This window comes from Hippoglossus hippoglossus, chromosome 15 (genome assembly GCF_009819705.1).
Source record: "Hippoglossus hippoglossus isolate fHipHip1 chromosome 15, fHipHip1.pri, whole genome shotgun sequence".
Taxonomy (NCBI): domain Eukaryota; kingdom Metazoa; phylum Chordata; class Actinopteri; order Pleuronectiformes; family Pleuronectidae; genus Hippoglossus; species Hippoglossus hippoglossus.
In genome coordinates, this window is record NC_047165.1 from 25,348,158 (window position 1) to 25,420,246 (window position 72,089).

The following is a 72,089-nucleotide window of genomic DNA, read 5'->3' on the forward strand; positions in this document are numbered from 1 at the left end:
TGACTTTCTCCGCCTGCCCCACTAGTATAAAGTCCATATAAAGTATGGAGAATTCGGTGTGAGAACCCAGCAGAAGTTCCCTTGGATCCAATTCTACGGACTTTACCCGCAGGTCGTGTCTGAAAACGGCTATAGTGAACATGGAAGATGAACAAGCTGCTGCTTAACTCAATGTGATTTACATAGATGTCTTGTTGATTCAGACTTGTCTCTTAATGATAAGGAAAAACTTTGGAACATATACACCTACCTGAATTTAAAGATGCTAAATGGCAAGGCTCCACCACTGCTCAGCTCTTTAATCAGGCATAAAAATGCAAGCAGATGACCTACAAGATCTGCTCTAAGAAGACAAGAAGACAATGTGAAATCCCTCTCAGGTACAGCTCCTTCACCCTATAATGGATCTTTGAAAGAGCATCTTTCATGGAACAACTTATCAATTGAAAAACAAACTGTACTTCCTATCATACATTCACTCATCGACTCAAGGACTGGACATTGTTTTACTTTTCAACTGCTGTTATTTTCATCCTACCAGTTGCTAACTTCTCCCATGTCTTCTGCCTGTTGCCAGAAGTTTGTTTTGTGTGAGTCTGTTTTTGTTGGTATGTGTTGTGGTTGCATCCCTGTATTATTGTCTAGTGGTTTTGCACTGTTGTTTGGGGTAACAACTGTATAATTATTATGAATATAACCCATTTGGCTCAAAAATATCTGGCCAGAGGACTGCAGTGGAAAATTAGCTGATGGCTAACACTGGCATAATTACAAAAATGTTTTTTAATGTGTGTTGTCCTTATAAATAAAATGAAATGAAACGGCCATGAAATCCACTGCTTTTTTGAGTCCAATATCAGGAGCCAGCTAGCAGTTTTAAACACGTCACTAATGTCCTCTAGTGGCAGTTTCTATCAAGTGCAGAAACACAAATTCCCTTTAAAACTCTTATTATATATATATTTATCTATTTATCATCAAGATCTGTGTAAAAAATATTTGTTCTCTTTTAATTTATTTTTCTTATGGCCTATTTCACCATGGCCTTTTGTTAAATTTACTTTAGGTGGATAAATGACATCCATTATTTAAATCTGGGAATGTCAATAATATGCTAAACCACATTTGACGTTATAACAAATCCTCGAATAGACTTACACCCAACCCCCCCCCCCCCCCCCCCCCCCCCCACACACACACACACACACACACACACACACACACACACACACACACACACACACACACACACACTGCTCTTTCACATCAAAGGCAACAGGTGGAAAATCACTATAACACATACACATTGAGGAATGAAAGGCTGCAATCAACACGTGCCTGCCCTTAATGAGGTGAGCGCAAACGTGAGTAGAGAAACACTCTGCAGAAATCAGCACAGCTCAAACGCTTATTGGCCAGCTACATTAGCATATCCCTATCTGTGGTGATGTCTGTAGCCCGAGGGCAAGGCCTTTGTGATTAACATTTACAACAGGTCCAGGACTCCTACACTACCCCCACCTCAACTCCGTGAGAATGATATGGTGTACAAGGATTTCAGCCGGTCTGATCTGTGAGCTGAGCTCTGAGCTGAAGAAGCTGTGGACAGTTGAGCAACAATGGGGTATTGTCTGCAAGATTTTCTTTGGGGGCCCTTCTTACTTTTTAACGGATTTAAGAACAAAAAAATAATATATCATGTATATATATATATATATATATATATACAATGCCTTTTTGTAATTAATTTCTGTCTTTTTTAGGGGACAGAGGGACTAGTCTCTACGGAAAGTTATTGTTTCAGTAATTTGGTTGTAATCAACTCTCATGGTTGCCAGAGCACTCCCCTCCCCCCCCCCCCCCCCCTAATAACAACTACAGTGCAATGACTGAAACAACCAAAATCAAAATGCTGTACAAAAACTAAAACTAGATCCCAGTTTAAGTTACATCGCTTTACCTGCTTTTCTAGATTTCAGTGTTCTTTGATGACTGCACACACACACACACACACAAAATAAACTTCAAAAAGGAAATTTCTCTCTCGTGGAAATGTACACACAAACACACCCATGGCATCCTTTTCTGTAACTAAATTAACATACATTGCAGTGTGCAGTTAAAGGCTATTTAAGCACAAATATTAATATTATACCTTGCCTAATGTCCATTTCAATGTGAATGAATAAAGTACCATGAAATTAAAACCAGGTTAAACCACAGCTACTGTAATGTCCATTTCAATGTAAATGAATAAAGCACGATAAAATGAAAACCAGGTTAAATCACAGCTACTGTAAACTCATTCCACAAACTGGGTTATCTCTCCTGAAGCTGATTGTCATAGATTAAGCTCTGTCACTGCAGAGCTTAATCTTAGATGTCGCTGATGTCAGGTTCTGGATTTCCTCTGCCATTTCAGATCCACAGATGTCAGACTCTCCATTTCTGCTCAGCCCCTTCTCAGTTTTTGTCTCCTTTTACCATTGGTTAACATTCCTTTTAAGTCATTTAAGTTTGGCTTGTGACCCTTTACATACAAGCTATGCCTACTCAAATGTGTAAACTTGTGTACTTGTACTGGTATGTCTATAAATTGTGCAGAATTATCTGTTATCAGCTTGCTCTGATTAATTGTTTTTTATAGGTCGGAAGAGATAAAACTGTACAGTATTGTTCAAGATAAAATGTTAAAACACTAAATGTAAACATAATACACATATGTTTTGACACTTTTCAGGGGATTCCCAGTCTATATGTTGGTGTATTTATGTGAGGGGGAAATGTGCACAGTGCCACAGAGCTGTCTGTATGGCAGCATGGTGCTAAAGAATAAAGAGGGTCGTAACACGTTCTGTCACAAAACACTTCCAGTCTGTAGCAGAGAAGTGTCACATTCATCAGCTATCTGCCAGAGCATTTACACATCAACACACACAATATATCTACAGCTCTGAGAGACAGAGGTTAGGACAGAGGTCAGCGCTAAGTACAGGTCTGAAGCATGGTCTGGATGCAACCTTTTGCGAGAGACACAGGAAAAGAGACGTGTATGTTTGTATTTGCAGCGAATGCTTTCATTAGTCAAATCATATCAAGAGAAAACACAATTCTTAAATCTGTAATCAACATGCTAAGGGAAGATGAAAATATGTATTTAGACACATTTGGGTGTGTACACATGTACTTAGCGCTGCTCACCTTGGATCACCTGCTGGATTCAACCTGAATATTATTCTTCATATCCCAGTACAGTTATGATGGAAGCCCTGCAGCTGATCATGACTCTGCCTCAAGGAAATCTATTCTTCTTGACGTGATTAGAATTGTATCGCAAATTTGACATTATCAACAAAAATATTTCTTATAATGTCCTACGTTCTTTGATGAATGATGTTGGGTAACTGATTCTTTCTCTGGGATTTTTTGTAGCCCGAGCCGTGTTTGTGTGTGTTTGTTCGTGTGAAAGGATGGCTTCATTAAAACTTTCCTTTGGATTTTCAGACCTCTAATAGGACTATGTACTGTTGGTCTTCACACACATTCAAACAGATGCACATGCATGTGTACTAGCGATTGTACATAATTCAGGATTTACACACTTACATTCAGCTTTGGAAATGATTTATAAGGGGGTAAATGCAATTGACAGTAGGACAGTTCCCCTTTTTCACCACCAAGGGTCAGGAGTGAATCAGGGTAAATGTCTGAGGCACATGTGAAAGAGAATTTCAGAGGTGTGATTTAGCATATTACGTAACGCCTCAGGTAAACTGCTTTTAATCCATGTTATCAACCTGTAAACCGAGGCTTTAGCAGACATCAGCACAGCCCTCTAGGAAAAGCACAATTCTATAAAATAAAGCATCTTGTGTTAAGTGTCAGAGTCCTGGTATTACTGTAATGCTGGTTCACTGTCAATCAGACTGTTGAATAGAGCAGAGCCATTGTTAAATTTGTAATTGTTCTCTTATGACAGAGTTGAATTATTTTTACACACAAAAATCTGTGGAGTGTTCAAGTAAGTTGCTACGGAGCCCCCCTTGGGTCAGGTGGGAGGAAAAAAAGTAATCTTTTACAGTAAAGCGCTACAGATAGTTGGAGTGGCAAAAAATGATGAAAACACAACTATAAACACAACTATACTATAGAGTTATAGTCTCTCATTAGATATACATTATTTCTTCATGATGTCTCTGACAATGCTCATATCAAATTTCATGTCCCTTTACTGCACAATGACTGAGTAAATTAAAAGGAAAGTCTGCAAAACTGACACAACATATTCATAATGAAATGAATGAAATTTGATATGCGATTAAACAAATCACATATTTTTGTTTATAGCATATCAACCACGGCGTCGGCCCTTATCACCAAAAGTGTATTCTACGTTTATGGCACTGCTTTATATTTTATATTTTTTTGTTATTAAATAACGAATACACAGTTTTACAATATGAATTCAGTTATGTAGTTATCTGCCAAAATTGTAAAAAGGCTGATGCACAAAAGTAATCAAACAATCTGGATGTACATTTTTAGGATGCTTTACTGAATAGTGCACAGTACTCTGATACAGTGTGTAACATGACAATCATTACTTTTACTACAATATATAAATGGTTACAATTTAGTTTTTAAAAGGTTAGTTTATGCCTTACATTCATACTGCACGCTCCCAGTTTCCTACAACTACAACCTTTGATCATCTTGATTAGAGTCACATGTGTCAAATGTTCATTTGTGAGTTGACATGCCAATATGTGGAATGTGTATGTAAGCATTCCAACAATTAAAGCTGGGAGATGTTGACTAACACTAACCTTAAAACTCCATCATGCCACACCCCCAGTAATGCTAACACCTCTTTGTAAATATATGTTGATGAAAAACAGTTCAAATACCTGAAAATAATGCAGTTTATTAAAAGTGGATTTTATTTATACATCTCTGACTGTCTTACTGTCACTACTATCTACATCAATCACAGTTTACAGACACATGGAAGCAGTAACTAAAGCAAAAATATTGCCAGTTAAAGATTTTCTATAGAGCTGTGTTCATCTCATGCACGTTTAGCTGATGGCATCCCCACTCTTAGGCTACATCCACACTACTACATTTTAGTTAAAAAATGCATCACTGTTGCCATGTTTTCACCTGATTGTCCACAATACTCAAGTTTTCAAGCACCTAAAATGGACAGGTTTGGAAACTCCAGGATTTGTTGTTGTATGGATAGGCAAAAACCAAGAGGTTTGGAAACAATGACAAAGTCAGCCACATTGGATTATAGTCATTCACCTACCAATGTTGAAGGCAAAGGTAAACACTTGCAGTTGCACCTCATCATTTGTCCAATATAGGAAAATCTGCGTCTTACTTCTCATGATTGTTGTGAAACAGATTATTTTACGATCAGGCCTATCCTTAATGATGCCTTTACTTTATTTGGTGAGTGCAATGTTAATAATTAAATTGTTTTCTAGAACAACAAAAATAACAGCCAAGTTGTATCGGACATTGTTTGGTTTTCTTTTGAAATGCCTTTCCCCACATGGACAACTCATTTCAATAGTTTATTAAAACATAATTGTAGTTTATTAAAACTTGGGCCATTATTCCTATCAACTATAATAACATGGTAATCATCAAAGTAACAACCAAGATCTGGAAACATGGTGACGTTGATATAATGCAGTTGCAAAAAAACATAAAGCAGCAATTTATCGAGATGAAAAGTAAACCAAGCTCTTAGTTTGGAGGAAAAAACAGTGCACATCTACAGAAAGTACAGGAAGTGGGCATGTAAACTGTGATGGCTTTTGTCTGGCTTACCTGTTTTTTTGTTTCCAATCTGTCTGATGCTCTGATTTTGTCTTGTACTGTTGAACTTTAGCTATTACCTTGGTGAGTAGTGTTACTACTACTGAGAGGAAGAGAAGCCTATAAAACCTTTGAAAACAAGAACCAAAATAAGATCAAATAACTGTTTTTTTGTATCAATTTATGTAGAACATAAAGCTCAGTTAAGGTACAGAAGAGGAGCTGTCTAACTCCAGCGATGCATGTTCCACAATGCCATATCCATTAATTTTCTTCAGCTTCAGCTGGTCCCCATGGATTAGGCCCTGGGTTTCTAAGACTGCCTCCCTCTTTGAAAACATTCGGCTGATCTCCATGAAGGTCTTGTTTTTGGTCTCTGGGATCATGATGTAGACATAGACAGCCACAAACACACAAACGGTGGCAAACACCAAGTAGCAGTAAGATCCAGCAGACATCTGATTGTTGGGTGTAGCAGAAAGATATATCATTGGGAGGATTGAGAGAATAGGATAAAAAAATTAGTGAGACAGTCTGAGACTAAAATAACATCTTATGAAAATGTTTGGTATTCACCTAATATTCTTAAAGACATAACTGTGTCTGTGTGTGTAATAATAGGTTTAAGATAGGCAAATAATAAACAGAATACATCCACTCTGCTTTCATATACATGCACTCATACTCAACACTTTTTTATTCAAAAAAATAACTCAAAGAAATATATAAAATTCCCAATACTCAAGTCTTTAAATATTCATTAATATGAAAGAGATTTTCAATGGCTCTTTGTCAAAAGTAGCATATCATTTTCTTGAGGAGTTTTTAAAGATGGGAATTGGAATTAAAAAAAACCAGGGGTAAAGCAGTCAGATTGTTCACATTTGTTTACATCTGTTAAATCATAAATGCTCAGGCTCTAAATAGCTGTATTAATAGGGCCTTGTATAAGTATGATGTACTACATTTCACCTGTAAGAAGGGGAACATGAAGCCCACAGTGAAGTTGGACAGCCAGTTGAGTGATCCTCCAACAATGTAGGCGGCTGGGCGGTGGGACTGTTTAAACAGCTCTGCTGTGACCAGGAAGGGAACGCCCGCTGTAAAAGGAAGAAAGCCAAACATATAAAAACATCTTACAAATCACTAAATTTTGTTGAAGGATTTTGTGCCTACTTCACTGGTAATGGAATTGTCAAAATGGTTAAAATCTGTTCAGCAGAGACCAAAATATCCAGATTTTAGTCCCCTGTATGGGTGAATCTTCAAAAAGGAGCAAATGCAACGTGATAGTGTCTTTTGTTACGTCCACATCTTTTAATCTAAACTACTCCAGTTGATAATGGTGTATTCTTCAAATCCCAAAATGAATTAATTCTGATGACACTACTAACATCACTAGAATTGGGTCATCATGAGGGCTATTGTGTTACAATGATCAGGCTGAGCAGTTTCACTGGCTGAGTAATTTAAAAACATGACAAGTTTTATTTTTCCAGATTATAGATCCATTTTATCCTATATATTAAAATCAGCAGTGTAATTTGTGCTTGTGAGGCATAACCCTTCCATTAGCACCCTTCAATTGTAAAAATATATGAGACAACTTGAAGCAAATTATGTTCAAACATCATAACATAGCATTATAGAGTTGCAGTAGTTAATAATATCTTCTAATACTGTGCATAAATCACAAAGTACAAAATGTGTTGTGTGTAAACTCACTGCAGTGAACACGACTGCAAATGAGGACTATGCAAATGTAAGGATAAGGAGGGAACGAGTGTATCCTAATGTATGTGACATATGTAAATCTTCAAAAGACACTCTAGGCTACATCTTCTGGCTTTGTCCTAAGATTTCCCATTATGTTTGTTTATTTTAAATGGTATTCTAAAATTTATGATCTACAGATTAAACCTGATGCACTGGTTGCCCTGTTTGGCTGCTCTGTATCTTGCACTGCCACATACTGTACAGCAGACCCTTATGTTTGGTATGTTAGTTGCAATGGGAATAATACTCACTGAATGGAAATCTACCAGTTCTCCTTGTTTCTCCAGATGGTTACTGGAACTAGTTTCAGAGATACATCTTGAGAGCTTTCAGAGCAACACGCAAGGTTTTCATGAAAAAGTTAAGAGCACGTGGGGCACAATTAATAGGCTCCTTAACGTTCTCGAATGACACCCCGAATTTTGTGTGATTTTGTGGGCTATTCCTCGCCATATGCTTTATTTTCACTGAATGATTGATTAGTATAGGCTGTAATGCTGTTTAGTTTAAGCTTATTAATGCCCGCAGTTTTGGATGTAATTATCAAATATCACACTCACTACATTAACTACAGCACCAACACATTGTTGCTCATTGTTGAATTTTCTTTCATTGTCACTCCTGTGGATACCAAACATGTGTCTTATCCTCACCTCCAAACACCTCAATTTTGTTTCAGAAAAGTTCTTTTCTTAGTGTTTATTTCAATTCAATTTTATTTTATTTGTACAGCACCAAAGCATAATATACAATATCTCAAGGCACTTTAAAGAGAAGGTCAAGACCTTAAAAATTATAGAGAATCCCAACAGTTCCCACAATGAGCAAGCCATTGTGGCGACTGGAGAGAAAAAACTCCCTCATTGACTGAAAGAAAACTATAGCACAGTGTTCCTCAAACTTTTTCAGACCAAGGACCACTTAGCCAATAAAAAGGTATTCACAGACCACCAGACTCCCTGAATATCCACAAAAAAACAGGCCTATGTTAACAGTATATTACAAATGACAGCCTTATTAAATGACAGTTAGGCTACTCACTCATCATTGTCACTGTTGCCATCTTAATGGGAAGAATGGTGCTGCTTTTTCTGAGACATCAGTGCTGCAATATCTGGCTCCAAACTAGAGAGTTTTAGTCTCATATTAATCCGGCTGCGTTGCTTTGTTTTCAGAACAATAAGTGTAGAAAATCCAACTTCACAGTTGTAGGTGGTTGGAAATGCCATTAGTAGTTTCAGAGCAGAGTCAGCCAGCTCAGGGTGCTCAGGTTGGATGTGGGCTCAAAAGTCTGTCAGACTTTTCTCTCTGAAAGTCGTCTTAAGAGTCCCATCTGATGCGATGTCCACAAGGCTGTCAACCTGTCTTGGTGGAAGCTTGAAACTGACATGTTCAATGTGTGTTTTGTCCCCAATTGGATTTCTGATTCACTCAAAGTATGCATCTAATTCTGGGAAATACGTCCCAGTTGCGAGTGAAGGCCCTCGAAGTGCTCCTTGAATTGCCATCCAGCTCTTCTTCAGCAGCAAGGAGAAAATCTGCGAGCGTCCGGGAACATCACAATTCCATCTTGAGGCGTGTCGCGTTAATTTTGTCCTAGACATTGAAGACGGTAACAGCTTTTCCTTGCAGTGCTAAATTCAAAGTGTTAAGAATGCTGAAAACATCTGCTAGGTATGCCAATCTTTCCAGCCACTGGAATAATGCATTCTGTCATAAATGTCATTAATATGATGCAGAAATAACTTCACCTCATCGCGCAGTTCAAATAGACGTTAGGGAACTTTCCCACGGGACAGCCAGCGAACTTCAGTATGAAAAAGAAGTTGTGTGTTCACTGCACATTTCTTCACACAGAGCTTTAAAAAGACGTGTGTTCAGTGCTTGACTTTTTATTGTATACACTATTTTTACAGACTCGTCCAGTACTGTTTTGAGGGACTTTAGCATTTTTTTTCACAACCAGTTGAATGCAACAGTGTGTTGCAGTGGCAGATGGTGCGACTGCAACCGTTGGTCCCCTCAATTTTCCTGTCATCGCAGTTGCACCGTCTGTGCAAATGCCAACACATTTTGTCCAGTCGAAGTTGTTCTTCACATTGAAATCATTGAGTGAGTTAAAAATTGCTTCTCCCATGGTGTTGGTCGGCAGGGAACAACAAAAAAGAAATTTGTCATGCACTCCGCCATCATAAATGTACCTTACAAAACACAGCAGATTTGCCTCATTCCCGATGTCAATGGACTCATCAAACTGTAATGAAAAAATGCAGTTGGTTTCCCCATGTACTCCTTGTGTTAGGTTTGACAGTAAGTTTAGCAGGTTTCATAGCCTCGTTAGCCAACGATTCATAGCACAAAACACAATTGGCCTCATTTACTAACAGCACAAATCTGTGCTTAAACTGTGCGTACGGACGTTTGACGCACAAATCTGGGATTCATCAATATGTTCGTACCTAAATTAGTTCGTACTCTGCGAACAAATTTAAACTTTCTCAGACCATGCGTACACACAAATGATGAAGGCCCAGCTGTCCTAGAAAATGTAAATACACACCCTTTTGACTAAACTCCATTTATTTAAATAAAAAGAGTAGATAGACAGAAATAATTTAATTTACTAATGCATTGACCAAATGTATTAAATAACTATGAAATTGACGCTTTTTCATCCTCATCATCTCTATAAAAACCTATTGAATTCATATTAATGTTTCTGGATAAACAGGGCTTCGCTTCTTCTGCAACAATGAAGTTAAAACACAGCGTTAAGTCGTAATCTGTGTGTGTGTGTGTGTGTGTGTGTGTGTGTGTGTGTGTGTGTGTGTGTGTGTGTGTGTGTGTGTGTGTGTGTGTGTGTGTGTGTGTGTTCATCTCTGTCCCTCTTCAGACGAACTGATAATCACATGTATTCAGTTATTAATCGGTGAAGTCGGATCATGACTCCAGATCTCTCAGGTCACTTTAACCCTGAAGTCCTGACTGTGTGCGTCACGTTATGTCTCGTGTTGTGTAGCAGGTTTAAACATGTGTCTAAACTCTACAGCGAATCAAACAAACACAAAGTAAACATCAGCACTGTACGTGTCCTAATGACTTGTGATCAGTGTTTATTGTTAAAGTGTAAAGTGAGGGCAGGTCAGAGGAGTGAGGAGGAAGCAGACCCCGACAGAGACTCTGACACAGGACGACTGGACCTTTAATGTGCGTCTGATCCTAAAGCAGCGCTGGTTATAATTATTCAGATCCAGCTGAAATTTTGTCAGGAGGCCCTTTAGACGTGGTCGATGATTATGTTATGAATCTTGTGTGTCTCTGTTGAAAGCTGTTGCCATGCCAACTGCCTAATTTTGATGTTTAGTTTTTACAATTTATCATATTTTTGGGGGCTAAACATGCTCGAAAGGTCACAAAACTCATCACACAAGTTAAATGTGACAGTTACTTCTAATATCGGTCTTGCATATGGTCGAGTCAAAATGGTTCGATAGCACCCCTTACAATTTTTTTAATAATTCCTGCAGGATTTACTGTTAGCAAGTGGGTGAGTTGATGACAGATGCACAGCAACCAAAAAACAGCAACCATAAGGTCGGCCGCTCGATCCAAGACTTCCCCATCTGTATGCCGAAGTGTCCTTGGGCAAGGTACTGAACCCTGAATGGGCCATCATAGAAAAAAGTGCTGCCCATGATGCATCGTATGAATGGGTGAATGGTAAACTGTACTGTAAAGTGCAGATGTGTAGATGTGATACTGGATTAAATGCATACCACAGTCACAGAATACGGTGAGTATATCAAGGCCCAATCCCATTTCACCCCTTGGCCCTACCCCTCCCTACCCCTTGTTTTCGAGGGTTATCTTGCCCCTTGAAACGGAGTCACAAGGGGTGGTGGCTGAAATCTTCCCCTACGAATTGGGACAGCCCTTCAAGAAGCCGTTACATCATCAGTAGTCGATGCGAAAATACTGGTTTATCAGGCAAAAGAAAATCGCTAGCCGGCTAACGCTAGTATGCTAGTGCTAGTACGCTCACAAACGGTTTTTTGAAGGTTGTTGTGAAAAAAGTTAACATAATTACAATTAACATATTGTAATTTTTAAATCCTTATTAATGGACAAAATACTATATTTGTGGGTCTCTCTCCTAACTTGCCAGTGATTCGCAAGGAATCGTGGGTACCCCTCCGTTTGAAGTGAGGGTCTGAAAAATCTCCATTTGGAGGGGTATACAGCCCTACCCCTCCGTCCCAACAGGTATTGGGACAGCCTAACCCTACATGTGAACACGCAAAATGAAGGGGTAGGGCCAAGGGGTGAAATGGGATTGGGCCTATATCAAGCCTTAGACGATAACAACGCTAAGCTAATGGCAAAGACCCCAGAGTTATTTTTATTGTCATTGTTTTTTTAATGTATTTTTTGGGGCTTTTTTTATGACCTTCAATGGATAGGACAGAGTAAGCTTGTGAAAGGGGGATAGAGAGAGAGTGGGGGAGGACATGCATACATGGCTGCGGGTCGGAATCGAACCCGGGCCTCTTCGGGTTGAGGCCCTGCCTCGTTGTTATCAGGCACAAAGAGTGTATGCCTACCAATTTCACACTCTGTTAAGGCAGCTGGTATGATAATTGATTATTGATTAATTGATACTTTAAGTAATATTTTAAACATGTGTTTGATGTCTAAACATCAGTGGGTCTAGATTCTCAAATGTTTATTAGGGATGAGCGAGTACACCATTATCTGTATCTGAATCTGTACTTGTTCAACCAACTATATTATCCATATACGTACTTGGAAGGGGACGGGACTTAAACCCGAAGTGGGTGGGACTTAAACCGGAAGGTGGTGTATTTATTGTTTATTTGAAAATTATTTACAGAACAGCTTTAAATTGAGCTTCAGATCAATGTTTTTGATCACAAGAGTAAGAGAACTATTCAGGACAAGTTTTTTATAAACTTCAGTGAATAAAGTTCAGCGAATCAATGAACACAACACATGCAGTATTTAGAAGTATTAGGTAAAATGCCGGTTTTCATAAACATACTCAACTCTACGACTTTTCATACTCAACTTTTTAAAAATTACAATTAAATAGTGTGATGTTACTGATCACAGGGCTTTTTTACTTTTCGGGGGGTTGCTGTATTGTTTTACTTCTACACAAAGTAAAACACAATGTTAATGATGTGGTGTGGGTGTGTGTGTGTGTAAGTGAGAGAGACAAGTGCGTCTGACTGGGCATGGCGCACTCTGACTCGGCCTGTGGAGCTCGTGCACGCCGCCCGGCTCTCTGTCCTGCGTGGCTTTGCGCCCCGCGACTCGGCGTGTGGAGCCCGTGCAGAGTGGCTGTTTGAACGACAAGATTGTGTTGTGTGGCGCTGCTGGCTTTTGGTTACACTAAGACAAGAGAAGATGGTGCGCTATAGACACAGATAAATGGACTAAATAATTGCTTGAGAAAATTGTTGTAAAATAAACAACAGATAATCTCAAGTACAGGTTATTTGGAGTCATAGGTAGTTGTTTTAGTAAAAAGTATTTGGCAGGTTTCTGTTCTCATAATGTGTTGAACCTCTATTCTCGCTGAATAGACGATAACAACATGCACACCTCCACTTTCACTGTCTCTCTGTGGAACTTTAAAACATTGAATACAAAGGTTAGTTTAATGCTGTCTTTTCTACAGTGTGGAAGGATATATTGTGCATGACAATACCATCAAACCTGTCTGAATGCTGTAGAGAACTGGGTATTTGTACATTATCACAAGGGAGTGAGAGAGTCTGTTTTTTGTAGTGCAACTTGCCTGGACCGATACAGAAGCCAGCGATGATGCCGACCACACAGCAGACACTGACGTAGCGCATGATTGATAAATGAGCCTGCAGGGGAAAAATATAGCCCAAGCCGAAGAAGTCAGTTTGATAACAGTGAGCTACTCCAAACAATGCTTCACACATCAGCCCACTGCTCTATAGCACTGCATGTAAATCACTTTTCTACACAGCAAAGCAGGAATATGGCGTGTTTGCACTCTGCAAAGTGTGTGTTCAGCTCTAAACAACTATATGCCATTTTGATGTATTTAAAGCTCACACATAGCCCCAATAGCCGACTGAGCACTTCCTGTCCTTTTTTGCCGTACCCCACATCTCCCTGTTTGGTTACACACACACACCACACACACACACACACACACACACACCACACACACACAAACAAAAACCACACAAAAACACCACACCCTGTAAAATGAGTGCCAATGTGATTCCAGCACTGCAGATGCCCATCATGGCAAAGCCCCCAATCATGAGGAGGCCTCCTGCCCACTTCTCTATGCTGAAACACTGCAAGAAGAGGGACAGAGCTTGGGTCAGATGTTAAATGAATACACACTATAGATGCATCAACATCTGTGTTGGACACGGAGGTGGAGTCAGAATGCGGTTACATGGTTTAGTGTCCCTAAGATTCCTACTCTGTTTTACTTCTATGGATAATGCCCTCCCTGTTTGGATTCCACTATTGACTTAGTTAATTTTTTTTTTTTTTTTTTTAATTAAATTTGGTTTACATACCTAAATGAAAAGGGACATTTGGCAAGTGAATGACAAAATAGGTGAATGGATAACTGTGTACCCCCTTGTAAATGGATGAAAGAAAAAGAAAAATAAATGAAATACTGTATATAAACAAACCAATAAGTAAGCTAACAAGCAGGGAAAACAAATAAACAAATAAATAAATGATTTGCTTGCAAAATACATGTGTGCAACATTTAGCGTTATACAGGGTCAGTCAGACAGAAGAGGGTTTTGGGGAAATATTTTTACATTTTCATTGTTTATGCCAGCATGAGATCAAGAGTGTGATTGAAACAGTGAGTTGGTTTATTGTAAAAAAAAAAATATTGAATCTATTAATGAATTAAATGCTGAACTAAGACCATCTCTATGAATCTATGAATTTTGAAAAATAACTACCTCAGATAAAAATTCAGAGTAAGGGGCAGGTGGACGATTATAACCAGATAAACAGGTTTATGTGAGTTATAACTATAGGTCGATGGTTGATAGATAAGTCAGATACCAAAGGGGGGTAGCTTCATCCCACATATTCATCTTTTTGAAGCCAGGTTTCAGTTAGACAGTTAATTAATCTGATGATCAGATTATTAATGACTGGGGATTTTGGATTGAGTGACCTGATAACTACATTTTATCATTCTATTTTTGTTACCAATATAGTGGTTGTTTTAACTTTTATTAGGTTTGAATGGATTACTCCTCCCCGATTTATAAAAAAAAAATGTAGGTGGTCAGGGGGCAAATATAGTTTCTATAGGATATTGTGGGGGTCACTGCTCTAATAGAAGTGCAGAGAAGCGTGTAAAACTGCAACTCTGTCTCCTGGTCTCAACTCTGGACCGTCATGGTGTTGACTATGTAATGTCACCCTCTCTGTCCCCGGTGTCGCTAACTTCACGGTTCATCAGCGGGTGTGTTGCAGAGTGGGGAAAATTTATTGGTAACGTGAACAGGTTGGTGGTGAACTGAGAACTTCAGTTTAGGACTACGCTTCTTATTTCGGACAGTCACCCTGGCTCCCCGGCTGCTCTGAATTTGCTGGGGGGGCTGCAGAAGCTACAGCTGCTTGGCTTGCATCAGCTACCAGGGGCCGACTAACTATATAAGCTAATGATTTACTTTCCATGGTAAATAGTGAAACAGTGAATTAGCGAACAAGTCGCTGAGAGAGGGAGAGATATGATTGTGAAAAACCGTACGAGGGTAAATGTGACTCCAAAATATCCTCAGTGGATCAGATAATAGCAGAATTAGGAGAGATGAAGAAGAGCAGCGATTGATACAAACACCAGCGAAAACCAGAAGTGACACAATGCGCTCACCACAGCACGTCAGCACCCTGACCACAGGAAACAGTGAAAAACAGTTTCAAGAGCACAAGGTGAGAAAAAAGAAGAATTTAAAAGGAAATTAAAAGTTATGATAATAACAAACTGAAGCAAAATGATAGGGTTAGAGCCCGAAGGTATCGATTATTAATGAACCGATATACTGTATATGAATAATTGATGAATAATAAAAACTATCTGGCCATGTATGATCTTTCCTATTTTTTCCTTTTATTTTAAGCATATTCAGTTTACACTTGTATGAAATATGCTATTTAAATAAACATGACATGGTAAATGTTGAGAGACCGAGTCAAGACGGAGCTTCTCAAAAAATATCAAAAAATCCGTACAGTTTATTATTTGGTATTCTGCAGAACATATAGGTGGTAATGTCACTGCACCATCTCAGGTGTGAATTATTTGTTATAATTATTTGTTATAATTGACCTATTGTTTTTATAGAGATGATTATTAATAATAATATTGATAATATTATTATAATTAGTGGAGGAGATATCAGGAGACCGGCTGTTACACGAGGGAGCTGGACAGGGCTGTAGAAGAGCATCAACCGAGCAGCAGGGCCGGTATCTGCTCCTTTGTGTAAGGAGAAACAGGAGGAGCACTGCCAGAGCCCTACAAAGTCCTCCAGCAGGCTATTGGTGTGCATGTTTCTGACCAAACTTTCAGGAAGACTCCATGAGGGTGGCATGAGTGCCCGAAATCCTCTAGTAGGACCTGTGCTCACAGTCCAGCACTTTGCAGCTAGTTTGGCATTTACCAGAGAACACCAGAATTGGTAGGTTGACACTGGTGGCCCGTTCTCTTCACAGATGAGAGCCCGTTCACATGAGCACATGTGACAGACGTGAAAGAGTCTGGAGCTGCCTAGGTAAACGTTATGTTGCCTGTAACATCATCAAGCGTTTGGCGGTGGGTCAGTGATGGTCAGGGGAGGCATATCCTTGGATAGTGGGCCAAGTTGGATCAGCCTGTGATTTCAATCTTTTACTTAAATTTTTGGTGTGGTTTTGAATCCTAACCTCAATTTGTAACTTGAATAATTCTTTCATCAAGATCTGATGTGTGATTTAAGTCTTCCATAAAAATTTTAGCAGTGCATATGACCATGGTAACCTTGGTTCTCTGAGTGAAGACAATCTCTAACACTGAGATATGCCAAAATTACAGGCAATAATACCCCTGCTGTCAAGGTGTGTAGATGGTTCTTTAAGACACACTGACTTGCCTGGGCAGCATTTACCTATAAAATACCTGTATTGGCCTGGGATCAGTTGATGGTTCGATCGACACACGTCTCCAAGCTGCCTAACACTTGGAGAGGTCGCTTCACTCGTGCATTCACAAACTGTCGGGTCTCCGCTATGTTCATTTTGCAGTGGTGGCCCGCTGATCTGTGCTCACTTTACACGTTTACAATAAACACCAAGACTAATCTGAAGTGATTAGGAAATGTACAGGAAGTGAAATGTAAATACATAAAACATTTTGTGCGTGCTCAGTTCACCTGCTACACACAACATGAGATGTGGCACAGCCAGGATATCAAGGTTAAAGTGACCAGAATGATCCAGATTCATGATCCGACACCATCGATTTATAACAAATAAATGTGATTGTTTAGGTTTGGTTTGAGGAGTAACCGTGACGGGTCCACACACACACTCCTGCAGACAGGAGAGAAGTTCCTCCCGCAGATTATGACGGAACCCTGTGTTTTAACTTCATTGTTGCAGAAGAAGTGATGCCCCGTTTATCCATGAATGAATTCAGCAGGTTTTTATAAAGTTCTACATTTGAGTGATTATACAGTTGAGCAGAGTCACTTAGTTCTACGAATTGTAAGCCTCTAGGAAACCCTAAAGAACCTGGTGATTGCCACACCAAGTGGTAAATATATACCCCCCAGTGGAATGAGTTGCCCACCCTGGGGGATGGTGCTTGGGCTTCTTGCAAAGACCTCACAACAGGTTCTTGTAAGCCTAAAGCCAGCACCCATTCCCTTCAGAAACCAGGCCACCAGTGTGAACCCCGCCAGGATGGGGTGGTACAGGGTCCCATTGCTTGGGACAGGAGGTCTCTCCAGAGAGGGAGTTTCCATGGTGTTCTATCCAAGAGAGGAGCCACCAAGATCAGCTTCACCTCTTCCACCTAAACTCTTTAGAGAAGAGACTGCAGAGGAGTGGAAGGAGGAAATGCATAGAGCAGTCATTCCCAAAGTGTGGGCTGCTGCCCCCTATTGGGCTGTGAAGCCACTACAGGTAGGCAATGAGAGGTCATCAAAAACTACATAAATACATTTTTTTTTACTTTTTTTGTTTTTTGATTTGTAAGATTTGATAGATTTGTCAGCATTAATTTACCACAAAATATTTATGTAAGGTGATTTAAAAAAGTTAATCACAGATAATGAAACTAAGCCATGAGATATAAATTCCACGTTATTTTATCTGACATAGGTGAGGGAACATTTCATTATGTGCTGGGTCAGGCAAGATGGAGCTGTGGCTTTTAGGGGGAAATAGGCAAGCTGTTTATGATGAAGGGGAATAAGAAAATCAAACAAAATCAGTCAAAACAAAAAAGAGGACTCGCAGAAAGTACTTAAGTCAGTACCTGTCGCTCAGAGTACAGCCCCAAGCCTGTGTGTATGCTATACTCTGAGATGCTAGCTAACGAGGCTTAAAACCAAGCTGTGCCGCCATTTAGAAACTAAACAAGGACAATATTTATCCAAGCCTCAAGAATTTTTTTAAATAAGCCGAGAAAGTATCTGAGCTGAAGGAAATCAATCGAATCCACGTGTGTCACTGGGAGAGAAAATGCCAAGGTAATGGGGGCCTCATAGACAGTAGCGAAGTTAAATATGAATATTGGTTAGATATGAATATGATGGAGAAATACAAGAACATTTTCTGTTTTGCTAACCTTTGCCCTCACAGACTACAGTAGAGACTATTTTTGAGGCATTCATGGTTTCCCATGATATAGACTGGACACATTTTTTGTGTAAGTGCTCTGTTATACAAACAGCAAGGATATAGGTTTAACAATCCACTATTTGCACTTAATGTATTACATCTGTTGCTTTGCAAATTGTTTTGCTCAAATGTGGATGGATTATTACAGAAAAGTTGTGGACTTTGAGACTAAGCGCTTTGTTTTGTCCCGTTATTGGATTTGCACTGCATATGCCCATGTTCACATACAATTATTCTGGCTATGAAATAAATAATATGTATGGAAATACGAATGTACAGCATTCTTATGTTTGGGAATGGCTGGCTTAGACTATACAACCACTTGTGCTTCTGTTGATAGTGCTACTGACTGTGAAGACTTTCTTTAAGTTAAGGAGACTTAAAATTGAAATTAATCCTACATTTTTGGATGACGATTACAAGTCCTAGGATGGTTTGATTCCATTTGTCCCTGTTACCATGGAATGTGTAGGGACCCATTTGCTTTACATAATGAATAGCTTGTTTGTCATAGCAGTCATAACAAGAAACCTGGCCTCAATCATTACATCCATGATAATTATCATGTAATTTCTAGGATTGTTTATCATCAAAATGCTTAAAGAAGATGTTTAGAAGCGGTTTCTTGCAACTGTGTAAAACAACAGGATATATTTATTTTTGCCAAAAAGTACTGAAACAGCCCTCAGCAAAGTCACAAATGACCATTTAACACAAATGATTGTATGCACTACATTCTTGTGCAGCTTGATGAAAGTGCAGCCTTTGACACTATTTTACATACTTACACATTTTACTTACCTTTTCCATAAAGCTTTTTTTTTATTTACCCGAGCTGTTTGTATTTTAATCATGTTATTTGTTGTCTTACTTATAAAGCTCTTTGTAACTGTGTTTTTTAAAGTGCTATATAGATAAAGTTTTTTTCATTAAAATAAAAACAGCTAGCCTTTACAAGGTTTAAAAATACACACCACAACATCTCACTGATCAATATGTTGCATTTCATTCATTTAACAAACAGAGGCACAAATGTATAGTGACACATATATCGATATTATAACGCCGGACAGAGAAATACAAGCAGTTTGCCTCTGCATCCAGTCTTTATGCTAAGCTAGACTAACCGTGGCCTAACTCCACCTCTGTATCACACAGTAAAGAAAATCTTATTGTAACTCAAATCAATCAGTTATAAAAAAAGAGCTTCCAGAGACAACACCAACTGAAAGATAATACCAGCTACAGTATAACTGTATTTAAATTTGTAATTTACCCCAATGAGTCCAGCGATGATCTCTATAATTCCTGTTCCTGCTGTGGTGTACGGGATCTCTGGAGCTGGGATACCTGCATTTTCAAAGATGTCATTGGTGTAGAACCAGATCTATGGTGGAAAAAAAGAGCACTTAAAGATAAATGAGGTGAAATTATTTTTTTCAGAGAGTTAGCTGGTTGGTTGATTGTCCTGGATATGGGAAAATCAGTTTCACATCACAGCATATTTCGCATTCACCCCCACAAACCACGTCCCATGAAACAATAGTTTAGACTCTAGTTCTTCCACTGCCATATTACAATGTCATGTCTGAATACGAGTACCTCACTCTATTGTGCCCTACCTAGTATTAACACCCATCTCAGGTGATCTGATTACAAGTAGACAGGGCTGAGTACAGGTAAGACTAACCCCAAGATGCATTATTACAATTTTGAGATCTGATCACTCAGGCCACATCCGGAGATATTTTTTACCGTCTTCAATACTCATACATTGAATTATTTCTGGTCACCACTACAATATTAACACTGACTGACACGTTGATTAATTAATTTATTTCAAATTTGTAAAATCATGTTCCAACGGTGAAGCTACAGTATGTGCCTCGAGTTGCTCAGCTCCTCCTAGCTCAGCTATCTCACTCTCCCCCTCACACCAACACTAAGATACAAACTCTTTGTCAATGAGCACATCTCTGAAGTCACATTGGCTAAAAACAACATCTTTGAAAACAGAAATGACTGAGGGAAGTAGAAACGCATTCTAATTCCACCCCTGTGAACAGGACTGTGAACAGTTGTAACTACCAGGTCTGGACAGGGCCACAGTCAACTCAGTGGTATGGTGCAGTCCACAGTAAAATGCTTCCTGCCTAGATCATCACTGGCCTGCCAAATTAACTTTTAGCATTATCTTTTCACCAGTACTCCTCGTATAAAACAAAAAGAATACATAATCCTTTTAATTGGGCGTATAGAGGGTGTGACAATCATAACCGATCACAATCACTACCCTTATCACAAAGGACTCTCCTTGTCATGTTGCACCTACAGTGAAATTTCATAATGTAAAGATACTGTTCTACTTTTCACACAGATGGTCTCACGACATGAGCTAACATGGAATTGTAACATGAATCATTTGGAGGTTTATAGTTTTGTATCAAATAAACTATTTGTACTACTTGTATCTACATATTTTTTTCCCACATATCTGCATCAGTGTAGTTATAAAAATATCTGATGTGCGAAACTATACAAAAACACGGCCCCCTAACCAGGGGAGTCGGCTTGTGTGAATGGCTGCTCAAACCCTTCTGACATTTACAGCTGCACCAAGCATAAATAATTCCAAACAGTGCTTGGTAGCTTTACAAAGTTTCTGTTAAGTTGGATGTTTGTAGTGAGTCATTTCCTCTCCCATGAGTTTTTTTCTGGCACGTTTTTCAGACTGTTTCAGTTAGAGACCAAATTGTTTGGCTTTTTGACAGATAATCGACCAGTTTTTTGTGCAACAAAGATGTTTTTTTCTTGTCATAGCCTCCTGCAATATAAACACTTAAAGAGCTGAACAACCATAAAAGACTCAATAGACTGACTTGAAAATGCTTTCTTGCCTAGCAATATTAAAGCTACAAACATCCATGATACAACATGTAATCGTTTTGATATTTTCCAACTTAGCTTCCAGTATTTATCCTTTCAATATAAATATTCTCAGCATAGTTTTTTCTATTCATTCCACATAGATGATGCCCTAAGGCAAGAGACAAACATCCATGTATAACTGTCATACCATTCATACATCCTGCATCTCACTGTCATCACTGTTACAGTGCATCTAACGTTTCAGCATTAATTTTCACCATGTCACTGTGGAGGTGAGGTGGCTGGGGAGAGCACCTTCAACCTGTACCAGAGGATCAATCAGCGCAGGTGAGAGCTGTAAGCTGATTGGTCCTCAGGTTTAAAAGGCTGAGCTGCCTCAGGAGACAGACTCAGAGACATGGAGACAGTCACGGGATGAGAGAAAGAAACTAAGCTGTAAAGCTATATGCCAGCAGAAAGTGCTTGATTTATACTTTTGAAATACTTGAAATACTTTTCACTTTCTCGCTTCTTTCTGGGATGCATACAGTATAAATCATGTGAATACTTCTGGTTACAAGTCTTCACTCTTCGAATCACTTATCAAAGATAGAGGATTATTATTGCTGAACATTTTCAAAGGTCAAACAATTTTTTTTTTTAGATGCAGGTTATGTTACAGCATGGGCCATAGGGTAGAGTATGCTGCCTACACTGTACCTATGGGGTACCTATGGTGTTGATTAAATGCATAAGTATGAATTGATCTGAGTCTTACAATGATAGGGAAAGTTAAGTCCTTTACAGCATCAATGCCAGACAACTGCATGCCGATGTTGATGACCACCACACTGAGCACTTGCCAACGGACTGTGTCATCTAGCAACAGTTTCCATACTGACAGTGTCTCCACTGATGAGAGGGACTGCTGCTCCTCCTGCATCTCTTCAAACTCAGCCTGGATGTTACACTTGGCTCTGTACCAGTTCAGAGCTGAGAGACAAGGGATAGAGAGCAAAATGGTTATACCACAATAGAACATCTATCATAAGTCATTGGAGCTTTACCAGCTCAGGACACATCTGTAACTTAACAATAGGAAAGTCAGAGCAGATCTGGCTGATCGCCTGAGGATGGTGATGTTGGACAGTCAGACAGTCATCAGCACCTTTAATGTGTGCACCACAAGGGTTAATTCTTGGTCTAATCTTATTATCTGTACATGCTTCACCTCTGCCACATCACTGGTGGCTTTGATTACTCTGATCATGTCTATGATGACACGCTCTTTTATTAATGTGAAGCTACATACAACACAAAGCTGTCACAGACGAAAACTTGTAACAAAATGTATTACAACTGATAACAGAAATGTGTTTTATTGGGCCAGTTATTGCTCTAATGTTTAAATGAGTGTGCCACAACACTGACCTGTTATGGTGGCATGGACATTGTGTTTCTCAATCAGCAGGTATCTGGGGCTCTCTGGGAACCATGGCAACAGCATCAACTGGATGAAGGTGGGTACCACCACAACAGAAAGAAAAAGGGGCCAGTGCTCCTCCTGTGACAGTTGCAACACAGTTAGACTTTCACAAATGCTAAAGATGTTACTCTGTTAACCCTAACAGGGGGGGGGGGGGGGGGGGGGGGGGGGGGGGGGGGGGGACACAGGACTCTTGTTGTCATGTCACGTTGCCAGTTTGGGAATACTGTGGACAGAAACTGGGAAGAAAACGTAGTGTTGACCGGGGTTTTTGGGCAGGCATTTTATGATCATGTTCACTGTGTGCGATTATATGTTACAATGATCCACACGTTAATCACATGTTGCATACCATCACAGTGCTATAGCCACAATAAAAGTAGAGCTAAAAATAAATTCATCATTCTTATCCACATAATCAATATTCTTCTCTTTCACAATCCATTTCAAGTTCAATCAACTTACAAGTCCAATAGGTGATCTACCCAGCACCCTCAGCTGGACATCTTTGGCCTCTGAGCTTTAAGCATATGTAATTCTTACTTCCTCAGTCATTATACCTTGTCTAGCCTTTGACTAGTAAAGTAAAAATCACATGAAATGTTGTAAAATGACATTTTGACTCTGAGGTTTATGATGTAATTGTGGAACCAAAGAACTCTAAAAACAAGTTTTGACTAACCTTTCCTAGAAGCTCGTGTAGGCCAAGGATTTGGGCAGCAAAGACTCCCATGCCGATAAAGATACTCGGCACAAGACCCAGGAAGCCTCGCAGGTTCTTAGGTGCTATCTCACCCAGATACATTGGTACGACACTTAGAGAGATTCCTGCAGTAAAAGCAGAGACAAACATCTATATAACAAATGACAGAATTTCCTTAATACAATCAATGCAGAATTAATTTTAGGATTCTACTATACTGTCAAAAAGTATAGTTGGCTGGACTAACAGGAGCCAACAGTGAAACATGTACAACAAGGACAACAGTTTGTGGAGGGCCAAACAAGGCAGATTGATCCCTGGAGATTATAACGGTATGTGATTGTTGATTCAAAGCCAAGTGAGATGAAAAATGATTACAGTTATGCTGCTATTAAAGGAGATCCAAGGAAGAACATAAAGAATAAAATTAATTTTAGTGCACCCTAGAAAATTAAGGGAAAAAATATATTTTAAATAAGTTTTTAAATTAAGCAGTTCTGTGCAGGCCAATCAAGTTATTCCAAAATCAATCCTGTAAAATCATTTTTATGGGATGGCCATTGTCAGGTTGAAACTGCAAAATCCTAAACTCATGACTGCATATATTTGACCATATGGTGTACATGGACGTTTGTGTGTCTGCATATTTGTGTACCCGAGTGAATTCCAGTGATGAAGCGGCCAAAGATGACCATCTCTGGCGAACCACAAATCCTGCTGAAGCCCATGAGTAAGCCAGCAATAAACACCAGCACTGTTGTGTTTACCACTGTACCTTTTCTGAAATCAAACACACACACGCACGGACACACACACACACACACACACACACACACACACACACATACACACATACAGTAGGAAGACATTATGTACATGTTTATTCATAAAGGCATATGTACCAGAGTTTTATTAAAGAAAAGCAGCACCCCCTCCCTGATGTACACACAGTCGTAATGACAGAGCTGTATGTCTGTTTGAGTTCTGATTAGCCATAAAAACTGCTTGATGAAGAAAGTGATCAACCTGTAGATGGGAATATGAATCACCTGCTTGTCATTAACATTGTAATGCCTATTGAAGTAAAAAATAGTGGAGATAAATCAAAATGCCGACTTTGAGGATTAGTGCAATGTTAAGCAATCAGGAAACTCTCTTAACTACAGACTGTATATAAAGATGGACAGCGTGTATCCACTTCTTCCCACTATCCAGAATTAAAATCAAAATATACTGGATATGAGCGCTGCCATCTTGCACGATTGGAGGCAGAGTCTGCACAGAAGCAGTCGGGGATGGAGCCACACTAGCAAGGTTGCCCCATTACATGCACCTGACCAATTGCGAGTCAGTTTCAGCTGTCAATCATGACATGTCACTGTGTTTTCATATCATCAAATAACTAATTAAAACCAAACTTACCAGAAAAAACACTTAAACATTCATCAGTTTGGAAAGAACTACCTTAAATGACAGAAGCCATCTATTTTTTCAATTAATTTATTAATTATTCATATTGACACATATAAAAACACATATGCCACAGCAAAAAAGAAGAGGGGGAACTTGACTTTAATACATTATCAATGATAAAAACAGAGCAAAGAAAACAGCAAAAGTAATAAAGGAAGGGGGGTTAAAATGTTTGCCTTAAGTAATGTTATTGTAGTGCATGTGTATGTGTGTGCAGGTGAGAGCACGTAAGTGTGCATGGATGAGCACATGGGTTTCCTGTGTAGAAGACATGAAGGGTAGAGAGTGGGGAAAAAGGTAAACAATATGGTAATGTTTGCCAGAGGGAGTAAGGAAAGAGAAAAAGAAGGCTAAGAGAAATAGAAAGGGAATGCACTTAGAGGACTTGTCTGGTTGAGCACTAATGAGTGAGCCGGGAGCCGTGGTGGATCCGGGAGCGCAAGAGCAGTTGGTGGCACAACTTAAAGTTGTTTAGTATAAAGATTCATAGCTTTTGTACGTTTATTTAACTTGTAGAATTAATCGTTGCCCAAATATAATATTTAGGGCCCGGGCACTGACAGTGCGAGGAACCTATCGTTTTTGCTCTGATTTATTTTAGGGCCCGAGCAGTAACACCTGCAAGGACCCTATTGTATTTGCTTCGATCACACTGTTTCAATCACACTCTTGATCTTGTTCTGAAATATGGCATAGGCTTTAAAAATGTAATAAAATTTCCCCAAAACCCTATTCTGTCTGACCATTTTTTTTATTTCATTTGAATTTGCCCTATACAAAAGCCCTATACAAAAAAATATAGTAGAAAAAAATCCCCATTTTCTATGTATATTGTTGTGGGAACGGAAAGATCAATGACAGAAGGCGGATATATACATTTAACATTTGTTTTTTATTGATGACAAGTCCAAATGATAGTTATTAAGATTGAAAACTTAAATAAAATCAAACTAAAACATACCACACCATTATTATTTTTTTTATCAAAGTCAAAGATAACCTTTATCCTAAACAATTGGGGCATCTTAGCCTTTGCTCTTTTTTTTTTGTGAATATAGGATGGTTGAATACAACTTTTTTCTTTTCGTTTTTAAATCAAACAAACAACCAAACCTTGACACAATTAAATGTGAATGTGAAATCTGAATGTGAGCCCATCTGTAGAAGCAGTGTTGAGCCAGTTCACACTTAAAAAGAACGAGTTCCAAGTTCACTTCAGGCAGGTGAAAATGAACTAGTTCACGTTCATCGTTAATTTTTGATTGGGATGATTTAGATGACAAACGTACTATCATGTGTTTGGTTATGAATCAATGGTGTCTGATCAAGTGTGCGTTTTGCTCCGCTCATTCCTGACTGTGAGCGTCACGTCTCGTGTTGTACTGAGCACAAAATGTTGACGAGTCATTTTCATGATGTTTAAATGCAGCCTCATAAAGTCTGGAGTGAATCAAACAAGCACTAAGTTACTTCATGTGCTGATCAGGTCCTGATAACTAGTGATGAGTGTTTATTAGTTCAAGTGAGAGCAGAGTGGAGGAGGAAACAGAAACTCCAGCTCGGTACAAACCAACTGCAGCTTCTGCTCTGATCATGAAGCAGCTGATCACTGAGCAGCTGTGACCAGAGAAACTCTGTGTTTCACTGTTCTTCCACAAAGTCACTGACCGGCTGCTTCATGTAAACAAGCTCTGATCTCACTGCGTGTGTCGCTCTGAGCGAGTGAGTGGGGGCGGGTATCGGTACATGGAGCGGGTCATTCTGCAGATGCGTTAATGCGTTAAAAAAATGAACGTGTTAAGTCCACAAATTCATCATGCCGCATTAACGCATTAATTTTGACAGCCCTAATCAAAACACTACACTGCAAAAAAGATAGATGACCTTCGAGTTCAGATCGAAAGGAGAACAGGGAGAGACAGACAGTCTCTGTACTCTCCTCTTCTATTTAGGACATATGATGAAAATAGAGAATAATTATCACTACTGTCCAAAATCACCAAAATGTAATAAACACACATTATGACAGAAAGTTTATATAAATGAACCAGATTTATTTAAAGTAACGCAGATGAACGAGCACTCGCTGTAGGTTTCTGTGCCTCATGTTCTATTGTATGAATGATTTAAAGCCATTTTTTAAGAAGTTACTCTCACTGTGTTCTGTATGAAACTGATAAAACTGCAAGAAGCGGACCACTTCTAGTGGGCGGTACTAAAACTTAAAACTTGTCTCCATCTTTTGGGCGATTTTGTTAACTGAATTGGAGAGTTGGAATAATAAGACTTTAAGTCTGTGGATGGAACAATTTGAAATATAATGCAGATAACTTTGCAGAAGAAAATAAATAACAATTTTCTTTAAATACGACCTCCTCCTCACTGATGCCTGCTCAGCTACACTGCCACTCATGCTAAAAGCGTTGTTTGGCTCATCAGTCTACTCACCATCTCCATGCTCATCATGCCTCATCTCAGGACAGACGAAAGAACCCTCATCGAAAAAGACTGCATCTTCGAAACTCAAGATGACGAGAAATGGACAGAAGAAAGAGCTTGGCTCTATCTATTAAAAATTCTTTCCACCCGCTGCTGCAGTGTCTCCTCAGCTTCACAATCAAATCCTTGCAGTTATTGTGGAGACGGCCACCCCAGGTCTGCGTGTCCTCACCGCACACTCTTAAAAGATAAGTAAATAAACTTTCTTCACCTGTCAATGTATCGGAGCTTGGCAAAGCTCTAAAGAAGCACCCAAATCGTTGTTTTGTTAATTATTTAGTTACTGGCTTGGCCCAAGGTTTTCTGACCGGTTTAAGTGTTCTGCCAAAAGTATCCCATGTATGTAATAATCTCCTATCAACTTGGAAAAAACAGAAATAGTCGACAAGTTACTGTCTAAGGTTGTGGAGAAGGGCTACACGATGGGGCCATTTGATCCTCCATTTCCCATATTTCGCATAAATCCTATAGCAACTCGGACATATACTCATGTAGAATAAATAAAATAAATCGATAAATACATTTAAAAAGAGAATAAATTTGACTATAGATTTGTCAGCCCGCCCCTGACTATGGTGCTTCCAGCATTAATAGCCTCATACCTCTGTAAAAGTTCTCCTTATACTACGCGAGTCTTGATACCACAACACCTTTTAGATGTCTTTCATATAGCAGCCCCTGCATTTTCAATACTCTTTCAAAAGCCCTTTCTTGGATATTGCTCAATAATAATTGCAACTTGCCATTTATTCTTCACCTACTTTTCCTAGTAGTTGATTATCATTGGAAGTCCCAGCCAAAAAGATGCATTAATGCAACGAAAGTGTTTCCCACAAGAGAAAACTCAAGGCTCTTGTAAAAAGATAGAGTTCTTATTAGACAGTGATCATTCATCTCTAGCTCGTTGGACTCAAAAACTGTGGTCAAACTGCACATATTGTCAATCTAGATGTAGTATGTAGATCCGATATAAAATTTTGGTCACTGCTGTGTGAAAAGTGGAATGGCATATCTTTTTTCTACAACGACAAAGTAGAACCCTCAGATTCTTTACTGATGTTGTTCCCTCTATTGGCTTTGGGGGGGGTCTACAATAATGAGTGGTTCGACACAAATAACTGCTTGCTCTTCCCTCTTATGTTCAATCCAACGCTCTGTTAGAATTATATCGTTGTTGCACACATTCTTTGGGGCAATACTTGTTCAAGGAAACAAATCATAGTTTACTGCGATAATGAAGCAACTGTGTGTTGTGCTTTATTGTTCTTTGTTTTAAATCTCTAGAGGGAAAAGGTTCAACTGTTGTCATATCACAAACTGCTTCTGTCCCCTATCTTCTATTACCCGATATCTTCAATGGCATCCTCGAGTGAAGCAAGAAGAATCCTGACTGACAAAGGAAAGGCCATGTCAAGATCTTGGTTCACGTCACTCCTTTACCTACTCTGCAAACGATGAAAACTCCCATCCCAGCGGTACACCTCGCACTCCTTTCGCATTCCTGAATCTACCGTGAAAGCCGAGGGTCATTGGTCTTTGTGCGTTAAGTTCACCCTGGGGTAAGACCACATTATCTCAGCTCAAAAGGCCATGAGGGCTAATGCCTGAACAGCAAATCTTTCATTCATATAATGCTTCATTTGGATAGTAGTGGATGGGTGGAAAGTGGATTCTTTAGTTAATAATTTAGAAGTCTGCAGCATGCAGCAGCGTATTCCTGACTGAAATGAAGAATAGCGTTAGTTGATGCACGATACGGAGTCATGTGCTTAGCTTTCATAAGCTGTCAGCTATTATCTACTCATCACTATGCCGATGGAAGGGTGGGTGAAGTGTTTGAGTCCACAAAACACTTTAGGAGTCTAAGGGGTAAACAATGTTAGAGCAGAAAACAATACAATTGAAGTAACTAGTGACCAAATCTTCAGGCCTCCATACTGCTCGTGTGGTGTCATCCAAGTGTCCGCAAGGCCTGACATTTATATTCGACTTGAAATGATGTCATTTACACAGTGTTTTAAGCCTAATTGTACGCTGACATCTTCCAACAAGGTGCGTTAAGGGACTGTCAAACGTGCTAATGTCCGCTAGCTTAGCCACTTTTGGGGGACTTGTAGGCTTAAAACACGGTGTAAATGACTGGCTGTTTCAAGTCAAATATGATGTCCTTTTATTACATCTGAAGATTTGATCACTAGATTTGGTTACTTCAATTGTTTTGATCGGCATAGTGGTGAATAGATAATGAGCGAATTATATTATTTCTGGGTGAACTATCCCTTTAATTCCACCCAGACACACAGCCTTCAGGGAAGGTCCTGGTGGCATACGCAGCAGTGTAAAACATGACCTGATGACCAGTGCCAGCCTGGTGCATGCACACTCCTGCTGTATGCTGATGACCTGTTGATGGTCTCCCTGTCGAAGGACACTTGTCTATGTAATAAAAGTCCCATGAAATAAATAAATGTGGCATATGAAATAAAAGTACCGTGAAAATAAATAAATGTCTTTTGAAAAACATAATTTTGAAATAAGTAATTGCATTTATTTACTTAAGTAAATGGATTCAGTTATATATTTATATAATGCTATATTTATTGCCATACATTTTATTTCAGTGTTTATTTCATAGGCATATTTATTTATTTATTTATCTATTTATTTAATTTTGACTCAAATGGCATTCCATAGTGATGAGTGTTGGTGTTTATTAGTTAAAGTGAGTGCATGTCAGCAAGAGTGTAGAGGGAAGACACAGGAAACTCCAGCATGGTACAAAACCAACTGCTGCTTCTGCCCTCCTGATGAAGCAGCGGCGCTAATCATTCTGCAGCGGCAGACCGTTTCTGAACCCAATATTATTACTTATGTTGCCACTGTTCTTCAACAAATTGGACACACTGGCACTTTCAGGTTAACGGACTCTGCATCTCTCATCTCTGCCTTAACTATGTGTGACACTCATAGGGTGTGGGTGGGTCCGGGGGGATATGAGATGAGAGAAGAGACTAGCTAACTCACTGAAATGTTATGTAAAATGGGGTCCTTCATGGGAAAAAGGCATATCTTGAAAGATCGATTCCTCATTTTAATGAATCGATATCGGATCATTTAAATGAAGATCGAGTTTAATCAGAAAATCTTTTTTTTAAACCCAGCCCTACAGGAGACAACTGTTGGCAATCAGCTGTCCATTGATTGATTGGATGATTGCCGTGGTTCTAAACAAAGAGAAAAACAAATTATTACATCTTGCAAACAAGTCATCAAATCATAAATCAAGCCTTTAAATTGTGTTTGATATGTCCACATTAAAGTACAATAAATATCAAATAATAATTAGCCAGACATAGGCTTAAACATATTTAACAAATCAGATTAAATTTATCAAACATTATCCATTAACCTTCATTCAAAAACACAACATAATGCAAATAAAGTGAAATAAATGTTACTTACATTGAAGGTTACTCAAAAAACACATGGGAAACACCTACAAACACTCAGTCAGGATGAAAAGTTTGGAGGAAGAGGAGGAATTGTGGTCCAGCCCTCTATTGGATGTGGGAGGAGCTACAAAAACGTGGGTCAAACTGAAACACCACTCAGTATATCCTGGAGGAATTTGGGTGAATAAACTTGCAGTTCTGAACAGTCAGACACATGCAAAATACAAATGCACATCTTTGTTTATGTCTCACAGGCCACTGAAGGTTGTAATGAATATCTAAGAAGCAGTGACATTACCCAATTTATGCTCCTTAAAAGTCTTTGATGGAGCAATTGTTTCTTTATGTTGGCTGCAAATACTTTAGACTTTTAGTGGATCTAGTCTTCCAAGTGAGTTTAGTTTTAACAGTGCCCCACAAGAAAGCGGTGCATTTCACATAAAAGGCCTCAAAAAGACACTAACATTATAAAAAGTATTGATTGAGTGTGAGGAGATCATTCTGAGATTTGTCTCTCAATACTTTGATAAACTGCCATTGGTAACCTTTAATAACGTGGACGTATCAAGCCTGCTAGGGAGAATGGACCAACTAGAACACAGTACACACAGCAGCTCTAGGCTGATGTAAGCTATGATCTTCATCTTATCACCACGGAGATCAATCAGCATGTGTCTGTGCTGGAGCCCTCTTCTTTGGGCTTTGATCCGGTTGCTGCATCGAAGATGGTCAGATAAACGGGTGTGGAAGCAACGAATGCTACTGCCCACTTGCGCACCATGGATAGTGCAGCACTGGGAGCTTTTTGCCCAGGAGATCTGGCCATGGACGTCTCCTGCAATGGTGAGGAATCCCAGTGGAGTCAAGTTTTGAAAAGGGGCCACCGTTTTGTGCAAGTACCGGGGAATGCAGCCATGCAGAAAAAGTCACGCATCCCAGAACAGGAATTTATCAATTGTTGGGACTGGAGCTGAAATAGTCCAAACACCAAAATAGTCCAAAGCAGTGGTCTCCAACCTTTTCGAGCCCAAGATCACTTTTTAAATCCAAACGTAAACTGAGATCTACCACCCTGTTATCTTCCAAGAAACCCACTTAGGAGGGTCGTATTTTTTTTTGTTGCATTTTCTGTTAAAGGCTGAATGTACCAGCATAAATATACACAGAGAAAGGCAGTTATGTAACTTTATCTATTCAATGAACAATATTCACATTAATATCAATTCATATTTACAGCATCTGTTCAGTGCACAATATTTAGCTTCAGTTCAACACTGCAGCACAATGTTTTTTTACATGGCCTTTGACTTGAATATGGCCATAAATGTGACTATTTCCTTTGTGAAAGTAGTCCCTTGTACTCAAATAAATACAAATACTATACAGTTTGAAGCCGTGCGTCTTCCGCTCCTGCAAATATTTCACAATAAAATCTCCTAGTTAAACAAAAGAATGGATTCCGTCAACAGAAACGCTGGGGTGCTTTTATTTTTGAAACGCCTACAGAAGAGTTGCAACCACTAACGGGGCTTTGATTGTTATCGACAGACCGGAAGATGTGCATCTTCTTTCCTTAGTATACTAGTATTTACTTTAATACATAAACCGACTTGTTTTGAAGGCAATGCAGTCGATAAACTAGCAGCTCCGCTGCCAGCAGCGGACACGCAGCCAGTGAGTCCAGAGAGTTCGGGGATCGACAGTGAAGACTGCGAGATCGACCGGTAGATCGCGTTTGACGGGTTGGCGACCACTGGTCTAAAGTAAGCTGGTAAGTGTTTTTGACACCAACTTCTCCCCAGCATTAGACACTGAAAACTTTATCTGTGTACCTTAAAGGAAAACCTGGACGTGAAATTGTCAACAGACTGACACTGTAAGATACATTTTAGCAAAAAAAGACTTAAAAAAACTAAACTGTCTCAATGATAACTTTCATTGGACTAGGGAGTCCACAACTGACCTCAGACCAAAGTATGGGTATAGTCAGAAGAAAGATACCAGGTGCTGTAGCTGTTCTGTGCAATACAAAGTTTTATAAATTGATAAACACACCAGGCTCAGGGGTTAGTTTCATCGTCCTCTAACAGGAAGGTTCGCCGTTCGATCCCAGTCTTCCCTTTTCCGCATGCCAAAGCGTCCTTAGGCAAGATACTGAACCCTAAATTGCCCCTTATCATAGAGGAAGTGCTGCACATAGATGCACTATATGAATGTACTGTATGAAACTGTACGGTAAAGCGCTTTGAGTGGTCATAAGGACTAGAAAAGCTCTATATAAACACAGACCGTTTACCTCCTTCAGAGAAAATACAGAGGATCTGCGCAGTCCAGTGCATGTCTGAAAGCAGCCTATGCATCATAATCGATGCTCGCTGTTCTATTTGTGTCACTTGTAATGGACAGAGCTGGTAGCCTGGATAACTATATAACATATATTATAACATAATTTTAACATTATAACTATAAAAAAAGCAAGCTAAGGGAAACTTGAAGTTGCTTATAATGATTTTTGTTTTGTACTTTCATCTATGTTGTGTTGTATTATATCTGGGCCCTGAGTCTGAATGATACAATTCATCATCATCTTCAACATTAATCATATTGAGGATAGTATACTGTTTAAGTAAATATGAAGCTGGGAAAGAGCTTTAATTGATTCATTCTTAATTTTCTAATTCATTCTCAGTTTAAATAATTCACTGCATGTTTACGATCATGTACAAAACTCATTAAAGTATATGCAATAATGATGATCAATACATATTGATAAAGAAAGTCCTATTAGTCTGCCTTCTCTAAAATAACTCAGCAAAACAATATATTGTGTAAGGGCCAGAGACTTAGGGTTAAATAAAAATGATAATGATAATTTCAAAGGCTTTTCAACCACCTGTGGTCAACATTCTCCATAAACTGAGATAGTTCTGACCACCATCTTTGTTATAACTATCAGTGCTCTTGCCAGTATCATAATCAATCTGTACAAATTTTAGTAGAGCCCAGTATTTCTTCTCACCCGTGTGTTTGGCTGTGTAATGGTGGCAAGAAACCACAATTTACTGTTGCAGAAATAGTTTACAATACAGAATCCTCTCCTGAACAATCTGTGTAAACTTATCTTACCTGCCAAAGCGAGTGACCAACATGCCCACAATGAGGGAGCCCAGCAGACCTCCAATGGCGAAGACAGACACAGTGAGAGAGTACATGAGGGTCAGGGTCTCGCCACTGAGTCCTGTTCCATTACGACTCAGCACTGTTTTGTTGTAGAAATCCTTTATGTACTGAGGGTTTGAGGGAGAGTAGAAATAAGATGGTCAGAAGAGGAATATATTAAAGAAAGTGGCAGAAATACAGAAAAAATAAGACGTATGAATGAACTAGATGTGGATGGCATATCTCCACCAAAGGTCCCCTTAATTTCAATCAAATTGCAGACTTCCCAGCCCTAGGACCTGAGTGACACAGTTGAAAGAAAGAAAGAAAGAAAGAAAGAAAGAAAGAAAGAAAGAAAGAAAGAAAGAAAGAAAGCTGTGTTCTCTGAAGCTCATGGACGTAACAGTGTTTTCAAGGAAAATGGTCAATTGTCTTAATTTCACTGAAAGCTCTTCACAGTACAGTTTTGCCATTGATCAATTTGCAGACATACATGCAGTGCATATGCAGTACGCCATATGCCTAAGACACTTAGGCATGTGGAATGGGGCAGACTGGGATTGAACCACCAACCTTGTGGTTAGTGGACAAACAGCTGGTCAGGAAAAGATGTATGAATCTATAAATAATTAAAACTACTCAGGTTTTCCAATAAAACTACGAAGCATTTCCACAACTATCAAGAATCTTTTCAAGTTTCAGCTACAGTGAGGGAAGCCCATTATCTGGGAATGAACATCCACATATTAAAGTTAAAGTGAATGTATAAATCTGCTTACTGTCTGCATTTTTGTTCTTGGTGCTGTATGAGGGTGGAAAACCCATGCTGAATTTTCTGGTTTGTAGCTTTGAAAAACTATTGATGACTACATGGTCCACATCATCCAACATCTCCCTCATCATCATCATAAGTATCATAAAAACAAATATGTTTTGTTTAAAAACAGTGCTGTTCCTAAATCTGCCAAATGTGCTAAAATAGCTGATATCATTGCTGCAGGGTCTGCTAAAGCTTTAGCATCATCGACAAATTGAGTATGAAGATTTTTTTACTCCATGGCCATTTATAATCACCAGGGAGCCATTCAAGAGCAAGTAGGTACACTGGTCTTACAGCACTGGTGCTATTGTCCACAGCAGTTACTTCTCTGCTTTGTAGATGTTTTGTGTAAAAGTTTAGTTGGTGTGCATATTGAAATAGACAATAAAGGGGGTGTAGTGATGGGTACCAATTAGGGTGGTGCATCTACGCTACAAATGCCAGGGCCTATTTGTAGCCCAAGTCCAGCCCAATAGACCATTACACTTTACTGTACTTGACTTGACTAAGCTGCCATACTGATACCTGCTCTCTTTGGAACAATAAAAGACAGATCTTATTATCTACTCAATTGAAATGGGAGATAGAAGAAAGCTTTTGTACGGTGGCCCTGAGAGCTTAACGCACTGCAACTGAAGAAAACACATGCAAGTGGACAAAACACAAGCAAAGTAAGAAAACATCTTCATCAATTTCACAACACAACACATTACAGAAACGCGCTGCAAATACAGAAATGCATGTGTGTGTGTGTGTGTGTGTGTGTGTGTGTGTGTGTGTGTGTGTGTGTGTGTGTGTGTGTGTGTGTGTGTGTGTGTGTGTGTGTGTGTGTGTGTGTGCTTGCATGCATGTCTTACCACAGCAGGGGAGTTAACCACAGCCAGATTGTAGCCATAAAGCATGGAGCTCCCAAAGGAGGTGAGGAATGCTACCGCCAACAGAGAGCTGGTCAAGTGCTGCAGACATAGGTAGAGAGAAGTGTGTTCAAAAGTGCAGAATACTGAATGTAGCTTTTATCAAGAGAGAGTGGGAGACACATGTCTTGTTCTAACTTTACCTAATGAGACAATAATGAAGATTGGTTGCTCACACGAGGTATTTAGTGTGTAAATGTTTCTCGAAACAAGCTTAATCAAAAGGAAATTATAGTGACACAAATAACATTTAGGAAAAAAGAGTTGTTCAATTTTCCTAAATAAGGAAATATCTCCTTTGTGTGCTGATATTTACTTCCCTGTATGTCAGGAATGTCTCCTTCATTAAAATGGTATTAAAAAGTTGAAAACTTTATGAGGATATTGACCTCCTGTTTCAATCTCCAACAGGAATCTGGAATCGAACCAGATTAGTGGATGACACGTTCCTATGCCTGGTCCTAGATAGAGATTGGACACCGAGGGTGGACAAGGGTGGCCTACCAATAGCATAGGAACCCTAGATATACAAGTGCAGCGTCTTGCCAAGCCTCCTGATCCCCGCATTCCCATTGATAGCATTTGAAACCATGGAAACAAACAAGCAAGTACCTGAGAGGATTGTAAGGGAGACCTCAATAGGGTCAACATACACAACTCAAGAACTCAAAACTATTGCATGCCCCTCTGAAACTTTGCAGAAATATACTTCTGCCTATATATAGCGTCCAGCAGAGTGGTTGATGTAGTCACATCTCGTTTAGATGTGACTAAACAAGTGTGTTGGTTGTAACACCCATAACAGTGTAACACACTTTGCAAAAATGATTTCGAACTCACGTAGCCAATCAATCGGAACCCTTGTACAGACACTGACATCCATTTCTGATTATGAAGTAGTATATTTGGTTATTAAGCATAAAATATATCATATCACAATTAGAATTTCTTTAAATTATTAAATTTCATGTCTACTGTATTCAATTCCCATGATTCGACTCCAAACACCAGTAAGTTCAGCCAACATCAAGAAACAGTGAGGAAAATGTGCATTATCAGTCAAATTTAACAGTTTTACAGTGTAGATCTTTATCAAAGTAGATTTTATGAATTTTAAGCTTGGCGATCTACTTCAAATACCTCATAAGGTGTTGTTAGATGCAGCTAATGATACTTTCTCCCAAGTTCAGGGCTACAAGTTTGAAAGTATTAAATACAATAGTGAATGAAGATGATGACCCTGGCATTGTATCTGACTGGATTCATTCAGTCTCAACTTACCGCAGTGAATTTTCTCGCTGATGGAATTAAAACCTCCTCAGCCATTTAAGAAATCTGTCAGGTAGTCCCAAACAGCAGATTTCTCTCTCTCTACACTGCAGAGAATCTCATTGCTGCAGCAGCAGGCGATGTCAGACAGGTCAAAGTGCCCATGAGCAGTGTGTAGGCCAGCAGTCTACAGGCTCCTGATAACAAGCCCACACAGTGTCATCACATGACAGAGAGCAGCGTGATGGACCGAGAGAAAAGCCTGCTGGAAGCAATTAGTTTTAAGTGAATTTACAAAGAGGCAGAGGAGAGGACACAAACTGGACTGCATTTATACAGCAGCGTTCTAGTCTGAACAACCACTCCAAGCACTTTACACTACAGGTCACATTCATAGATTTATTAAATATTTAATCCAATTGTCCCAACTAAACCTTGAAACTGTATTACAGTAACAAGTAAATACAACTTTAAATTTCATGCAGTGGCAGTTTATTGAGGCAGGGTTTTCTCGTGTTTCCACTTAACGTACATGATCTCTTGAGAGTTTTTTAATGATATAAATTCTGACACAATGAACATTGGTCGAAATAGAGATAAAACATAGCCTTAAATAGTCAAGTTAGTTTTTTAGTCATATTTTGCCATTTTAATGCTATAAATTACTGCTGTGTATAGATGTGATTTTCTTTAAACGTTTCTTATGCATGCTTCATTACACTGCACGCAGTTCAGTACTGTTTCCACCCATGTTGGTGTGTCTATTGCTTGGAAGTGTATCTAATGATTATTAACTCTTTGAGCAGATTGGTTGAGGGTGGGGAAGATGACACCCCTGTAGTATTTATTTATTGATACTTATCAGTACAACCTCCTCCTCACTGATCCCTGCTCAGCTACACTGCACTCATGCTCTGCTGCCGGCAACTTGCCTCCACCACCACAGCCTCCACCTTTTAGCACTGAGTCTAAACTTGGTTGGGGGTTTTTTGCATGTGTCCCCTTTCTTAGCTTAGCATGCTGCGTGGCTAATCCAGGGAACATCCGGAATACATGTATTCCCATTTGTGCAATAAATGGTTAAATCATGACGAAGTGTTCCTGACTGAGTGAGAAATCAAAGGGCAAACAGGTAACTCACAAATTCCTGACTGTTTCACTGGAAGCAATGGCAATGTCATATAGAGCAGGGGTTTTCAACCTTTTTTACCTCAAGGCCCCCCTTTTTATACATGTAGTGGTCCAGGGCCATTAACATATATATATCCCTTATTGTTTTTGGCTAATTGATTCTAGTCTTTGTTATATCTTAATTGTATTAAATATCTACAACAAAGCCACTCCCTGTTTTACAGAAAAAAGCCATCGAATATAATGTAGCTCACCTGTCACTGGGTGTCTCAAACTGATGATGTATGCGGCCGTTGCGGCCCACTAGTATCAAATTGAAAACATTTCACAGCCCAGTAGAGGGCGCTCACGGCCCACAAATGGTTGAGAAAGTCTGATCTAGAGTAGTTATATCATTAGATAGAACCACTGTTTTATCTGAGTTTAATAGGAGAAAATTGCAGGTCATCCTGGTTTCCATGTCCTTCAAACATGCTTGAAGTTTAGTTAATTGATTACACTGTTCTGGTTTTATTGACAAGTATAACTGGGTGTCATCCGCATAGCAGTGGAAATTTACCGAATGTGTCCCGATAATGTTTCCTAGTGGAAGCATTTATAGTGTGAATAAAATTGGGCCAAGCACGGAACCCTCAGGAACAACATGGTTGAATTTTTTGCGCACAGATGACTGACCAATAATTTGATCTGATGAATAGGATTCAAACCAGGTTTGGGTGATTCCTTTGATTCCAATAACCTGTTCTAGTGTCTGTAATAAAATGTGATGATCAATTGTGTTGAATGCTGCTGCACTGAGATCTAACAGGCCAAGGACAGACACAAATCTTTGATCTGAAGCTATTAGAAGGTCATTATTGAATTTTGCCAAGGCTGTCTCTGTGCTGTGATGCGCACTAAACCCTGACTGAAAGTCTTCATATGGATTACTTTCCTGGAGAAACTCACACAGCCGATTGGCTACAGCTTTCTTGGGGATTTTAGACAGGAAGGGGAGGTTGGATATTGGTCTGTAGTTGGCTAAAACGTAAACTGAAGGAGTCTAATGTTAATCGTAATGAGTTTGCAGTGCTATCGACAAGATGGTCAATATCAGTGGAACGAGGGTTTTTTACAAATTCGTCAGTTATATTAATCAATCAATCAATCAAATCAATCAAATTTTATTTGTACAGCCCATATTCACAAATCACAATTTGTCTCATAGGGCTTTAACAAGGTGTGACATCCTCTGCCCTTAACCCTCAACAAGAGTCAGGAAAAACTACTAAAAAACCCTTTTAACAGGGTAAAAAGAACGTAGAAACCTCAGAGAGAGCCACATGTGAGGGATCCCTCTCCCAGGACGGACAGAAGGGCAATAGATGTCAAGTGTAAAGGAGAACATCAGCAAGATAAAGGTATTTGCAGCATTGATTAGAATAAACATTTTGAAGCATAACTGAAGGTCAATGAATTGATGGATTATTGTCAGTAATGGCCGAGCAGTCCTGCTGCAATCATAGTCCATGGTCAGCAGCCACCATGATCATGATCCACCATCAAGATCGGATGCCACTATAGTCCACAGTCATTGTCCACTGCCGCCATCAGGGTCCACCATCAGCTGCCACCTCGGTCGTGGTCCAACACCATTATCAGATGCCAACACGATACAGGATCCGCCATACTGGATCCACCATTATGATCACGATCTCTGATACGCGATCCACCATCATAATCCACGATGTGGCCGCAGCCGCGGCCCTGGATCTGCGGACAATAAGGCAAAGGGACTCCGGGGAAGAAGTCGTCAGTAACATGTATTGATGAGATAATAATTTCTTTGACGTGATAAGGATTGAGAAGAGGAAGTAGAAGCTGGAAAGAGAAGCTCCGTGTGTCATGTGTCCCCCGACATTCTAGACCTATAGCAGCATAACTAAGAGCAGGTCTAAGACAAGCCTGGACCAGCTCTAACTATAAGCTTTATCGTAAAGGAAGGTTTTAAGGCTACTCTTAAACGTACAGATGGTGTCTGCCTCCCGAACTGAAAGTGGGAGATGATTCCACAGGAGAGGAGCTTGATAGCTGAAAGCTCTGGCTCCTCCTCTACTTTTAGAGACTTTAGGGACGACAAGTAAGCCTGAATTCTGGGAGCACAGTGCTCTAGTGGGTTGATAAGGTACTATCAGCTCTTTAAGGTATAATGGTGCCATATTATTAAGGGCCTTGAAGGTGAGGAGGAGAATTTTAAATTATATTCTAGATTTAACCGGAAGCCAGTGTAGTGAAGCTAATACTGGAGAAATGTGGTCTCTTTTCCTGGTTCTTGTCAGGACACGTGCTGCAGCATTTTGGACAAGCTGCAGAGTCTTTAACGACTTACTGCTGGAGCCTGATAATAAGGAATTACAATAATCAAGTCTGGATGTAACAAAGGCGTGCACTAGTTTTTCTGCATCTTTTTGAGAAAGGACATGTCTGATTTTTTAGATATTACGCAAGTGGAAGAAGGCGGTCCTAGAAATTTGTTTTAAGTGAGAATTAAAGGACAAATCAGGATCGAAGATCACTCCCAAGTTCCTGACTGTTTCATTGGAAGCAAGGGCAATGTCGTCTAGCGCAGCTATATCATTAGATAATGTGTCTCTAATGTGTTTAGGGCCAAGTATTAGAACCTCAGATTTTTCTGAGTTTAAGGGATGATACTGGGTTAAATGTAATCGGAATTATTTCCTTAAATTTAGCTATAGCACTATTAGGTAGACAGAAAAGGAGTTTAATGGCATGTAGTCTGATAATAAGAAACCGAAGGTTATTAAATTATGGTCGTATAGAATTGGGTTATGTGGAAGTACTGTTAGATGTACACACTGAGTGAAAGCAATTGAGTCTTATATTGAAATGAATGCAAGACTAAGGCCATAGTTATAATTATCAACATGAATATTAAAGTTGTTAAGACTATGCTTGATAAAAACTTAGAGATTCAGAATAAGCCCCAGGAGCACCATAAAATACAGCAAATAGGATTGGCTGTTGTGATTTATTGGGTAGGTGTGGCAGACTATGAACAAGACTTTCAAATGAGTTGTAGTTTAGTTTTAGAGCAATTGATAAACTGGAGTTAAAATAGCAGCAACTCCACCTCCTCGGCCAGAGTGGAGGAATGTCAGTGTTTATATGACTGGGGGAGTAGATTAATTTAGGCTGACATATTCTTCAGGATAGCAGCCAGGTCTCAGTGAGAGACAGTAAATCAATTTTATGATCTGCAACTAATTCATTAACTAAAACAGCCTTTGATGAGAGTGATCTTTGGTTCACAGTTTGAGAAATAAATTTGTCCTGCAGCTAATTAAAGTTAGCAATGACGTTAGCTAGGCGCAACTTGAAGAAAGACCAGCAGGGCAGTAACAATGCAGTTTATAAATCACAAACCTACCTACACATGTTAACATTGCTCAATTGTTTGAGATCGATCGCCACATTATTTTCACAGTTTGAGGGTAAATTTCTCCTGCAGCTAAGTGAATATAGCAAACAGACTTAACAATGATGTTAGCAAGCAAGCAGCAACCAGGCTCTCTTTTCGAGCCACCTTCTTAGTTTCAAACATAACAAACCCATACCTAATAAAGCATACTCACAGGTTGTGATCCCGAATCTCCTGTATTTCCAATAAGTCCAGAGAGGCCAAACCAAGTTGGAACTGCATCATCTTTCAGGATCATACGCCTTGCAAAGCCAGCAGCGACCTGTGACCTGTTCCGTAAGCAGTCCTCTGTGAAGTGACATGAACACAGGACCAGATAGGGGCTGCACTGTTGCGTAACAGTGTTAAACATAAATCTTAACCACTAAGTCTTCATCTCTTGCACACTGTCTACATTCACAAAAAACATTTACAACCCACTAAAGGATAGGGAAAGACTGAAAAAGCATAATAGGTCTCCTTTAACACTTATTCACCTATGTTGATATGGCCTTTTAATACAGGGAGAGGGTATCCTGCAAACATTCAACAGCCTCCTGACTAGACACCATAATCATCTGCATAAGCAGAAACAGTAGGAAGATGATTAGAGTTATAGGAACCAGGCAAGACCAGTGAGTTGACCCCTAACCTGCATAGCAAGGACATAGCTAAAGTACATGTATATAGTTGACCCAAGAATGGACAACCATGTCCTATCACTCCCTGTACAAGGATTGGCCAACTCAGCCCTGCCCTATCTTCAACATACTTTGAGCACCATCATACAATAAGCCAACATAAGCCTGAAGACCTACATCAATTACAAAACCCCAAAGTGCAAGAAAAGATTGCTGTATAGTTATTTGCACAATAACCTTGAGTCTGTTTGATAAGGCTCTGAATGTATCTAACCCTGCTGCCATAGTTTTATTGTATGTGTTTTATTTTGAAAATCCACAGCGGAAGTCTATGTCATTCTAAATGCGGTGCATCATATGCCATTGCTTGTCATATGATGTGTAAAATCTATCAGCATTTACCGCTTTAATTGTTTATGAAGCGAAATGCTTGTAGAAATCGTACTTGTTTTGCTTTGTAAAGAGATTTGTTTTCGCTAGCTGTTAACGGCTCAAAGGAGTGTACGTTACCTGTATGTGTACTAATATGGAACTCTCTGCAGTTCGAGTGGGAACAGACTTTTGGTCAACTTGCCATTAATTCTACACAACTGTGGTTGTGTGTTTGTCCCATGTGTTGCAGTTATGTTTATATTGAGCTGTTGAATATTTTATTGAACTATTAAAGTTAAAGTTGCTTGCTTGTTAAACTGGCCGAAGTTAATGTGTCTTAGATGTGTTATATTTAGTTGTCACCACAAGATGGCAGCATTGCCTTTATTTCGGTGTTGTATATGCAAAAGGAGCTTTGGCATGTGTGAATATTCGTATTTAATGTCAGATGACTGTTAATGTAATATGAGGTATTTTTTAAAACTGTCAGTATAAATAATTACATTTATTTTGATTAACTCACTATTGCAAAACCTTTTAAGAAGTTTAATTTTGCTGCCTTTTTATATTTTATTTAGACCTGTATCTTTCAAAAGAATTGTACCACTATACAATCACTGTGTCTCTCAGTAGCAAACGATCTTACGCTGTGGTTCGAGCGGGAACAGACTTTTGACCAACTTGCCATTAATTCTACACAACTGTGGTTGTGTGTTTGTCCCATGTGTTGCAGAATAAATCAGTCCAACTGCTCCAAACGATCCAGACTCCTGTGAAGTGCATTCAAATAGCAGCAGAGCAATATAGAGAATCTCACAATGATTGGTTTCTTATCTCACCCAGACAAATGGTCAGAGGAAGCCAAAAAAAAATTTTGCTGAGAAAACAAGACTTGACAAGAGACCCCTTCTCTCTCCTGCAGGAAGCAGCTCAACCCCAACCTCTCCACCTGAAGTGGTTGAGCCATAGTGGGATCTGAGTCTCTATAACCCCCACTTTAGTGTTACCATTGTCGGCTTTAAGTTCTTGAACTGCTTCCTTTATCTTTGCAATGGAATGGGAGGTGTACTGCTGGCAAGTCAGTAGGACTTAACTCTTTCTCTAAATTGACAAAGAGGTAGTAAGAAAATATAACAAGACACATGTTAATGTCAATTAGTCTGGGGCTAAGCCATTGGATATGTTAATCCAGTCATGTCTGGCCGCCCTCGTTCCCTCCCACCTGTGTCATAGGGGATGATGATGTTGTAAGGCCCTGGGATGATATGGGTGGGGTTCCTCAATTGTCCCTAGTGATTGTTGTGTGGAGCTGTGGTATCGAGGTCCCGCGAAAAAATATACTTTTTAAACCAACAGTGAGTAGTGTATTTACTGTATTTTACTGTAACTGATTGTGGTAGTGGGGTGTGATCAGCTTCGGCGGCATGAGTGAGAGATCAGGGATGTGGTTCGGGGGACGGTGCCAGGGAGGCAGCCTGATTTTGCACAGGTGTGTCTCCCCATTCATCAGCAGTAGTGTGCTAAGGCCTGGGCGGACTCGGAGAGACTGTTCTGAAGACGGCCAGAGGACGGCTTAAAAGACGAACAGTGTATGTGTGTGTGTTTGCTTCTGTAAAGACAAAATAACAATCAAAGTTAAAATTGCAACTTCACTAACGAGGAGAACCACGGTTAACAGGAGAAAGCTGTTACACTGATCATGCACATGTTGGACAGAAGAAGGTACAGGGAAAACAAAAAATCAGGGACAGAAAACAATTCAAAACACTGCGCCACTTGCAGGTTCATCAGGCTAATTCATACTGACACAAGAGAAGAGAAATGAAAAGAAAAGAAGAAAAAGTTAAGGAAGGTAAGGTGAGAAGAGGAAAAGGGAAACCAAGGTGAGAGTTTAATGTAAGCTAATACACAAATGATTTGAAACCAATGTAAGAGTGAAAAAATACATTTTGGGGGTGGTGGTGGGGAGCGGGGGGGTGGGTTCGGAGGCTGGACTGGTACCGGCTGGGTGGGGCTGAGAGACGAGTGCGATCCCGTATGACTCATACAGGGGAGGAAGTACGAAACGAGACATTTCGAAAACATATTTCTGAGAATGGACTGAGTGAAAAAGTCCGCAGACTAACTGTTTTCATACTTTGAAGATACCTACTGACCCCCTTCAAGTAATTACGGATAGTAAAAGCCCAGAAAATGTTTATTACACAATATTGGCATCATTAGCGGGGGAATCATAGGTGAGGGAGAACTTTGTTGTGTGCTGGGTCGAGCAAGATGGAGCAGAGGAAAGCTATTAATGACGAAGGGGAATCAGCAAGTCAAACTGAATCATTCAAAACTAAAAAGAGGACTCGCAGAAAGTACTCAAGTGAGTACCTGTCGCTGGCCCAGAGGACAACCCCCAAGCCTGTGTGTGTGCTGTGCGCTGAGATGCTAGCTAACAAGACCCTGGGACCATGTAGTGTGCGCCGCCATTTAGAAACTAAATATGGACAATATTTATCCAAGCCTCGAGCATCTTTTTAAAAATACGCAGAGAGAGCATCGGAGCCAGCTACGCGGCAACATCACCCCTCTCATTGGGTGAGTTACAGGTCACACAATGTCACTTCACGCGACATGTGATTCAATATCAAGTATATCGAGATAAACTGCTTGAGGTGTCAGACCAGAGGAATTCCAGTGTTAATGTCAGTTTATGGACATGTGATAGCGAGCGTTTTTTTGGGGGGGGCCTTAAACACCTTAAGTATATTTGGTTACGCCTCAAATGTGTTTTTCTTCTCCCTGATTTTCTTGTTGTGCTCTGTTATACAAACAGCAAGAATATATGTTTAACAATCCACTATTTGCACTTCATGTTTTTTTTACATTGGTTGCTTTGCAAATTGTTATGCTTAAATGTGGATGTTATTGAATTTGCACTGCATATGTCTAGGTTCATATACAATTATTTTTGCTATAAAATGAATAATATTGTATCCGAGCGTTTTGTTCTCTTATACTGTAAGGCATCAGCCGAAAAAGGACACAAAAGATGGTTATTGAATTGGGACAACACACCCGTTTATTTTCCTTCACTCTTCCAAAACTTCTCTCCCCGACAGAACCCACTTCCGTTAGAACCCCTTCAAAAGAAGAACTACACACCAACCATAATAAAGCCACTAAATAAAATAGCTTACAATATGTATGGTAATAGTTGATTATAGTCCTGTGTGTAGATCATATAGTTGTGATTAATGGTGTGGGTGGGCCACACAAATTTTTCAGTTTTCAGATTGGGCCGCGGCATTCTTAAGTTTGGGAATGGCTGCTCTAATAGATGCCACAATCAAGCAAGGGAAAAGTGGCTCATCATGAGTCAACACAGATCCTGCTGTCAGTGCCCCCTTTTTTACAGATTTATGATTGTCAATAGAAAACATTAATGATCCATTTCTTAGAGGTTTTTTTCTTCATTGAAATGGGAAAATAATTTAAAAAACACCAGGGTCAATTGATCTTTTTGACTGTTATGCTTGATTTTTAATGCCAAATTCTTCAACATACAGTGGCCTTTGACTGTAAAAGCAACATGGTCAGGTGGTGTAACTGAATTGTGTTGATTGTAGTTCAGTCAGACAACTCACGTTCAAACTTTTATTGCAACAGTAGAACAGGTTAGTGTTTGGTGTCTAGGCTCCGACTTAATCACTGCCCCCAATATGATTACATAGATATGATGGGAGTGTTGAGCAAATACTTGTAACCCCCCACTCCCCCCGTCAGAGCCTACAGGTGGATGCTGGGGTGGTGGAGGGGCTAAAGCAAGTGGCAGCAATACTGCAGCAGCAGCGGGGCAAGCAAAGGGAGTGATGGGAAATTCTCTCTGCTTAAATAGACCGCCTTATAAGGTGGGTGTGTATTAAAGATGATTGTGGAGAGTGAGGTATGTCACATGATGTATGTCACATGATTGGAGCAGCGCAGCTTGAGTTGGCTGCCTGAACTAGCTTGCAGGCATCGCTCCATTTTAGTCAGACAACTCACGTTCAAAAGTGTATTGCAACAGTAGAAGAGGTTCGTGTTTAGGATCTAGGTGTGGCAATTCTCCATAGGCGCATTGGCCTGCAAGAGAATATACTACTTAGTGAGACTGCAGTCACCGTGAGGCCGTTCCCCCCAAAGGCACCCTGGCTGTAGGGGAATATACCTAGTGAACTTGGATTTCCTGTGAGCACATGGGCAACAAATAAACCAAAATCAAAATTGAACACTTTAAACCCAGCAAACCACCTGAAATGCAAAACTATTATTAGGCTGCAAGGCATATACATATATTTAAGCAACTGGGGTGCAGCAAACCATCTGATAAGCAACGATAGTGTAGTGGCCATTCCATTTGGTTCCACATAACAATGGCCACTTGTATTATGTCTGCTGAGTGTTTCTTGCGTTTGACTCGTGTCCAACATATAGACCCCGCCACGCTGGCTGGGCAACCCAATGTCACACAACTCCAGGAGGCAGGTTAAACTTGAAAAAAGGGTTTTTATTTTCCGTTCCAGCACATTACAGACACACCTCTTTATGATCCTTTATCGAAATTGGCATGCCGTCTTTCCAAACCTGTCACGATGTCCCTTTATCACGTTTCCACGTTATCACGTTTCCACAGTATCATGTTTCCACAGTATCACGTTTCCACAGTATCACGATATCACGGTCAAAACTTGTTTCGTTCCACTCAACAGACTCCACACTCACCACGATCTTCATGCGCCTCCATAACCACCACGCGCATCAACGATAAACCGCCTTACGGCCTCATCAACTGTCGCAAACAAGAAAGCCGCAAAAAAGCGCCAAAAACAGAATATAATTGAATATAGCAGACATACTATACAAAATATATTTTAACTGTATAAAACTAAAACTACAAACCTGGATAATATAAGAAAATATCAAACCAACATAAATATTTAACTACACACACGCAGGCTACATAGTGGCTCTTACAGATAGCATTAGGCAGCAAAGCACATACATATTATTCAATCAAATTTTTGCTTGTATAGCCCTATGCACACAACACTATTTGTCTCATAGGGCTTAATGAGGTGCGACATCCTCTGTTCTTAACCATCAACAAGAGTAAGGAAAAACTACCAAAAACCCTTTTAACAGGGAGAAAAACGTAGAAACGTAGAGAGAGCCACATGTGAGGGATCCCTCTCCCAGGACGGACAGAAGTGTAATAGATGCCGCGACAAGGGTGCAGCGAATCATCGGATATGCGACAAGGCAGCAGAGAGTACATATTAAAGCATCAAGGTTGCAGCAACTGATGATCTTTGACAATCAATACTCCTTCTTGTGGAGCCTGACATAGCACAGTTAGCATGGATGATGGAGAGCTGCAGTCGTAGCTGTGCCACTCCTTAGGGAGAGAGGGGAATAGCGTTCAGGTGTTCAGCTCTGGCAGAGATTGCGAAGCTTTGAGAAGATCTCGTCATGGGTTTTCAATCATTGTTGGTGAGCAGGGGGGCCAACAGATGGGTTGGGGAGTGATGCAAGTGTTTCATCATAGAGGAGAAAGAACAGAAAAAAGTATTATATTTAGCAATGAAAATTTGAATGTCTTGCCGCCACAAACAAATCTGCTATGATGAGAGACAACATGTCTGACAGAGATGCTTAACTATCGAGACTTATACTGAGATATTTCAAATTGTGGAAGGGCATGGAGATTGCTCTCTAAGAGAGGTACAAGGCCTTTAACTATGAAGATGCTGCTGGCAGGGGGGGGGGAGACAAGGTAAATTACTGGAGTTGAAGAGGAACAAGCTTAACACAATTGAGAGGGAGTTGAAAAAACAAGGGCTACTTTGGCAACCATATGTGAACACTATTTATACCAAAGTAGCATTGTCAGGGGAAAGTGACATAACTTAGAAGGCATCTGTAATATTGTACTTTTCCCAACAACTCAGAGCAATGTCAGCAGAGGCATAGAACAAAGAAAAGCTTTAAGGAATTTATATATTTAATTAATCAATTAATTTTAGATATAACATTTTATACAAAATTTATATGAAAATTATATCTGCCACTTTAACATTAAGGACTGATTATTCATTTATCTCCATCCTGGGTGAAGACTGTGGTCTTAATTCCTCTCTATGTGCAGAGATTTTATTTATTTATTTATGGTATTATGATTGATCTTTATTATTATTATTATTATTTATTTATTTTTAACAAGACTGGTTAACAAAATATGTATCATTAATATGTGTACCAAATGTAGTTGGATCCAACTGTTTGACCTGAATACACTCAGTGAGTTCAGTTAAAATTGCCTGAATCAGCATTATCCTCTACTAGGAATGTTTGCTTAAGTGTAATACCAAGGAAATGTTTGTGTACTATGAACTGGATGAACCGGTGAACTGTTTGTTAAACTATGTAGTGTCTGTACACTTAGGAAAGAGAGATCAATATCAACCCCTTTCACGATGCAGCAGGTTGCAGGACACGTGATCACGGATCACTGGCGACATGACTGAGACATTTGTCCGACTCTTATGCCTACTTTGGCTAGGAGAACTCTGTCCCTATTTGGCCAAATAGAAACACTGTAACTTTGTTTGTGTTTAATATACTCTGTGTTATTTTGCTTCTCGAACAGTATTAAATGCCTTGAAACTCGGTTGAGTGTTGATTCAATCATTCAGTGTAATTGTTTAATTCCTCACCAGGGGATTAAATGAGTATTGTTATTATTTTTATTGTTATTATTATTTGCCACAGTTGTCATAGTTACACAGGATACATGATTTACTCCGTCGACTGGGGGCAGCCAGAGAGAAGAATGCTGGGCGGCAGCTCACATATTGAGCAACACAGAGAAGCCCTTCAACCGTCTATGAAAACCCCCAGATACAACGGGAAAGCTAAACGCGAAGCATTCCATGCAAAATCTGAACTATTATTCCAGGCTGGCAAGTGGTCAACTGAGGAGAAAGCCCTCCAGCTCCCAGTGTTCCTTACTGGGGATGCTCTGACAAGCCTGTTGCTGCTAAGCCCTGATGAAAGGAGTGACTATGATGCTTTAGTGGTAGCTTTAAAGAGACGTTTCGGATTGGCTGAGGGATCTCGCCAACAATATTGAGGGGCTGGTCCACCGCACCTATACTCACATGCCCCCTGTCATCTAGAGTGAGTTAGCCTAACTATTTCCTGCAGACCCTGTAACCAGCTGACCTGCGTTTCCAAACATTACTGGCCCATCCCAGGTCCCTCCAGGAAGCTTTGGAATTAGCCACAGAAAGAGAGATGCTGTGTGCTGGGACACGGGAAGCTGTGGCTGATAACACTTCACAAGTGAGAGCTGCGCATGGAGCCGAGTTGAATACAGCAGAACCTGCCTGGGAGGAAAAAGTGACACAGCTCTTGCATGCCACCACACTGAGAGAGGAGCAGCCTCCAAGTCCTCCCTCAAGGGTCTGCTGGGGATGTGGACAGCCTGGCCACCTGGTTCGACAATGCCCTTACAACCCAGCTAATCAAGAAAAGGAGTCAGGGACCGAATAATCCGGACGATATGGACCACTGCTTCTTTGTCCCGAACCCCTTCGAATGAGGAGACATTAAGGCACACTAATCAGGTGGGGGTGGTACCATCTGCAGAAAAGGTTGACTGCCAGCTGGAAGGACTCATCATGCTGGGCCAAACTTGGATTGGAGACTGCTGGTATGCCCCAATGACTATCGAGGGGACAGAGTGTTTTGCGCTGGTGGACACAGGCTCTTCAGCGATGCTTGTGAAACCCGAGATGGTAAAGAATAAGAAAAACATTTTCCCCACCATGGTGAAACTTCAGACAGTCACCAGGGGAGACATTAGTGGCTCTGGGGCTGGGGAAGAGGTTTGCCCGCTGCCCAGTGTGGGTCGCAAACCTAGAAGATTTCATTCTGGGGCTGGATATTCTTGGGGCATTGGACTGCTGCATTAGTACAAGGAGGGGGACCCTCACTTTTACAGATGGACATGTTGTCCAGATTTATCGGCAACCGCTCCAGCCAGGCTGTCTTGTGACTCACACCATTACAACACGGACAACAGAGACCGTGACCGACATGCCTGGGTGCTGCAGCTCCCCAGATGCGCTGCCTGCGCAACCTTCCACCCCGCCAACCGCTGGCCTGCACCTATGACCAGCCCCTGCCGCACAACCTGAGGGAGAAGAGAGAGCTTTGATGGTGAGGGAGGTCTGGCTGTGATGGACTAACCCCCAATGAACAGAGTCTGCTGCTATAGCTCTTGCTGGAGTTCAAACACTGCTTTTCATTGTCAGAGAATGATGTTGGCCGGACAGTTCTCATTGAGCACAACATCGAAACTGGAGAGGCACAGCCCATTAGGATGAAAACACGACGCCTCCCCCTGGCCAGACAAACAGCTGCAGATATGCAACAGGCTAGACTCATGAGCCCTCCACCAGCTCCTGGGTCTCCCCGGTAGTCATGATGTTCTGTGGCTAGTCATATGCCAGGAAACTACAGGACTGCCTGGAGTCCGCTCACAAGTTTGCCAGGGACCAGCTGCAGAATGCAGGGGCAATGCAGAAGAGGAACTACGACAAAGTGCATGCCAGAGGTTGTGTACAGAGTTGTGTACAGAGTCCAGCTGCCGCTGAGAGGAAGGAAGGTTGCCTTCCACCGAGATAGACTGGCTCCGATCTTCCCCCCAATTCCCGCCTGATGTGCCGTGTGCCTTATCAAGTCCCCCATAGTCGCGACCTTTTCCCTGTTTCCCTGTTCCTGCCCCGGATTCCACATCGGCTTTGCCCCCCTCTGCTGCAGGCCCGGCGCGGCTTCAGAGAAAACGCAGACCTCCTGACCGCCTGGGAGTCTTTGTTGTCCCCTCGGGATGAGGGACTTTGAGGGGGGGAGGTAGTGTAACGGACTGGTAGTTCATGTTCTGGTTGACTGTTATGTGTTTGTGGTTTATGACAAATGTTCAGCAGAGTTAGAAAGAGTGTTATTGAAGAAATAACATTTCCCGAATGTCAGTGAACATGTCAGAGTTGGGCATGTGACACTGTTGGACAGCTCCAGACTAGGGCTGCAACTAACAACTATTCTGATAGTCGATTAATCTATCGATTATTGAAACGATTAATCGACTAATCGATATTATTTAGATTATTTAGCCATCAGCTTTTAAATTTAGCTTGAGGTTGTTCGGGACATGTGATGACTGACAATAAAGACAATAAAGATCGATACTTCATTCAAAAATGTATTTAAAAAAACTTTGCTGCATATTAGGCTACTATTGATACAAAAACAAAGAAAAATCAAGTTTTGTCAATTTTAAACCAAGGACAGGCAAAGTGCTAATATCAAAAAATCAAGTTAAATTCAAGTTTCCCTTTTTCCTGTGAACCAAGAACAGGCCAAGTGCTGATACTAAAAATAAATTAAAAATCAAGTATCCATTTTTTCTGTAAACAAAAGGACAGGGAAAGTATCAGCAATAAAAACATCAACAAACAAAACTACAGTCTTCTTCGGACTGCATAATTGTAATTAAAAAAGACGTTGTCAGGCAATAGGATAACATTACACTTTTAAACTCGTTAAAAAAATGTTTTAAAAAATCTATATTCAAACCATATTTTTGTAATGGATTCTAGAATCCTGCACACAGGTATTGTGGGAGTTGCCAAGACAACTCCGTTTATATAGCAAGCTAGATAACAGGCTATCTTACCGAGGCGAGTCTGCATCGTCTACGTTATGATGTCAAACGTGCTTCCTGTTCAAATGCTCGTGTCCTGCTTCCATGGAAAGCAAGGTCTGCCTTACAAATATTGCAGGTAGTTTTTTTCGGGCTATGTTAAGGGGGAAGTTCTCCCATACTTTTGACTTTCTGGTACGCGACGGACGCTGCCATTTGTCTATGTTGTGTCGCTATTGCACATGCGCAACTTTCAGAGATAGGAAGGGAGCGAGATGGCTCACTCCTCAGCTACTTCCATCAGCACCTCCGGTAAAACAACGTTTAGTTCAGCTGCACAGCACGAAAAACGCGCGCTATGACAACCAACGAATCATCGACTATTAAATTCGTCGCCGACTATTTTTGTCATCGATTTTTGTCGACTACGTCGATTAATCGTTGCACCCCTACTCCAGACCAATGGCTCTGGGTTGGGTGAGATGGCGGGCTTCTCATTGACTGGGAGACAGGGGTTGTCATCAGGTTAGGGTGGGAACGAGGAAGTGAGTGTGTTGTGAGACGAGTGTAGGACAGACAGGACAGATTGATCTATTAATCAATCAATCGATTATTTACATGTAAAGTTAGTACTGTTTATGGGAACTTCTCCCCACCACACACACACACTTACTGTATCTTGCAGATAATTTGTTGCTGTTGTGAATGCGTCTGAGCATTCACAACAGCAGGTCATGTTTGAAAATGGCTCTGGTTAGTGGATTACCCACCCTACCCTCTGAGCCACAGCAGCCCATCATTGTGTACGGTACATGAATACCAAAGTTGTGATGCCTTCTTTCCCAAAGCTTTTGAATAACTGGTGGGGACCCTGCCCAGTGTTTTTACTGTCCACTGCACTCGTACCAAGCTAGATAAAGTGGTGTTTATGTGGGGCACTCGTGCTGTTAACTGAGCTCAGCCTGCAGTCTGATTTATTCTACTTTAATCCAGACCATTCAGTCTTACTTAGGATAGGTATTTACTCACACTGTAACTACTCAAGTAGGATATATAGGAGGGGGAGAGAGGTAAGGGGGAAACGATGTCTGCATGTTGTGTAGGGAGGGAGGTTGGTGCTGAAAACATAAAAACTGTGTGTGTTTGTAAGTGTGCATATACATTGGCACCTGTGCTCTGTCTCAATCTGTCAGCCACCCTGACACAGAGATCTATCTTACAGCAATGGCCAGGAGACAGGGAAACCCAAATACAGGACAGTAATTAAACCTCTGTGTGTGCGTGTGTTAGGTGGGATGTAGGTGGGTGTTTACTCTGTATTTGGACACATTATGTGTATATGTTAGTATGTCTGTGACATTGTCGGAATTAGTGTGTGCAAGTTTGTGTGTGACACTTTGATTGCTTTTGGACTGAGGCAATATCTCCTACAAGGCCAGACAATGGTGTGTTAATTTCCTTCAGGGAGCAGCAACTCCCTTCATCAACTCCATATCAGCACTAAACTCAATCACCTAGCAGGCTGAGCAACAGACCTAATGTTTATTTACAGCTGCAAATCGGACAGATACAATTTCACCCCATTTGACACTAATGAAGTCAGCAGTGGGTTAAGTTGAAGGCTGGAGCAGCGTTTGCTTTAAGCCAGGTAGAGTATTTAGGTTTCTTTTAAGGAATAAGACATGTTGCTTTAGGATCCAGATGGGGGATCAGGGCCACATCAGAAGGTGATTTTGATAGGAATGAGGGGGGGTTATCTTGTGATAACCTGCCAATTCTACCATCCCCTCTCTGCCATCCTCTATGAGAGTGTACTGCATGGTGCAGATACAGAATTTGTGTGGGCAGGTGAGCATGCTATAGTTGAAGCAGCCTGTTCCCGCGAGATTTGTGTTGGTGGGACCCAGAGCAAAACAGGAGGAGGTCAGAGCAAAGACGTGATCAGAGGCACACATTAAATAGCATGTAGAATGGCAAATACTGGCCAGAATGAAAATGAAAATATGAAAAGGAAGAGAACAGGAGGACACAAAAATACGTCTGTGTAACATATTTAATTGTGAAATTGTGGAATACCACCAAAGATAGAATATATATAATGTTAATATATCATAATAAATAAAACCAGTGTAAAATCTAAAAAGCTATAAAATTATAAAACACTACAGAGAAATGGGGGGACATTATGTGTGGACTACCAGCAGTGACCGCATACATCTGTGCATTAGCTGGCATTGATACAGCTTCTGTGTCTCTGGTAGCGGTACACTGAACACGTTTCAGCGGGGGCGATGGTGGTAACATCATTGGCAAATTTTTGACTAGCTCAGGTCTAGACTGCATGCATCAGCCACAGCCCACAGTGTGACATTAACGCCATCACCTTGTATGTCTGTTAATTCAAAAGTTTTAACAGACAAAAGTTAAGGCAAGCGGTAAAACAACAACAAAGCCTTCTAATTAGATGAACCACCTGCAAGTTATCTTGCGTACAGTTGTAAGAAGAGGTGGTATCGTAGAGAGTGTCAAAATCGATCTAATTGACGGAGACAAAAGTTTCTTCACCGATCTTTAGCCGCCATGGTTGGTAGTGGTTGTGGATTGGCTACATAAATACCCTTAAAATTTAATTATTGTGAGAAGCTACATATTTGTGTAAACTGTTAAGTTTAACTAGTTAACTAGTTAAGAGACTGGCAATTTATTTTATGTTCTGTGCTATTTTTGAACATATGTGCAAGCTGTACAACCACCTTTGTGTTTTTCAGAGTGGTGGTGAATGTTATGTAATTTTAAATGACATATTCTGTAGTTAATTTTAATAATAGATATTGATATAACAGTGTATACGTTTCAGTGTGTTTTAGAGCAGCTTATTATTTCAACTTAAAGCGCACAACGAGTAGATTTATAACTCTTTTTGGCCCTTTAGACTGGGTCTTTTTCATATCTTGTGTTCCTTTCTTCTGTGGATATTGGAGTCAACAAAAGTCTCAGCATTACAACTGTGGTCGAGTTCAGCAGTGGTGGCCAGCCAAGCCTAGTTGATGAGATGAAATGTAAACTATGTTGAGCTGAGTATTAAAGGGCACCTGTTAAGGGTTAAGGACAACTCCTGTAAATTTCATGCCCTGGAAAACTGACTTTTGTTTAAGGTATTGTAACGGGTAACAGTGAATTAAAATAGTGTTCAATAACACATGATCATTTTAGCTCTTAAATAGGTGGATAAGTGAAATGTATTAAACAAGGCTAAAAATATACAAATAGATTTTAAAAGTCAAAAATAGGTGATCAATAACAATTCCTGGCTCATGTGGTATTCGATAAAATCCTGTGATTTCATTTCAAAGAGACAAAGTACATTGACTGCTGTTGATAAAGGTGCATTTTATTTTATTCCATTTCCTTTTCTAAATCCATTAATACTGCTTTTTATTTTATAAAACTGTTGTCCATGACTCTCATTCAGGATTTTGATAAATACAAGCAGGGTAAAAGTTTCTTCTTACTTTGGTAACTCCTGATCCAAAATGGAGGTTTCTTGTGGCACATGGTGCTGTAAAAGATGGACTCCCCTTGTTGGCTGTGTGGGGTTGCTTATGCATTTTTGCAGGGGCCACACATAAATAGCTGAGTCAACAAAGAAATCTAAGTTGCCTGAACTACTCTGATTGAACTGATTAGTTGGGCACAGTTAAACTTGATATTTCAAATACACCCCACATTTTAGTTGAACTGACTAAGAAAAATCAGCTGAGGTAGCTAAAACCTCAAATCCTTTTTTGCAGTGTACCACAGCGTCTTGACGCCAAGCATCGCGGATGTAAACACACACACCGCCGCCGTGGGTCTTATCACTGGTGTCTGCAGCTCTGTCTGCCCTGTAGCATGTTAGCCGATCTGACATGTTTCCATGAAAATTAAAACACAGCAGTCCCTTATGTTGTGCTGGGTTGCTGTTAGTTGTCGTATGTGATCCATCTTGATGTCAATGGAGAGAATGTTGGAAAAGCAGCAACTGAATTGCCGGTCTGTTCGGGTTAGCCGCTAGCTTAGCCGGGACACCTCCGCACTTCCCCTGTTTCTGCTTTCTCTCACACTGCTTGAGGCTTCTCCTCATCCGGTCGGACACAGCAGTCGGGTTCGGTGATGTTGGCATCCAGCGGAGCATAAGGCTGATGAGCTGTAGGTGCTGCTTAGTTGTTTTCACTGTCTCTGCCGATGTCAAGCAGAACCTGACAACTATATGTTTACTTTGAAGTAGAAGGACGTAAAGAAAAACACAACGTGTTGATGCGTCCGTACGAGTGGCCATCATGTACAGTATATCCATCAATCAAAGGATAACATCTCAATTTACAAATCACAACAACCTGGGTATACAGAGTATAATTCATCAATATACTGAACTAAGTGCTGCTGTAGGAAATAGAAAGTTCACACTGACCCATGTGTCATTTGTGGGCGGCTGTCTGAGGGGGTAGAGAGGTCGTCCTCTAACCAGAAGGTCGGCAGTTCGATCCCAGTCTTCCCCATCTACATGCCGAAGTGTCCTTGGGAAAGAATTGCCCATAGATGCACTGTATGAATGTGTGTGTTAATGGGTGTGTGTTTGAATGGTCATCAAGACTAGAAAAGCACTATGTACATATAGAGCATTTACCAATTATCTATACACATAGCAAATCTTCTTTAAATGAAAAGGGAGAAAACAAACATCATCCTCAAACAGAAAAATACTTAAGCCTGGTGTGCATTTTTGAGCCATCACCACTGAGAGTTTCTAAAACTTATCATGCGTGGCAATATGGATCATCTCCTCCTTTCCTTGAAAGAGTTTCAGAGTTCGCAGCTCATTTAACTGACAATCCTTCCAGATCCTCTGATTCCGCTGAGTCATCGTCCATGTCTCCCATACAGTTGATTCAGGTCTTCTGGCCACCCTGTGGTGGTTGAGTCAGAGTCTGGTTGGTGTCTTTCAGGTTCTTTGGTCTCAGCACAGGTCTCTCCAGGGCTTGACTTCCTGGCAACATCCACATTAGAAAAGTCATTAGTGTCAGCAATTGAGTCAGAGGTATTCTGTTTTTCATTTTCCTCTGATTTGCTTGCATTCTGGCCTGCTGGTCGAGCCTTGGTTCAGTGGTTCAAGGCTTCGCTCGAACCACCTTGTACGGAACCTCTCACCATGGCTTATTACACTTTCTCCAAAAGACCTTAAAGTGATAGTTTACACGAAAATGAAAATTCACTCATTATCTACTCACCACTGTTATGGAAGTTTTCTGGAAGCTGGTGAAAGGAGAACTCAGGCAGCAGCTGATGTCTTATGCAGAACATTTTAATGTAGACTTAATGCATCAAAGAGACCAGAAGGTGAAACAATATACCAACGCCAACAGAGTTACTTGAGTTAAAAAGAACTACTACGTATATTGAAACACACAATATAAATCAACATACTTCAATATTTCAATCCCAAAATTACATTCAAACCATTATTATTCAATTCAGTTCTATTTATATAGCTCCAAATCTTCCCTCGTATTCAGGGTGAGGACCCTTTTCTCATATATGGTGTCTAGGGAGTGAAGCCTTTGACCTTGGAAATGCTCTCGCACTTTCCCAAACATGACAGACAGCTGCACTACGTCTCAAGGAGAGGAGACAGTGTCTCTGAAAACAATAGAATGAACAAACTAGATTTAACAACTTCAATCAAAATCAAAACCCTAATCAAATTAACCATCATCATAATTAACACACTATAGAGTATTCAACCCATGCACTTTACGCACGTAGAGGGTCACCACCATAGAGAGGTTACTAGAACATACGATGCATGGCGATATGGATTCCATCCTCACAGGATTATCGTTCCAACTTTCACTCATTGTCAATTACAACTACTTTTTTTTATGAAACAACATTTCTATGAAATATGATCCTGATAGATTTAAACAAATTAATAAATTTACTCACTGTACTTGATAAATGTTCTTGCTTTTTTCTTGTTAACATACGATGAAACCTGAAATCGTCAAAATAAGCCAAAAGACCAAAACAACCACAGAAGTATTAAATCATATGTTCCTTCCAAAGACACATTGCAGGCCAGCTGAATTACACCTTTGTACTTAAAGACAAATACATTATTCAACCACACATTTTGTAATCTGATCTACCTGTTTAAGAGATAAAATGCATCAGAAAGGTAAAATGTCCTATTTTGAAAATGTTTTAGTCTGACTAAGTGTTTAAAATAAAAGTCTGCAGTACTGTTGCTAGCACTGACTTAGATATTTTGTAATGTCCACCAGATTGTATGTATAAGAAGCAACCTCTTACACCAATTTTCATAATTAGTTACAAAGATAGTCTCAGTAAAATGTACTATTTAGGTATTTATTTATTATTAATTAATTCCGATTCACAAGGTCTCAATTTGATTTGATTCAATATCTATTCAGTTAAGAATATATATTGTACAATACCAATTTTGCATGGATATGTGTAACTGTGCAAGGAAACGTCTAACTTAGCAAATTTAGTCGAATGATATATTGTTCCAGAAATTATTGCGATCATTTATATTATTGTCATAACTTTTAAACCATTTTAAACTACTGATATAATTATAATATTATAGCATAATCATACAAGTTCACCTTTTCAAACAGCAATGAACTTAATTGTAAAGAACCTTCAATCTGACATTTGAATTTGAATTAGACATATTAAAATATCCTTGATGAATAAAACATGAATGAAATGAATCACTCACACCTAAAACAACATAAAATTGAGTCTCTAGCCCTGTCAACAAAATTGCTCTTGCATATCAAACATTTGGCAGAGGATATATGTTAACAGCTCAGTAAACATTGATGGGATGTTTTAAGATAGTATTCCAGCTTTTCCTCTATCGTGTGTGTGTGTTTGTTTATGAATTACCTCGCAGGTCAGATCAAACTGTCTTGCTGGACGTTCCCCACCCCTGCTCTAATTAAATCTTTAAAACCCAAACACTCATATTGTACAATTACAAAGTTATTGGGACAATTACCAACTGACCTGGCGCTTTAGACCTTCACACCCTTGGGATAAGAACACTTTAATAATTATATCAAATAGGAACACTAAAATGTATTAAAACAAAAGACAAGCCTAAAAATAAATTAAAACTGGGAATGAAATATTTGAATTTAATACAAATTATTATATATAATTAATCACAAAAAGGCAACAGTCCTGTAAATCATCTATAATCTCTTAATTATCTAGGAACAGAAACACACTTATTCGACTCAAAATTGACTGTCTGATTACTAGAAATCAGACTTGTAACAGAAACCATTGAAAGCATTAGGGATTTGTCTCAGGTAGAAACAAACATTGATGGCCCCACCCATATGGGTGAAGTCCTGCTATTTCCATCCTCTACTCAGAAAGATTCATGTAATTTACCTTTACCTTTACCTATGAAACGTCCAATCAGTGTCAGGCTTTGGGTCGGGTATCTCATCAGCCACACTTATATACTTGGAGGTCTGTAATCAGCCTTATTAAAAGAATGGGATTAAACATTGGAGAATGCATCAAACTCAGCATATTTCAACATATCCAGTCAAAGGCTGCGTGTTTCTCTTTGCTCATAGGGAACTCAGAGGTGCATGGTTTTAGTGAAGTCTGCTTTGTTCGTCTCGTCCCCTCTGCTCTATACGTTACCTCTTCATGGCCGTCAGGGGGAAGGGCTGGCATCTGGATCTTGAAGCATGGATCCATTCTGCTTTACCTTGGACCATAAAGGGCCCATATTGTGTAAAATACATTTTCTGGGCTTTTAGATTAGATTAGATTAGATAGAACTTTATTTATCCAGCCATCTGGGAAATTCACTTGTTACAGCAGAAGGCAGGTCAGAATGAGGCAGACAAGAGAATAAAGAAATATAAACAGGACAATAGAATACAAATAAAGAATTTAAAAGTTAAAATACAAAATATATTAAATTATATAATTTTATTCATATTTTACTATCCGTAATTACTTGAAGGGGGTACCCTCAAAGTATGAAAACAGTCACTCCGCGAACTTTTTCACACAGTCCATTCTAACAAATATGTTATCGAAATGTCTCGTTTGGGCGGCTGTGGCTGAGGGGTAGAGCGGTTGTCCTCCAACCAGAAGGTCAGCAGTTCAATCCCCAGTCTTCCCCATCTGCATGCCGAAGTGTCCTTGGGCAAGATGTATGTATGTGTGAATGGGTGAATGTAAAACTGTACTGTAAAGAGCTTTGAGTGGTCATCAAATACAAAACCATTTACTATTTACTTCCTATCCGTATGACATAATTCGGGATCGCACTCATCTCTCAGCCCCACCCAGCCGGTAGCAGTCCAGCCTCCGAACCCACCACCGCCGCTCCCCAACAACACCACTACCACCACCCCTCCACACCGAATGCGACACCAAGCAGACATGTTGCTGAGCAAGCAGCTTATTAGCTACCACAGGCTAACCACAACAAACAAAACTGAAGAAACACTGCAGCATGGAGGTATGCAAGGAAGAGAATCTGTCCGTGCACATTCCTCCTAAGAACCTTAATATTCAAGGCCAGTGGTTATGCTTTATTTCTTCTGATGTGCCATGTCGGTGTGCCCGGCTCATTTCACCATAGACTCTCAACCTACAGTAACTCTCAACCTACAGCAACAACACATTGCAGCAGTTTTTTCGACTTTAAACCACTGATATATCAGCTTAGGGGTACCAATACCTCAAATAAATCCCAGAAAGGTGTAAAATATGGGCTGTTCTGGTTGTTAAGAGCGCCTGGAACAGGCCTTTTCACCTATATGAAATAGAGACACTTTTCCAGATTTGATTAGTACATAATCTCCTCCATGAAAATGGATGAATAAGTTCTTTTGAAGATTTTAGCAGACTTAGCACCTGTAAATGAAACAAGGTCTGGTTTAGTTTGTTTAGTTTGTTTAGTTAGTTAGTTAGTTAGTTAGTTAGTTAGTTTTATTAAAATACTCTCACATACACCCATCAGTCCAAAGCAGAGTTTTTTTATGGGGTGTCAAAGGTGGGCTTGCACTAGGTGTGCTTTGAATGGAATAAAGCACAATAGGCAATGTATCAATCAATCAATCAAATTGTATTTGTATAGCCCATGTTCACAAATCAAAATTTGTCTCATAGGGCTTTAACAAGGTGTGACAATGTATGTGGTTACTTAAAACTAGTGGTCATCATCGTTTTGGTCAGAGTTTCTTTTATTGTGGATTTCATTCTCTCAACCTGACCTCACTTAAGGGCACTTAACGGCATTTTTTACTTTTCTGTATGCTGTCTCCTAGTTGGGAAAGCATCAACCTACTTAAAAAAATGGTCTACAACAAGTATTTGTAGCTCTAACAACTTTGCATAAGTACAAGATATATTTCCATATTTATAAAAGGACCCGACGAAGGTAACAAATTATCTTGTTTTACTGTGCTGTACCTATCCTAGTTTGTTGACAAATAATGCATCTTTCCACTAAACTTTGCGAAACGTGTGTGATGTCTGGGGCAAACCATTGTGATCTTATTATTTCATTGATCCCCCCTTTTCCCACCTGTGATGGGCCGTGCGTGACAGTGGGCAACGGGGAAAAAAGGGATCACGGACAGACTGGACAACCTCTCAACTATTTAATTTACTTAAATCAACACCAAAAGCATATCTAGAAGAAGTGTAAATGATTTTCAACTTTGAAAACTTTTGCCAGAATGCAAGTTCTTGGAAGGCCATACAATACCGCAAAGGTTCCAGAAGGTAACTCTCATGCTTCAAACACTTCTTAATCAGTTATGACAGCATAGCAATATATTTTATTTATTTATTTATTTGTCAGACTGTCTGCTTGCTGACCCGTCCATGTACAGAATCAAATCAGAATTTGGTATTGGTGTCTGCAACAACTCTGGTGTCGGGTTTTCAATAACCACAACACAGTCATGTTCATCATTTTCATCCGTCATGGGAAGAAGAGTCTCTGGGTTCAGATGTGGTGAGCGCTTTAATTTTAGGTGGAGGCTTGAGAATGCCAGATTGACAAGCTGCTGTCATGTGCTGAGTAGCAGAAATGTTCAAGATATGCAAAACTGAATGAGGAACATGCACCACATAATCATGATCCAAAACATTGGGTGAAATTTTTTTTCCATGTTTTTTTCTTTTCTTTCAATCCTGAGACAGTCGATCTTGCCAACAACAGGAGACAAGCATGATGAGTAGTATGCAACAGGATGGTAATGAGACTAGTGTTTCTGCACCAGGATGTTTATGTGGCATAGTTGTTCTTCTCACAAACCTAAAGGCAAAATGGCTGCCAGTAGTCAGGGAATCCAAGGCAGGGGGCGCTAGAGAGTGCATTAATTAAAGGTAATTAAAAGCCTTGTCCATCTCCTCTGTCCATTGTACTGTGGTCGGCACAGCCTGCAGTGTGGCAGTGCACACGATGGAGTACATGGCAGCTTACTCGTAGATTCAGTGTCTAGAATAGTTCGCAATTCCCAAGAAAGAGAGTTTTTCCTTGTTTGTCTTAGGCGGAGGCACATTGCTCAAGACTTATACTCTCTCAGGCAACAAAAGGCGCTGTCCATCTCTCAGCACGTTTCCCAGATATGTAACCTCTGGCGAGCAGATCTGTAGCTTAGCCAGGGAGGCTCTGTGACCACATTCAGGATGTTTGCTGCCACCAGGCAGGCGCAGGTCATCAGGTCACGCTTTACCACTGTTGCATACACCGCCAGACTTTCCCTGAACAAATACAAGTACAGGCTGTCTGGGTGTAGTGGAATTAAGAGAAATCTCTGCTTAAATCGACAACTGTATAATACGTTGAATCCGGCAGCAATGAAGCCAAAGGATACTAAAGGATACTATCTAACTTCAGGTAGCTTAGCATTAGTTTTTACTTTCACTTTGTGAGGCGATGAAATTCAACATTAAGATGCACAATGTAGAGATCTTGGCTAAAAGACTTGTTATTGGTTGGTTGTGAATGCATAAGCTGCATACAGCTTCTCTCTTTGGCTGGCATGTAGCCACCATCTCTTAAATGTGTTTTCACACATGTCACAACAAATGCAACATGTGGATGTGTGTCACCTACTCTGTACAAATTACTTTGACTGTTGAATTGGCAAGGTGCATCAATGTGGACGAACAGAATTTGCTTATAGTGCTTTGTATCCAAAAACACATTATCTTATTGTATTTATCTGTAGAAATAAATGCTCCTCTGCAGGAGACAGGTCTCATTGCAAACATCAATGCCATCCAAGTTGGCAATGTTTGTATTAGGGTGGTGGATAAAACAGTAAACAAAACTTTAAAGGCGAAAACAACGATTTTAATTGAGTGTAAAGAGAGATATCGTCAAATTTGCAATTCTCCAATTGAAATATTGTTGATAATCAATTTTCTGAAAGTTATGTAAGATAAATGTAGAATCAGTATCTATTTTGTAGACAGCACAGTGAAACTACAAGTTGTAAAAGGATTATATATAAATTGTTTTATTTTAAATGATGAGTGTAAACTAAACCTTAGGACTAGTTGAGTGATTCATACAAATTCCATTGTGATTGATTTGAAAATTATTATTTATTTTTTTCTGCAAAGTTATCTGCATTATATTTCAAATTGTCCCATCCACAGACTTAAAGTCTAAATATTCCAACTCTCAAATTCAGTTAACCATTTCGTCCATAAGATAAGTTTTAAGTTATAGATTTTTTTTTTCTCAGATGCAAATCTTACACTGACTTTTGTTGTTCATTTAGTAAATACAGTTTGTGGCAAGCAAATTGCCTTCTTTCTTTCTTTTTTGTTCCATCTCATTGACAATATCTTCTAGTTTCATTCTGAAAAGTCAGCATTATAAAAAAACAACTAATTGGCTCAGTTCAAAATTTTGAATTAAAAACCCTAACTCTTCCTCTCATCTCTGACATGATGTCAACATCTGATGATGAGTATTTTAACCATAGTTTCACCATTGTTCTGCATTAGTGAGAAGAAATCTACATCGACGGTGTTCACTTTAGTACTGCCCATTGAAAGTGGTAACTTGAAAGACCAACTTCTTAGTTAATGGCTTTAAAACTTTCATACAATAGAACATGAGGCACAGCAACCTCCAGCGAGTGATTGTTCATCTGCGTTACTTTAAATAAATTTGATTAATTTATTTTAAATTTCTGTCATAAAGTGTGTTTTACATTTTGCTAATTTTGAACTAATTATTATTATCTTCATCATATGTCCCAAATAGAAGAGGAGAGTACAGAGACTCTCTGTCTCTCCCTGCTCTCCTTTGGATCTGAACTCGAAGGTCATCTATCTTTTTTGCAGTATAGTGTTTTGATACAATGAAACTTAACTTAACTATCTGAGTGGTAAAGTAGTTCAGTACAGTTGCTCTACAGTATTTCCATTTTCTTTATTTTACATTGATCCTACTACATTTATTTTGTAGGGCTTGTGCTGTTAAGATCAAGATAAAGATTTCACACAATGAATATACTTATACTTAGATTTATGTTTTTTGATGCTTATGTACTTTTTACAAATTTGAAAAAAATTTATTCAGGAATGTCAACACATACACATTCAAACTTTACGCATTAATGTTGTAGGTATTTGTAAAAAAACATTGCTCATTTAATCATCATGTTTTCTTTTGAAACTTTCGAACATTAATTCATCAGCATTTATCAGGAACATTTATCATTGATATTATTCTTTATCTTCTCTAGTTTCTTTAATCCCTCTGATTTTAATCAACTTTCTGGGGCAAATGACCCAGCAACCGACAATTCACCATCAGTCCACTCACACATGAGCGCAGTTAAAGACACAACATTCTGTAACTCAATCTTTTTATCTGCCTATGACTCCAGCTGGCATTCTGGAGCAAAACATTGCTTCGGACCAGGAACCTTGTTTTACCTGTCTATCAACGGTGGACTGATTCACATGACACTTTTGCTCTGCTTTCCGATTTGCCTTTTTTTATTTTTATAAAACTGTTCACAGTTTTAACCTCGGCTGTAGACTGATTATTTCCCTTGTTGGAATATTCACATTAATTTGAAAAAAAAATTAAAATTCACTTATACATTCATTAAACCCTGCTGCAGCATCAAAGCTCACACAGTTATATTCTGCTTTACTACATCAGTGGTGGCAAACTTAAAGGATTTTGAACGTATACTCAGAAAGTATATCGCCTTGTGTACCACTCTTAAAACTATCAGCGCCTCGACTCTGGGATCAGAAAACCGAACTGAGCCTCCTCTTTTCCCAAAGGACACAGAGTAGATAATTCAGGCTTACTTGTCATCCCTAAAGTCTCTAAAAGTAGAGTAGGAGCCAGAGCTTTCAGCTATCAAGCTCCTCTCCTGTGGAATCATCTCCCACTATAACTTATAGTTAGAGCCGGTCCAGGCTTGTCTTGGACCGGCTCTTAGTTATGCTGCTATAGGTCTAGAATGTCGGGGGACACATGACACATGGAGCTTCTCTTCCCAGCTTCTCCTTCCTCTTCTCAATCCTTATCACATCAAAGAAATTTATATCTCATCAATACATGTTACTGACTTGACTTCTTCCCCGGAATCCCTTTGCCTTATCGTCCGCAGATCCAGGGCTGTGGCCACATCGTGGATTATGATGGTGGGTCGCGAATCAGAGAACATGATCGTAATGGCGGATCCTGTATCGTGCTGGCTGATCGTGATAATAATGGCAGATCCTGTATCTTGCTGACTGATCGTGTTAATAATGGCGGATCCTGTATCGTGTTGGCATCTGATAGTGGTGGTGGACCACGATCGAGGTGGCAGCTGATGGTGGATCCTGATGGCAGCAGTGGATCAGGATTGTGGACTATGGTGGCATCCGATCTTGATGGTGGATCATGATCTTGCTGGCTGCTGACCATGGACTATGAGTACAACAAAACTGCTTGATATACAATATTTCTACTCAGATACTTTACCATTACTGACAATAATCCATCAATTCAATTACCTTCCATTATGCTACAAAATGTTTACCCTTATCAATGCTGCTAAAACCTTTATCTTGGTGATGTTCTCCTTTACACTTGACATCTATTGCACTTCTGTCCGTCCTGGGAGAGGGATCCCTCACATGTGGCTCTCTCTGAGGTTTCTACCTTCTTTTTACCCTGTTAAAAGGGTTTTTTAGTAGTTTTTCCTGACTCTTGTTGAGGGTTAAGGGCAGAGGATGTCACACCTTGTTAAAGCCCTATGAGACAAATTGTGATTTGTGAATATGGGCTATACAAATTAAATTTGATTGAATTTGATTGATTGATAATCCCCATTATTGATTCAAACAAAATAGGCCTCTTCGCACTACTTCAAAAACGTCTTTTCTATAGTTTAAACCTCAGGTCCCTCTGTGTCGAGTGCAGCCCGAAGCCGCCCCGGAAAACATCCCCTCCTTTTTGGGGCTGTGGGGTTCAACTAACACACCACAGACTTTTTCTAATCTTTCCCGACAGACACAGGCTCACTGGCAAACTGCCGATTACACCAAGGTCAGGGTGTAACCAGGCTATTGCCTGTGCCGGGCATGCCGGGCAAGTCGCCCCAGAAGCCAACCAACCACTGGTAAACAGATTTAGCACAGACTTAGCACACTAGTACAGTGCATTATAACATTATTAATATACAAAATCTAATTTTCACTACAGCTCAGTTCACGTCCTTTCATTTCTGCTCATTTAGTTTTGATTCAGATAGATTAATTTGGATTTGACTCTTGTTGGGTGTGAGGCCAGTTGTCTGAGAAAAAACGACAGGCGACTCCCCTTCACACACATACTGGCCTTTGATTGTTTTTGTTTTGTTTTTAGAGTCAAATAGCAGAAATCTGCATGTTTACTTTATGATCTTGTCAAGCTCTGACACGGTAAGGCAAATCAAAGAACTCAGGCAGCAACGGATGTCTTATGCAGAAGGTTTTAATGTAGACTTGATGCATCAAGGAGACCAGAAGGTGAAACAATTCAATCAGGAGAGACTTGATTCACGATTTAACAATGTTTATTTGACAAGTGCACACAGTAATGCCAATGTTTTAGTCTTTGGCATTTTAGACCCCTGTTTGATGTCATCAGGTTTAGAAAGGGGGTGAAGCAGAGCGCAGAACAGGAATACCCCCCCGGGGTCTAGACACTGGTGTTGGTTAAATTAGTCATGCGACAACCTCTGCCCTCAACCCTCAACAAGAGTAAGGAAAAACTACAAAAAAACTATTAACAGGGGAAAAACGTAGAAACCTCAGCAAGAGCCACATGTGAGGGATCCCTCTTCCAGGACGGACAATAGATGCCATGTATAATAGGTATATTGTGTCAGGCAGTCTTGAATTTAGTCTGCGATCAGCCGCCACCATGATCAGATACCGCCATAATCCACAATCCATCGTCGTGATCCATGATCAGGTACCAACACGATACAGGATTATACATATGAACACGATCAATTGAGGTCGGGAATCCGGATGAGGTGAAGATGATTCTGCTGAAGACTGGAGGAGATTGGGGTGGAGGTGGGTTATGCACGTCAATGAATGACGGCTGACTGCGGAAGAGAGGAGAAGGAATTTTAAAGTTTGACAGATGCTGAATGATTAGCTGAAAGAGACCGTGGCAGATCTGATTGGCCATTTAGGAATGCCCACAATCAGCTGATCAATAAGCAGGTTAAGAAAAAAAACAAATGCCTCTATACTGCTCCTGTGGTATCATCCAAGTGTCAGTAAGCCCCAACATTCAATTTCGACCCGAAACAAAGTCATTTACACCATGTTTTTAGCCTAAATGTCCTCTGTTATCCTCCTCTGGAGCCGCGTTTGCTTGTGGACACCCCCCTTCCATCGGCATAGTGGTGAGCAGGTAATAAGTGAATTTCCATTTTTGGGTGAACTATCCCTTTAATGTACACCTGGACTCTGACACCGGACTGGACTCTGGAACTCTGTTCTTTTTCTGCAGATAGATTGTTGTATGTATGTCAGTTAACTTGCAGTTGCTCAAGGGTGCGTCCTTTGTGGGGCTCCCTCAAATGGGGAGCTGGCATGCATCTGCCTGTTAGCATTTCATGCTACATTAACATTACATCCAGAATGCAATCTTTAACAACTGACATGCAGTCCAAAAATTCGTTTTGCACTGTCTTTGATGTGCCTTTAAATACGGTAGCTGTCTTGAGATGCTCCTCCAACACAGTGTCCAACTAAGCCACAAAATCTACCAAACCCCTGAAAACACCCGGGTTGTCAGAGGAATCAGACCGAGAAGCGGACCGAGAAGCAGACCGAGAAGCAGACCGAGAAGCAGACCGAGAAGAAGACCGAGAAGAAGGCCGAGACGACGAAGACGACGATGACGGCGACGAAGACTACGACCCAGTGCGTGATGCTGCTGCAGATTCGTCATCGTGCTCATCCTCGGAAGAAGAACAAGAAGAAGAAGAAGAAGGAGACCGAGGCGAAGAAGAAGGAGGAGAAGGAGAAGACCACGGCACGTGGAGGCCGACGTCAGCGACCGCGAGGACGGGAAACCGATCATAGTCCTGGACTACAACTGCAACAAAGGAGGAGTGGACAACCTAGACAAGGTGATCGGAACGTACAGCTGCAGGAGGATGACTGCACGCTGGCCCCTGGTCGTCTTCCACAACATCCTTGACGTCTCTTCGTACGACGCCTTCGTGATATGGAGAGAGATCCACCCCGACTGGATGCCGGGCAAGCGGAACAAGCGGAGGGTGTTCCTCGAGCAGCTGGGAAAGGCTCTCGTGACTCCGTTCATCGCATGAAGGGAGCGCATCCCCCGCACGGAAGCGTCCGCCGCGGTTGTGAAGGCTGTGACAGCCGCCTTCACAACCCGAGCGTCTGGCCTCCGCAGCAGCCCCGCTCGGGGCGAGTAAGAGGAAGAGGTGTCAGATATGCCCCACGAAAAAGGACTGTAAAACTCACACCGTGTGCCGCGGGTGTAACAAATACATCTGCAAGGGCTGCTCACTTGTCTATTACCCTAAGTGTGCATGCTAATATGTGGTTGGCTATGTAGGGTCCACAGTCCAAGCAGGAGGAGGAGGAGGAGGAGTGGGGACAACACAACAAGGGTTAGTTAAATCAGTACCCAAACGCTCACAGCCAACAGCCGGGGGAAGCAGGGACAACACAAGGGTTAATTGTGTATTCTCACCCCAATCCTGTGGCCTTCATCCAGCTGCGCAGTGATGTTAGTTGTGCCTAACATGGCTAGCTTGAATTGTATTTTCATGTGTGCCCTCGTAGACCTCGTGTTCTTTATTTTCTCGGATAAATGTTTTATATCTCTTACTCCAGTAACAGTCCATGCTGTATCTGTTGCAGCAGTTTTAAAAAGTAAACATGGAAAGCAAAAGACTGCATTTACATGGCTACATCCCGCTTGCCAAGCCTTTCTGTTGTACCAGTTACGGGATAATCCTCGGGTGTACGTATTTGGCGGCTGCGATGCTGTTTCATGCATCCCGCGGCCATCATGTCACTAGTACCATCTGAGACACTCTCCACAAGGGAGGGTGGCCCTCTATTGGCCAGCCGCCCCTGAACGTTTTCCATGCACTGATTTTATCATGTCAACATGGTCTATGACAAGATGTTTGAATGGACCCTCCAGCACTGGAATGTGACCTGCTGGCATTGTAAATCCTTTTCTTATGTTGTTTTGAACACATATTTCACAGTATCCTAGCACCTCATCCACCATCGCATGCAGGTATGGTGACCAATACCCTTGTTGTTTTACGTTCCTTATCATCTCCCCCCACCTCAGTCCCCTCAAGAAACGCTGGGCTTCTCCAGCTGCCGTCAGCTCGCTGACGCATGCTCCTGTTGCATCACAGCACTCATTTTCACTGCTTGAGCTACTGTCGTCACTGATCGGAGCTGCTGAAGATCTGTCAATGCCCATGTTGTGCCCCACTATAGCAAAGTCCCTTGCCACAGGGGGGTCTCTCAACACAACCAGACACAGACGACTCTCTGCTCAACATCCTTAATTGACATAAATTCAGAATAAACGAACATAAATTGCTTGGCATAAAACCTTTCCAGGTGACATATCAGCTCTGCTTGGTGCGTATCTCTTCTCCAAGTGTCTGTCAGACTCCTCTTCAAGTTTTTCATTCTCCCCGTGGCAGCTCTTTCAGCGGCCGATTCATCTAACATCCATCAGCTGCGCTGATTAACCCCCTTGTACAGCTGGAGGTGTTCTCTGTGCCACCTCCACGCCCACGGTGTAGCATGGCTGGCGTGAGTGATTGTGTGTGTGTGTGTGTGTGTGTGTGTGTGATGGCATGGCAAGTCTGTGCATCGGTGTGGTTTCTCTTCTGCAGGTTCCTGGCACACCTTCAGCTGTTTCTCACTCATCACCTTAAGTCACCCAGCTCCCACTCTGGATTCGGGAGGCAGACACCATCTATACATTCAAGGTTAAACTTAAAACATTCCTTTTTGATAAAGCCTATTGTTAGGGCTGGATCAGGTGAGTCCTGGACCATCCCTTAGTTATGCTGCTATAGTTCTAGACTGCTGGGGGAACTCCCATCATCCACTAAGCACTTCTCCCCTTCTCTCTGTCTCTCTGCCCCCATATTCATTTATTTATTTTAATACATGTCACTATCTTTGTGTCTTATTCCTCCCATAGTCTCTCTCTCTTTCTCTCTCTCTTTGCAGGTATCTCTGACTCCAGAGCTGCAGGATAACAACTATTATTATTATTATTATTATTATAACAATAATACTTATTATTAATTAATTATTATATGAACTGTTGCTGCCATCATTAATAATCAATAACATCTTTACACTGTATTGTTTTAAGTATAACTAGTCAGAGCTGATACCTGATGGAACTGTTCCTGGTCTCTCTCTCCTCTCTCCCCCCTCCCCTCCCTGCTCACCCCAACCGGTCGAGGCAGATTGAGTCTGGTTCTGCTAGAGGTTTTTTCCAGGTAACAAGGGAGTTTTTCCTCTCCACAGTCGCCAAAGTGCTTGCTCATTGTGGGAACTATTGGGTTTATCTATAATAAAAATGTAAGGTCTTTAACACCTATGTAAAGTGCCTTGAGGTATTGTATATTGTGATTTGGCGCTATACAAAGGCGAATAGAATTGAAGCAGTATATGAACCCTTAAATAGTTCAACTACTCGATAGAATCTGACGATATAGGCTCCAATTTCTTGTATCTTGTTCGCTTTTGTTTTCTGCTTGGTAAATCCTGTGTAATGCACCAAATATCACTGGTAGATAGAGTCCGTGGTGAGGGAGGTGCACACAACCCAACCGAGGTAATGGCCCACCTAACTGTCTGTATGTTCCAGATTCTGTCCTCCCCAAGGTTCTCCAGTGGGGGCACGTGTCCCGGTTCGCCTGCCATATGAGCATATCCCACACTTCTGGTGGCCCTACATGGCGA

The 72,089-nt window shown here is 40.3% G+C and overlaps 1 protein-coding gene and 1 long non-coding RNA gene across 2 annotated transcripts; one reads left to right on the forward strand and one right to left on the reverse strand.

Moving 5' to 3' along the window:
• Nucleotides 1-6,032: 6,032 nt before the first annotated feature.
• Nucleotides 6,033-37,240, reverse strand: slc2a15a (solute carrier family 2 member 15a). Its single transcript, XM_034609480.1, has 12 exons — nt 37,196-37,240; nt 35,858-35,956; nt 34,148-34,308; nt 24,253-24,377; nt 23,577-23,722; nt 22,840-22,972; nt 22,214-22,401; nt 19,817-19,927; nt 13,863-13,967; nt 13,427-13,502; nt 6,802-6,929; nt 6,033-6,287 (listed from the first exon to the last, which is right to left on the reverse strand). The coding sequence occupies exons 1-12, from the start codon at nt 37,238-37,240 to the stop codon at nt 6,033-6,035; spliced, it is 1,572 nt and encodes a 523-aa protein (XP_034465371.1).
• LOC117775931 lies at nt 37,241-52,960 on the forward strand. Its single transcript, XR_004616358.1, has 4 exons — nt 37,241-37,251; nt 48,371-48,376; nt 48,927-48,929; nt 52,531-52,960. It is a non-coding gene; the product is annotated as an uncharacterized LOC117775931 (long non-coding RNA).
• The last annotated feature ends 19,129 nt before the right edge of the window (nt 52,961-72,089 follow it).

Coding starts and splice junctions, on each gene's coding strand:
- slc2a15a (XM_034609480.1), bottom strand. CDS start 37,240: ATGGCTGAGGAGGTTTTAATTCCATCAGCGAGAAAATTCACTGCG. Junction 19,928..22,213: donor AGTTGTCTGGCATTGATGCT/GTAAAGGACTTA, acceptor TTTCCACCATAG/ATCTGGTTCTACACCAATGA. Junction 6,930..13,426: donor TGGCTTCTGTATCGGTCCAG/GCAAGTTGCACT, acceptor TTCCTTTTACAG/CGGGCGTTCCCTTCCTGGTC.